At 59.2% G+C, this 69,879-nt stretch overlaps 1 protein-coding gene across 1 annotated transcript; it reads right to left on the bottom strand.

Moving 5' to 3' along the window:
• Positions 1-50,362: 50,362 nt before the first annotated feature.
• LBX2 (ladybird homeobox 2) lies at positions 50,363-54,072 on the bottom strand. Its single transcript, XM_054030591.1, has 2 exons — positions 53,669-54,072; positions 50,363-50,905 (listed from the first exon to the last, which is right to left on the bottom strand). Exons 1-2 carry the CDS (start codon positions 54,000-54,002, stop codon positions 50,541-50,543), a joined length of 699 nt encoding a protein of 232 aa, XP_053886566.1. The 5' UTR covers positions 54,003-54,072; the 3' UTR covers positions 50,363-50,540.
• Positions 54,073-69,879: the final 15,807 nt, after the last annotated feature.

The raw sequence follows: 69,879 nt of genomic DNA, 5'->3' as shown, positions 1-69,879 counted from the left end.
ACTAGGGGGGAAGCTGTTCTAGACTTGATTTTAGCAAATAGGGAGGAACTTGTTGAGAATGTGAAAGTAGAAGGCAGCCTGGGTGAAAGTGATCATGAAATCATAGAGTTTGCAATTCTAAGGAAGGGTAGAAGGGAGAAGAGCAAAATAGAGACAATGGATTTCAGGAAGGCAGATTTTGGGAAGCTCAGAGAGCTGATAGGTAAGGTCCCATGGGAATCAAGACTGAGGGGAAAAACAACTGAGGAGAGTTGGCAGTTTTTCAAAGGGACACTATTAAGGGCCCAAAAGCAAGCTATTCCGCTGGTTAGGAAAGATAGAAAATGTGGCAAAAGACCACCTTGGCTTAACCACGAGATCTTGCAAGATCTAAAAAATAAAAAGGAGTCATATAAAAAATGGAAACTAGGACAGATTACAAAGGATGAATATAGGCAAACAACACAGGAATGCAGGGGCAAGATTAGAAAGGCAAAGGCACAAAATGAGCTCAAACTAGCTACGGGAATAAAAGGAAACAAGAAGACTTTTTATCAATACATTAGAAGCAAGAGGAAGACCAAAGACAGGGTAGGCCCACTGCTTAGTGAAGAGGGAGAAACAGTAACAGGAAACTTGGAAATGGCAGAGATGCTTAATGACTTCTTTGTTTCGGTCTTCACCGAGAAGTCTGAAGGAATGCCTAACATAGTGAATGCTAATGGGAAGGGGGTAGGTTTAGCGGATAAAATAAAAAAAGAACAAGTTAAAAATCACTTAGAAAAGTTAGATGCCTGCAAGTCACCCGGGCCTGATGAAATGCATCCTAGAATACTCAAGGAGCTAATAGAGGAGGTATCTGAGCCTCTAGCTATTATCTTTGGAAAGTCATGGGAGACGGGAGAGATTCCAGAAGACTGGAAAAGGGCAAATATAGTGCCCATCTATAAAAAGGGAAATAAAAACAACCCAGGTAACTACAGACCAGTTAGTTTAACTTCTGTGCCAGGGAAGATAATGGAGCAAGTAATTAAGGAAATCATCTGCAAACACTTGGAAGGTGGTAAGGTGATAGGGAACAGCCAGCATGGATTTGTGAAGAACAAATCATGTCAAACCAATCTGATAGCTTTCTTTGATAGGATAACGAGCCTTGTGGATAAGGGTGAGGCTGTGGATGTGGTATACCTAGACTTTAGTAAGGCATTTGATACGGTCTCGCATGATATTCTTATCGATAAACTAGGCAAATACAAATTAGATGGGGCTACTATAAGGTGGGTGCATAACTGGCTGGATAACCGTACTCAGAGAGTTGTTATTAATGGTTCCCAATCCTGCTGGAAAGGCGTAACGAGTGGGGTTCCGCAGGGGTCTGTTTTGGGACCGGCTCTGTTCAATATCTTCATCAACGACTTAGATATTGGCATAGAAAGTACGCTTATTAAGTTTGCGGATGATACCAAACTGGGAGGGATTGCAACTACTTTGGAGGACAGGGTCATAATTCAAAATGATCTGGACAAATTGGAGAAATGGTCTGAGGTAAACAGGATGAAGTTTAACAAAGACAAATGCAAAGTGCTCCACTTAGGAAGGAAAAATCAATTTCACACATACAGAATGGGAAAAGACTGTCTAGGAAGGAGTACGGCAGAAAGGGATCTAGGGGTTATAGTGGACCACAAGCTAAATATGAGTCAACAGTGTGATGCTGTTGCAAAAAAAGCAAACATGATTCTGGGATGCATTAACAGGTGTGTTGTGAGCAAGACACGAGAAGTCATTCTTCCGCTCTACTCTGCTCTGGTTAGGCCTCAGCTGGAGTATTGTGTCCAGTTCTGGGTGCCGCATTTTAAAAAAGATGTGGAGAAATTGGAAAGGGTCCAAAGAAGAGCAACAAGAATGATTAAAGGTCTTGAGAACATGACCTATGAAGGAAGGCTGAAAGAACTGGGTTTGTTTAGTTTGGAAAAGAGAAGACTGAGAGGGGACATGATAGCAGTTTTCAGGTATCTAAAAGGGTGTCATAAGGAGGAGGGAGAGAACTTGTTCACCTTAGCCTCTAAGGATAGAACCAGAAACAATGGGTTTAAACTGCAGCAAGGGAGGTCTAGGTTGGACATTAGGAAAAAGTTCCTAACTGTCAGGGTGGTTAAACACTGGAACAAATTGCCTAGGGAGGTTGTGGAATCTCCGTCTCTGGAGATATTTAAGAGTAGGTTAGATAAATGTCTATCAGGGATGGTCTAGACAGTATTTGGTCCTGCCATGCGAGCAGGGGACTGGACTCGATGACCTCTCGAGGTCCCTTCCAGTCCTATAATCTATGAATCTATGAATCTATAAGGATAGGTTCCTGGGTTAATGTTTTTGTTGTATGGTGTGTGGTTGCTGGTGAGTATTTGCTTTAGGTTGGGGGGTTGTCTGTAAGCGAGGACAGGTCTGTCTCCCAAGATCTGTGAGAGTGAGGGATCATCTTTCAGGATAGGTTGTAGATCTCTGATGATGCGCTGGAGAGGTTTTAGTTGGGGGCTGAAGGTGACGGCTAGTGGTGTTCTGTTATTTTCTTGGTTGGGCCTGTCTTGTAGGAGGTGACTTCTGGGTACTCGTCTGGCTCTGTCAATCTGTTTTTTCACTTCAGCAGGTGGGTATTGTAGTTGTAAGAATGCTTGATAGAGATCTTGTAGGTGTTTGTCTCTGTCTGAGGGATTGGAGCAAATGTGGTTGTATCTTAGAGCTTGGCTATAGACAATGGATCGTGTGGTGTGTCCTGGATGGAAGCTGGAGGCATGTAGGTAAGTGTAGCGGTCAGTAGGTTTCCGGTATAGGGTGGTATTTATGTGACCATCGCTTATTAGCACAGTAGTGTTCAGGAAATGGACCGCTTGTGTGGATTGATCTAGGCTGAGGTTGATGGTGGGATGGAAATTATTGAAATCATGGTAGAATTCCTCAAGGGCTTCTTTTCCATGGGTCCAGATGATGAAGATGTCATCAATGTAGCACAAGTAGAGGAGGGGCACTAGGGGACGAGAGCTGAGGAAGCGTTGTTCTAAGTCAGCCATAAAAATGTTGGCATATTGTGGGGCTATGCGGGTACCCATAGCAGTGCCGCTGACTTGAAGGTATAAATTGTCCCCAAATGTGAAATAGTTGTGGGTGAGGACAAAGTCACAAAGCTCAGCCACCAGGTTTGGCATGTAACTAGTTCATAAAACTGGGGGGGGGGTTGGGAAAATTCAGGGGGGGTGTAGGGAAATCACTGATCCACCCGTCCCTCCATCCCGTACAGAGCGTCCACCTGTCCCTCCTCCCATACAGAGCATCCACCTGTCCCTCCATCCGCACAGAGCGTCCATCCTTCCATCCCGCACAGCGCGTCCACCCGTCTCTCCATCCTGCAGAGAGCGTCCACCCGTCCCTCCATCCTACACAGAGCGTCCACCCATCCCTCCATTCCACACAGAGCGTCCACCCGTCCCTCCATCCCATACAGAGCATCCACCTGGCCCTCCATCCTGCACAGAGCATCCACCCAGCTCTCCATCCCACAGAGAACGTCCATCCCTCCATCCTACACAGAGCGTCCACCCGGCCCTCCATCCCATACAGAGCGCGTCCACCCAGCCCTCCATCCCATACAGAGCATCCACCCGTCCCTCCATCCCGCACAGAGCATCCACCCAGCTCTCCATCCCACAGAGAACGTCCATCCCTCCATCCCACACAGAGCGTCCACCCGGCCCTCCATCCCATACAGAGCGTCCATCTGTCCACCCCAGAGCATCCATCCATTTGTCCATCCCACACAGTGCGTCTATCAATGCATCCCGCACAGTGCGTCCATTAATCCGTCCATCCCGCACAGTGCGTCCATCTGTCCATTCTGCACAGAGCATCCATCCATCCACCCATCCCACACAGAGCATCTGACTGTTCATCCCACCAAGCACACCCCTTCTCTCCTCCCTCCCTCCACTCCAGACAGCGCATCCTGCCCCAGCTCCCCCGCATTCCTGCCCCACCACTCAGTGGATGAGCCCCTCTCAAGCAGCTATTTCAACCACAACACTCCCCGCTCTCACCCCTGCAGGTGCCGGTGGGGGGGGGGGCGGGGATCTGGGGGGCAGTGTGTGTGGAGGGGTGGGGTGAGTGTGGGAGCCTGGGCCAGTGTGCAGAGGTGGCTGTGTGATGTTATTGACATAACCTGTGACCATATAGATTTTGAACCTGCAGTTTATTCCATCGCTGCTACAAGCCTGAAGCAAGAACCGTGCCATTCCTGTATGTCATTGATCCCATTTAACCGATTCTAGCTCTCCTCTCTACCTTTTTCCTTTTATGAATAAACCTTTAGATTTTAGATTCTGAAGGATTGGCAGCAGCGAGTGGCACTGGTGGCGATACTGGGAAACGGGCGTGTCTTGTGTGACTGTGGTTAGCCAGTGGGGTGAGACCCAAGTCCTCTGGCCGCCTGGTTTGGTGCCTGGGGGTGCAAAGGACCCCAGCCTGGGCCGGGCCGCAGCGCGGGAGAGCGACGGGCCGCGCACGCGGGGCTTGGCCCAGGGGCTGGGGCGCTGCCACGTGCAGCCCCCGTGACACGTGTCTGTCCCGCGCGCCCCGCCCCGCCACGTGACGTCAGCGCGCCTGGGCCGAGCCTCCCGCCTATCCGCAGCGTGCCGGCCTCGCCGGCCGGACTACAACTCCCGGCATGCAATGCAATCCACCCGCGCCTCCCGCTGGAGCAGAGCATGCCGGGAGCTGTAGTCTCCGCAGCTCTCTGAACGAGCAGGGGCTGCCCGAGTGACGGGCTCCCGGGATTAGTGCCTGGGCTGGGCTCTGCCCTCCCTGGGTCCGCCCGGCACAGGGGCACCGCCCACTGCCCCGCCCCCCCCGGCACAGGGGCACCGCCCACTGCCCCGCCCCCCCGGCACAGGGGCACCGCCCACTGCCCCGCCCCTCCGGCACAGGGGCACCGCCCACTGCCCCGCCCCCCCCGGCACAGGGGCACCGCCCACTGCCCCGCCCCCCCCGGCACAGGGGCACCGCCCATTGCCCCGCCCCCCGCCCGACACAGGGGCACCGCCCACTGCCCCGCCCCCCGGCACTGGGGCACCGCCCACTGCCCCGCCCCCCGCCCGGCACAGGGGCACCGCCCACTGCCCCGCCCCCCGGCACTGGGGCACCGCCCACTGCCCCGCCCCCCGCCCGACACAGGGGCACCGCCCACTGCCCCGCCCCCCGGCACTGGGGCACCGCCCATTGCCCCGCCCCCCGCCCGGCACAGGGGCACCGCCCACTGCCCCGCCCCCCGGCACTGGGGCACCGCCCACTGCCCCGCCCCCCGCCCGGCACAGGGGCACCGCCCATTGCCCCGCCCCCCCGGCACTGGGGCACCGCCCACTGCCCCGCCCCCCGGCACTGGGGCACCGCCCACTGCCCCGCCCCCCGGCACTGGGGCACCGCCCACTGCCCCGCCCCCCCCGGCACAGGGGCACCGCCCACTGCCCCGCCCCCCGCCCGGCACAGGGGCACCGCCCACTGCCCCGCCCCCCGGCACTGGGGCACCGCCCACTGCCCCGCCCCCCGCCCGGCACAGGGGCACCGCCCACTGCCCCGCCCCCCGGCACTGGGGCACCGCCCACTGCCCCGCCCCCCGCCCGGCACAGGGGCACCGCCCATTGCCCCGCCCCCCCGGCACTGGGGCACCGCCCACTGCCCCGCCCCCCCGGCACTGGGGCACCGCCCACTGCCCCGCCCCGCCCGACACAGGGGCACCGCCCACTGCCCCGCCCCCCGGCACTGGGGCACCGCCCATTGCCCCGCCCCCCGCCCGGCACTGGGGCACCGCCCACTGCCCCGCCCCGCCCGACACAGGGGCACCGCCCATTGCCCCGCCCCCCCCGGCACTGGGGCACCGCCCATTGCCCCGCCCCCCCCGGCACTGGGGCACCGCCCATTGCCCCGCCCCCCGCCCGACACAGGGGCACCGCCCACTGCCCCGCCCCCCGGCACTGGGGCACCGCCCATTGCCCCGCCCCCCGCCCGACACAGGGGCACCGCCCACTGCCCCGCCCCCCGGCACTGGGGCACCGCCCACTGCCCCGCCCCGCCCGACACAGGGGCACCGCCCACTGCCCCGCCCCCCGGCACTGGGGCACCGCCCACTGCCCCGCCCCGCCCGACACAGGGGCACCGCCCACTGCCCCGCCCCCCGGCACTGGGGCACCGCCCACTGCCCCGCCCCCCGCCCGGCACTGGGGCACCGCCCACTGCCCCGCCCCCCGGCACTGGGGCACCGCCCACTGCCCCGCCCCCCGCCCGGCACTGGGGCACCGCCCACTGCCCCGCCCCGCCCGACACAGGGGCACCGCCCATTGCCCCGCCCCCCCGGCACTGGGGCACCGCCCATTGCCCCGCCCCCCCGGCACTGGGGCACCGCCCATTGCCCCGCCCCCCCGGCACTGGGGCACCGCCCATTGCCCCGCCCCCCGCCCGTCACTGGGGCACCGCCCATTGCCCCGCCCCCCCGGCACTGGGGCACCGCCCATTGCCCCGCCGCCCCCCCATGGTGGAGCATCGGCAGGGCTGTCTGAGGGCCAGGGGAAAGGGGCACCGACTGCGGGGAAACCCAGGCTCCGTTCCCATCCCATCCCCGCCAGGGACTCCTGACTGGCCCGGGCTAGGTTACTGCCCCTCTGTGCCTCAGTTTCCCCTCTGTCCCTAGGGATCAGGCTCCTTGTGGAGGGAGCGGGCTCCGGATGGCTTAACTTGCTTTCCGGGCCCGGCGGCTCCCAAACGGCAGCTGCCTGGCCCTTCCCAGGCTGCATTAGGTGTGTGTGTGTGTGTGCGCGTGCGGGGGTGCGTGTGTGTGCGCGTGCGGGGGGTGCATGTGTGTGCGCGTGCGGGGGTGCGTGTGTGTGTGTGTGCGCGTGCGGGGGTGCGTGTGTGTGCGCGTGCGGGGGGTGCATGTGTGTGCGCGTGCGGGGGTGCGTGAGTGTGTGTGCGCGCGTGCGGGGGTGCGTGTGTGTGTGTGTGCGCGTGCGGGGGTGCGTGTGTGTGCGCGTGCGGGGGGTGCATGTGTGTGCGCGTGCGGGGGTGCGTGTGTGTGTGTGTGCGCGTGCGGGGGTGCATGTGTGTGCGCGTGCGGGGGTGCGTGTGTGTGCGCGTGCGGGGGGTGCATGTGTGTGCGCGTGCGGGGGTGCGTGTGTGTGCGCGCGCGCGTGCGGGGGTGCGTGTGTGTGTGGGGGGGGGTGCATGTGCGTGCGCGTGCGGGGGTGTGTGTGCGCGCGCGTGCGGGGGGTGCGTGTGCTCGCCGAGCCCCTGCTGTTTGCCAAGCGAAGTGTCATTTGCAAGTGATGCGAGTCGCCCCCAGCCCATGTCTGTAAGATAGTCAGGCCATCAAGTGGAATTTGATGAATATGCAAATGGGCGAGGGGAGAGGGAGGCTGGGAGTAATTAATCACCAGTTAAAAGAAATTAATACCAACAGCGGAGGTTGTCAGGAAACAGCAGCAGAGTTAATCAGCCAGAAAATTGGAGGAGGAAAGAGATGAGCGAGTGAAGGGAGGGGACAGGCTGGGGATGAGGCTGTCAGATCCCTCCGGGCTGATCAGATACCCCGGGGATGGGCACGGCGCAGCCACCTGACGACAGGAGACAAAAGGCTATGAACCGAGATCAGGTAGCTAGATGGAGGGGGTGGGGGGGGATAGACAGGTAGATGGGTGTATGGGGTGCATGCAGATAGATAGAAGGGTGTGTGGGGATATATGGGTGTATGGGGGGTGTAGGGATAGGTGGGTGTATGAGGGGTTTGTGGAGACAGAGGGGTGTATGTGAGGGTGTAGGGATAAAGGGGTGTATTAGGGATGTGTAGGGATAGAGGGGTGTGTGGGGACAGAGGAGTGTATGAGGGGGGTGTGGGGACAGAGGGGTGTATGAGGGGTGTGTGGGGATAGAGGGGTGTGGGGACAGAGGGGTGTATGAGGGGTGTGTGGGGATAGAGGGGTGTGGGGACAGAGGGGTGTATGAGGGATGTATGAGGGGGGTGTGGGGACAGAGGGGTGTATGAGGGATGTATGAGGGGGGTGTGGGGACGGAGGGGTGTATGAGGAAGGGGCGCAGGGGTAGCCCAGGCAGGGCAATGGCAGAAGGACAGCCAAGGAAAGGGCAGAGAGGAAACACTGGCCTGGGGCGTTTCTCACCCATTCCGACCCTGAAGAGGCCTCAGCCGATCCAGCCAGGCTCTCCAGCCCCCAATCTGTGTGGGTTGGTTCGGGCCTCCAGGCAAGGGGATCCTAGCTCAGCCCCTCAGCCTCTGTCCTCCAGGGGCGCTGGTCAGGCTAGAGGGGATCTGGCACTTTATGGGGTCTGGGAGTCCTCTGTGGACTTCTCCTCGCTGTGATTCCTTGGGGGTGCTAAGGAGGGTCCAGCCCCACCCACCCCACCATTCAGAAGGGCGGGTTGATGTTCTCAAATGCAGCGAAGGGAGGGGTTTGGAGGCAAAGTACTCACTGCATAGAGCAGCTTGAGGGGTATGTGGTGGTGGATGGTTAGTTCTGGGGTGGGGGGTCAGGTTGGTTGGTCGGCTGTGGATGGATGGTTGGTGTGACGCTGCAGGCCAGTTGCCAGTTCATGCCAAGGTCCCCATGTCTCAGCTGAGCAGTGACCGATACCGGGCTGGCTGGCTACCCTGTGTAGTGTTACAATGGGTGGGAGGGTTCCACTTTACTGAATGCTGGTGAGCTGCTGCTGGTATTAATCTCACTTGTAACGTCTGTCTCTCGCACTGTTCTGGAGCTGTGTAACTTACCAGGCAGGAGAGAGACGGTAACTAGTGGGGAGAACTGCTCTCCAGCAGAAGCTGTTACGTGCTGCCCAACAGGGAAGGCCCAGCGACACCACATGGACCGTTGTGGGAGTTGTGTGACCGCAACTAGAGAACAAAATACTTTCGTTGTCCTGCTGTCCTCCCCTGCAAGTGGACTGCTGCTGTCAGTTGAGTTTGCAGCTCTGAGCATGTGGTCGGAGGGGGTTAATCGAAGCATCTCTGTGCTGTGTGGACTCTGGGGACAAGGTTTTCTAGGCATAAGCAAGGGATCCCTGTGACACTACACGCCATATTCATCATAGTAATATTATTATGATATGATTATGGCATAATTATGATGCATTTTTTACAAAGTGGGTCATGTCAGGTCCTTGGAAAAGTTATGATTTGCTGAATATGATTATCTTATTTGTGTGCACGTATCATTTTTGCATCTCAAGTTATAGATATTGACTATGTATCTGTATTTCAAATGTAGTTACACCTGGGTAACACCCACTAGGGAAAATGCTTCCAGTCTAGACAGCTGGTTGGGAAGAGCCTGTTCAGGGGAATGAGCCCTCAGAGAAAACAAAGCTTGTCCCCTCCCGGTGAACCTTCCTGAGAACGCTCCAGCCAGCCGGTAAGGAATGGCTGCTCTGACTTTGCAAGGGCAGGTGACCAGGCCACATGACACTGGACTCCATGTTGGGTCCCTGTATTTTCCCACAAGATGGGCTGGGAGCTGGTTTTGGAACAAACGGTCCTGCCCCCGCCCTATGCTAAAACTGTGTACGGCTAGGAGTGACGTCATCAGTTGTTCTTCAGTCCCCACAACTGAACACCTGAGAGAAGCTCCAGAAGAAAAGGACTTGGAACGGGGGTGGGGAGCCCAAGCGGCAAAGCCGGTGCAGCTTGTGTTGTGCTTTGAGACTCTGCAGCCTGCGTGTCTCCTCAGCCAGGGCGAGAGATTGTCACTTCACCACCGAACTTAGTGTGCTAAGCTTAGTTTGCCTTTTTGCTGGTAATCTGCCTTGATCTGTTTGCTTTCCCTTGTCATCATCTAAAACCTGTCTTCTGTAGTTAATAAACTTCTGATTTAGTTGGGATTGGTCCTGCTTTGAGCAGGGGGTTGGACTAGATACCTCCTGAGGTCCCTTCCAACCCTGAGATTCTCTGATGCTTGTTTTGCTTTATCTAGAACCAGTGAGCTTTGGACTGGAGAAAATCTCAGCTTGGTTTAACACGCGGATTGTGCACATTGAGGGGAGGGGGAACGTCATGAGCTTACATTGTACAGATCTCTGTGCAGGGCAAGACGCTACAATTTGGGGTTTATACTCCGGGGGGGAGGGGGTGCAGGGAGTCTGGGGAGCTGGGAAATTGGCTGGTGTCTGCTGGTTGCATTCAGGTAGCCCAGTTTGGGTGAGTGGCGCCACCTGCTGTCGTTTTGGGTAATAACAGGGCCTGGGTGAGGCTGGCTGTGGCCCCAACCCAGTTGTGTGTCTTGGAGGGGCACAGCGGTTTCTCATGGCTCCAGGCTGCACCCAGGGGTGACAACCCGTCACAATCCCCAGTGCTCAGCAGGGCTAGCCCTAAAGCACACAAACAGGTTGCTGATTACGGACACTTCTGTTATCCTTTGAAAAATTGTAACCCATTTGTGTTTTGATGTTCACCTGCTTTAACCTTGTCAATAACTCTCCAGTTTCCTCTTCCTAGTAATAAACTGTATCTAGTTTATTATGGGCCTGGCTACGGGCCTTGTCTCTGGTGTGAGATCTGAGGTGCAATCGACCTGGGGAAAGTGACTGGTCATTTGGGACGGGTTGTCATCTGAATGTTGCTGTGAGTCTTGGTGCAAGGGACCAGCTATCACACAGGCAGGCTCAGCTGGGCAGCCAGACAGACCAGAGCGCCCAAGGGGACTGTCTGCGACTCCATGTTCAGGCTGTTATGGTGCCTGAGGAGTTTACACTTGATAATTGGTTGGTGAAATCTGAGCACAGAACTCACAGCCAATGTGGAGTTTGTGCCCTGGTTCCCAACAGCCTGTCCTGAGGTTGGTTCTCACATCTTGAGTCACTGCAAGTCTGCTGTGTGGGAGAGTCCATGGGTGTGGATGTAGTGGTGTGTGGATGTGGGGTTGGGTGGGTGTGGTTCTGGGTTGGTTGTGGGATGTAGTTCTGGAACATTGGATGTATGTGGTTGTGGGGATGTGATTGGTTGGGGATATGGTGATGTGATTGGTTGGGTTGGTTCTAGGTGTGGTTGGTTGGATGTGCTGGTGGGTGTGGTTGGTGGTTGGTGGGTGCGGTTGCGGGGTCAGGGTTGGTTGTAGGTGTGGTTGGTGGGTGTGGTTGCGGGGCCTGGGTTGGTTCTAGGTGTGGTTGGTGGGTGTGGTTGCGGGGTCTGGGTTGGTTCTAGGTGTGGTTGGTTGGATGTGCTGGTGGCTGTGGTTGGTTGTTGGTGGGTGTCGTTGCGGGGTCAGGGTTGGTTGTAGGTGTGGTTGGTTGGATATGCTGGTGACTGTGGCTGGTTGTTGGTGGGTGTGGTTGTGGGGTCTGGGTTGGTTCTAGGTGTGGTTGATTGGATATGCTGGTGACTATGGTTGGTGGGTGTGGTTGCTGGGTCTGAGTTGGTTGTGGTGTGGTTGGTGGGTGTGGTTGCGGGGTCTGGGTTGGCTGTAGGTGTGGTTGGTTAGATGTGCTGGTGGGTGTGGTTGGTGGGGGTGGTTGTGGGGTCTGGGCTGGTTCTAGGTGTGGTTGATTGGATATGCTGGTGACTGTGGTTGGTTGTTGGTGGGTGTGGTTGTGGGGTCTGGGTTGGTTGTAGGTGTGGTTGGTGGGTGTGGTTGCAGGGTCTGGGTTGGTTGTAGGTGTGGTTGGTTGGATGTACTGGTAGGTGTGGTTGGTGGGTGTGGTTGCGGGGTCTGGGTTGGTTGTAGGTGTGGTTGGTGGGTGTGGTTGCGGGGTCTGGGTTGGCTGTAGGTGTGGTTGGTTAGATGTGCTGGTGGGTGCGGTTGGTGGGGGTGGTTGTGGGGTCTGGGCTGGTTCTAGGTGTGGTTGATTGGATATGCTGGTGACTGTGGTTGGTTGTTGGTGGGTGTGGTTGAGGGGTCTGGGTTGGTTGTAGGTGTGGTTGGTGGGTGTAGTTGCAGGGTCTGGGTTGGTTGTAGGTGTGGTTGGTTGGATGTACTGGTAGGTGTGGTTGGTGGGTGTGGTTGCGGGGTCTGGGTTGGTTGTAGGTATGGTTGGCTGGATGTGTTGGTGACTGTGGTTGGTTGTTGGTGGGTGTGGTTGCGGGGTCTGGGTTGGTTGTAGGTGTGGTTGGTTGGATGTGCTGGTGGGTGTGGTTGGTTTTTGGTGGGTGTGGTTGCGGGGTCTGGGTTGGTTGTAGGTATGGTTGTTGAGTGTGGTTGCCGTGTCTGGGTTGGTTGTAGGTGTGGTTGGTTGGATGTGCTGGTGGGTGTGGTTGGTTTTTGGTGGGTGTGGTTGCGGGGTCTGGGTTGGTTGTAGGTGTGGTTGGTTGGATGTACTGGTAGGTGTGGTTGGTGGGTGTGGTTGCGGGGTCTGGGTTGGTTGTAGGTATGGTTGGCTGGATGTGTTGGTGACTGTGGTTGGTTGTTGGTGGGTGTGGTTGCGGGGTCTGGGTTGGTTCTAGGTGTGGTTGGATATGCTGGTGCTGTGGTTGGTGGGTGTGGTTGCAGGGTCTGGGTTGGTTGTAGGTGTGGTTGGTTGGATGTGCTGGTGGCTGTGGTTGGTTGTTGGTGGGTGTGGTTGCGGGGTCTGGGTTGGTTGTAGGTGTGGTTGGTTGGATGTGCTGGTGGGTGTGGTTGGTTTTTGGTGGGTGTGGTTGTGGGGTCTGGGTTGGTTGTAGGTATGGTTGGTGGGTGTGGTTGCCGTGTCTGGGTTGGTTGTAGGTGTGGTTGGTTTGATGTGCTGGTGGGTGTGGTTGGTTTTTGGTGGGTGTGGTTGCGGGGTCTGGGTTGGTTGTAGTGTGGTTGGTTGTTGGTGGATGTGGTTGCGGGGTCTGGGTTGGTTGTAGGTGTGGTTGATTGGATATGCTGGTGCTGTGATTGGTTGGTGTGGTTGCAGGGTCTGGGTTGGTTGTAGGTGTGGTTGGTGGGTGTGGTTGCGGGGTCTGTGTTGGTTGTAGGTGTGGTTGGTGGGTGTGGTTGCGGGGTCAGGGTTGGTTGTAGGTATGGTTGGTGGGTGTGGTTGTGGGGTCTGGGTTGGTTGTAGGTGTGGTTGGTTGGATGTGCTGGTGGGTGTGGTTGGTGGGTGTGGTTGCGGGGTCTGGGTTGGCTGTAGGTATGGTTGGTGGGTGTGGTTGCGGGGTCTGGGTTGGTTGTTGGTGAATGTGGTTGGTGGGTGTGGTTGCGGGGTCTGGGTTGGTTGTAGGTGTGGTTGGTGGGTGTGGTTGCGGGGTCTGGGTTGGCTGTAGGTGTGGTTGGTTAGATGTGCTGGTGGGTGCGGTTGGTGGGGGTGGTTGTGGGGTCTGGGCTGGTTCTAGGTGTGGTTGATTGGATATGCTGGTGACTGTGGTTGGTTGTTGGTGGGTGTGGTTGAGGGGTCTGGGTTGGTTGTAGGTGTGGTTGGTGGGTGTAGTTGCAGGGTCTGGGTTGGTTGTAGGTGTGGTTGGTTGGATGTACTGGTAGGTGTGGTTGGTGGGTGTGGTTGCGGGGTCTGGGTTGGTTCTAGGTGTGGTTGGATATGCTGGTGCTGTGGTTGGTGGGTGTGGTTGCAGGGTCTGGGTTGGTTGTAGGTGTGGTTGGTTGGATGTGCCGGTGGCTGTGGTTGGTTGTTGGTGGGTGTGGTTGCGGGGTCTGGGTTGGTTGTAGGTGTGGTTGGTTGGATGTGCTGGTGGGTGTGGTTGGTTTTTGGTGGGTGTGGTTGCGGGGTCTGGGTTGGTTGTAGGTATGGTTGTTGAGTGTGGTTGCCGTGTCTGGGTTGGTTGTAGGTGTGGTTGGTTGGATGTGCTGGTGGGTGTGGTTGGTTTTTGGTGGGTGTGGTTGCGGGGTCTGGGTTGGTTGTAGGTGTGGTTGGTTTTTGGTAGGTGTGGTTCCGGGGTCTGGGTTGGTTGTAGGTGTGGTTGATTGGATATGCTGGTGCTGTGATTGGTTGGTGTGGTTGCAGGGTCTGGGTTGGTTGTAGGTGTGGTTGGTGGGTGTGGTTGCGGGGTCTGGGTTGGTTGTAGGTGTGACAGTGGTTGGATGTGCTGGTGGGTGTGGTTGGTGGGTGTGGTTGCGGGGTCAGGGTTGGTTGTAGGTATGGTTGGTGGGTGTGGTTGTGGGGTCTGGGTTGGTTGTAGGTGTGGTTGGTTGGATGTGCTGGTGGGTGTGGTTGGTGGTTGGTGGGTGTGGTTGCGGGGTCTGGGTTGGCTGTAGGTATGGTTGGTGGGTGTGGTTGCGGGGTCTGGGTTGGTTGTAGGTGTGGTTGGTGGGTGTGGTTGCGGGGTCTGGGTTGGTTGTAGGTGTGGTTGGAGGGTGTGGTGGCGGGGTCTGGGTTGGTTGTAGGTGTGGTTGGTGGGTGTGGTGGCGGGGTCTGGGTTGGTTGTAGGTGTGGTTGGTGGGTGTGGTTGCGGGGTCTGGGTTGGCTGTAGGTATGGTTGGTGGGTGTGGTTGCGGGGTAAGGGTTGGTTGTAGGTATGGTTGGTGGGTGTGGTTGCGGGGTCAGGGTTGGTTGTATGTATGGTTGGTGGGTGTGGTTGCGGGGTCTGGGTTGGCTGTAGGTATGGTTGGTGGGTGTGGTTGCGGGGTCTGGGTTGGTTGTAGGTATGGTTGGTGGGTGTGGTTGCGGGGTCTGGGTTGGCTGTAGGTATGGTTGGTGGGTGTGGTTGCGGGGTCAGGGTTGGTTGTAGGTATGGTTGGTGGGTGTGGTTGCGGGGTCAGGGTTGGTTGTAGGTATGGTTGGTGGGTGTGGTTGCGGGGTCAGGGTTGGTTGTAGGTATGGTTGGTGGGTGTGGTTGCGGGGTCTGGGTTGGTTGTAGGTATGGTTGGTGGGTGTGGTAGCGGGGTCTGGGTTGGCTGTAGGTATGGTTGGTGGGTGTGGTTGCGGGGTTAGGGTTGGTTGTAGGTATGGTTGGTGGGTGTGGTTGCGGGGTCTGGGTTGGCTGTAGGTATGGTTGGTGGGTGTGGTTGCGGGGTCTGGGTTGGTTGTAGGTGTGGTTGGTGGGTGTGGTTGCGGGGTCTGGGTTGGTTGTAGGTATGGTTGGTGGGTGTGGTAGCGGGGTCTGGGTTGGTTGTAGGTGTGACCCTGGTTGGATGTGCTGGTGGGTGTGGTTGGCGGTTGGTGGGTATGGTTGCGGGGTCAGGGTTGGTTGTAGGTGTTGTTGGTGGGTGTGGTTGCGGGGTCTGGGTTGGTTGTAGGTGTGGTTGGTGGGTGTGGTTGCGGGGTCTGGGTTGGTTGTAGGTGTGGTTGGTGGGTGTGGTTGCGGGGTCTGGGTTGGTTGTAGGTGTGACCGTGGTTGGATGTGCTGGTGGGTGTGGTTGGTGGGTGTGGTTGCGGGGTCAGGGTTGGTTGTAGGTATGGTTGGTGGGTGTGGTTGCAGGGTCTGGGTTGGTTGTAGGTGTGGTTGGTTGGATGTGCTGGTGGGTGTGGTTGGTGGTTGGTGGGTGTGGTTGCGGGGTCAGGGTTGGTTGTAGGTATGGTTGGTGGGTGTGGTTGCAGGGTCTGGGTTGGTTGTAGGTATGGTTGGTGGGTGTGGTTGCGGGGTCTGGGTTGGTTGTAGGTGTGGTTGATTGGATATGCTGGTGCTGTGATTGGTTGGTGTGGTTGCAGGGTCTGGGTTGGTTGTAGGTGTGGTTGGTGGGTGTGGTTGCGGGGTCTGGGTTGGTTGTAGGTGTGGTTGATTGGATATGCTGGTGCTGTGATTGGTTGGTGTGGTTGCAGGGTCTGGGTTGGTTGTAGGTGTGGTTGGTGGGTGTGGTTGCGGGGTCTGTGTTGGTTGTAGGTGTGGTTGGTGGGTGTGGTTGCGGGGTCTGGGTTGGTTGTAGGTGTGACCGTGGTTGGATGTGCTGGTGGGTGTGGTTGGTGGGTGTGGTTGCGGGGTCAGGGTTGGTTGTAGGTATGGTTGGTGGGTGTGGTTGTGGGGTCTGGGTTGGTTGTAGGTGTGGTTGGTTGGATGTGCTGGTGGGTGTGGTTGGTGGGTGTGGTTGCGGGGTCTGGGTTGGCTGTAGGTATGGTTGGTGGGTGTGGTTGCGGGGTCTGGGTTGGTTGTTGGTGAATGTGGTTGGTGGGTGTGGCTGCGGGGTCTGGGTTGGTTGTAGGTGTGGTTGGTGGGTGTGGTTGCGGGGTCTGGGTTGGCTGTAGGTGTGGTTGGTTAGATGTGCTGGTGGGTGCGGTTGGTGGGGGTGGTTGTGGGGTCTGGGCTGGTTCTAGGTGTGGTTGATTGGATATGCTGGTGACTGTGGTTGGTTGTTGGTGGGTGTGGTTGAGGGGTCTGGGTTGGTTGTAGGTGTGGTTGGTGGGTGTAGTTGCAGGGTCTGGGTTGGTTGTAGGTGTGGTTGGTTGGATGTACTGGTAGGTGTGGTTGGTGGGTGTGGTTGCGGGGTCTGGGTTGGTTGTAGGTATGGTTGGCTGGATGTGTTGGTGACTGTGGTTGGTTGTTGGTGGGTGTGGTTGCGGGGTCTGGGTTGGTTCTAGGTGTGGTTGGATATGCTGGTGCTGTGGTTGGTGGGTGTGGTTGCAGGGTCTGGGTTGGTTGTAGGTGTGGTTGGTTGGATGTGCTGGTGGCTGTGGTTGGTTGTTGGTGGGTGTGGTTGCGGGGTCTGGGTTGGTTGTAGGTGTGGTTGGTTGGATGTGCTGGTGGGTGTGGTTGGTTTTTGGTGGGTGTGGTTGCGGGGTCTGGGTTGGTTGTAGGTATGGTTGTTGAGTGTGGTTGCCGTGTCTGGGTTGGTTGTAGGTGTGGTTGGTTGGATGTGCTGGTGGGTGTGGTTGGTTTTTGGTGGGTGTGGTTGCGGGGTCTGGGTTGGTTGTAGGTGTGGTTGGTTTTTGGTAGGTGTGGTTCCGGGGTCTGGGTTGGTTGTAGGTGTGGTTGATTGGATATGCTGGTGCTGTGATTGGTTGGTGTGGTTGCAGGGTCTGGGTTGGTTGTAGGTGTGGTTGGTGGGTGTGGTTGCGGGGTCTGGGTTGGTTGTAGGTGTGACAGTGGTTGGATGTGCTGGTGGGTGTGGTTGGTGGGTGTGGTTGCGGGGTCAGGGTTGGTTGTAGGTATGGTTGGTGGGTGTGGTTGTGGGGTCTGGGTTGGTTGTAGGTGTGGTTGGTTGGATGTGCTGGTGGGTGTGGTTGGTGGTTGGTGGGTGTGGTTGCGGGGTCTGGGTTGGCTGTAGGTATGGTTGGTGGGTGTGGTTGCGGGGTCTGGGTTGGTTGTAGGTGTGGTTGGTGGGTGTGGTTGCGGGGTCTGGGTTGGTTGTAGGTGTGGTTGGAGGGTGTGGTTGCGGGGTCTGGGTTGGTTGTAGGTGTGGTTGGTGGGTGTGGTGGCGGGGTCTGGGTTGGTTGTAGGTGTGGTTGGTTGGATGTGCTGGTGGGTGTGGTTGGTGGTTGGTGGGTGTGGTTGCGGGGTCAGGGTTGGTTGTAGGTTTGGTTGGTGGGTGTGGTTGCGGGGTCTGGGTTGGCTGTAGGTATGGTTGGTGGGTGTGGTTGCGGGGTAAGGGTTGGTTGTAGGTATGGTTGGTGGGTGTGGTTGCGGGGTCTGTGTTGGCTGTAGGTATGGTTGGTGGGTGTGGTTGCGGGGTCAGGGTTGGTTGTAGGTATGGTTGGTGGGTGTGGTTGCGGGGTCTGGGTTGGCTGTAGGTATGGTTGGTGGGTGTGGTTGCGGGGTTAGGGTTGGTTGTAGATATGGTTGGTGGGTGTGGTTGCGGGGTCTGGGTTGGCTGTAGGTATGGTTGGTGGGTGTGGTTGCGGGGTCAGGGTTGGTTGTAGGTATGGTTGGTGGGTGTGGTTGCGGGGTCAGGGTTGGTTGTAGGTTTGGTTGGTGGGTGTGGTTGCGGGGTCTGGGTTGGCTGTAGGTATGGTTGGTGGGTGTGGTTGCGGGGTAAGGGTTGGTTGTAGGTATGGTTGGTGGGTGTGGTTGCGGGGTCTGGGTTGGCTGTAGGTATGGTTGGTGGGTGTGGTTGCGGGGTCAGGGTTGGTTGTAGGTATGGTTGGTGGGTGTGGTTGCGGGGTCTGGGTTGGCTGTAGGTATGGTTGGTGGGTGTGGTTGCGGGGTCTGGGTTGGCTGTAGGTATGGTTGGTGGGTGTGGTTGCGGGGTCAGGGTTGGTTGTAGGTATGGTTGGTGGGTGTGGTTGCGGGGTCAGGGTTGGTTGTAGGTATGGTTGGTGGGTGTGGTTGCGGGGTCAGGGTTGGTTGTAGGTATGGTTGGTGGGTGTGGTTGCGGGGTCTGGGTTGGTTGTAGGTGTGGTTGGTTGGATGTGCTGGTGGGTGTGGTTGGTGGTTGGTGGGTGTGGTTGCGGGGTCAGGGTTGGTTGTAGGTATGGTTGGTGGGTGTGGTTGCGGGGTCTGGGTTGGCTGTAGGTATGGTTGGTGGGTGTGGTTGCGGGGTTAGGGTTGGTTGTAGGTATGGTTGGTGGGTGTGGTTGCGGGGTCTGGGTTGGCTGTAGGTATGGTTGGTGGGTGTGGTTGCGGGGTCTGGGTTGGTTGTAGGTGTGGTTGGTGGGTGTGGTTGCGGGGTCTGGGTTGGTTGTAGGTATGGTTGGTGGGTGTGGTAGCGGGGTCTGGGTTGGTTGTAGGTGTGACCCTGGTTGGATGTGCTGGTGGGTGTGGTTGGCGGTTGGTGGGTATGGTTGCGGGGTCAGGGTTGGTTGTAGGTGTTGTTGGTGGGTGTGGTTGCGGGGTCTGGGTTGGTTGTAGGTGTGGTTGGTGGGTGTGGTTGCGGGGTCTGGGTTGGTTGTAGGTGTGGTTGGTGGGTGTGGTTGCGGGGTCTGGGTTGGTTGTAGGTGTGACCGTGGTTGGATGTGCTGGTGGGTGTGGTTGGTGGGTGTGGTTGCGGGGTCAGGGTTGGTTGTAGGTATGGTTGGTGGGTGTGGTTGCAGGGTCTGGGTTGGTTGTAGGTGTGGTTGGTTGGATGTGCTGGTGGGTGTGGTTGGTGGTTGGTGGGTGTGGTTGCGGGGTCAGGGTTGGTTGTAGGTATGGTTGGTGGGTGTGGTTGCAGGGTCTGGGTTGGTTGTAGGTATGGTTGGTGGGTGTGGTTGCGGGGTCTGGGTTGGTTGTAGGTGTGGTTGATTGGATATGCTGGTGCTGTGATTGGTTGGTGTGGTTGCAGGGTCTGGGTTGGTTGTAGGTGTGGTTGGTGGGTGTGGTTGCGGGGTCTGTGTTGGTTGTAGGTGTGGTTGGTGGGTGTGGTTGCGGGGTCTGGGTTGGTTGTAGGTGTGACCGTGGTTGGATGTGCTGGTGGGTGTGGTTGGTGGGTGTGGTTGCGGGGTCAGGGTTGGTTGTAGGTATGGTTGGTGGGTGTGGTTGTGGGGTCTGGGTTGGTTGTAGGTGTGGTTGGTTGGATGTGCTGGTGGGGGTGGTTGGTGGGTGTGGTTGCGGGGTCTGGGTTGGCTGTAGGTATGGTTGGTGGGTGTGGTTGCGGGGTCTGGGTTGGTTGTTGGTGAATGTGGTTGGTGGGTGTGGTTGCGGGGTCTGGGTTGGTTGTAGGTGTGGTTGGTGGGTGTGGTTGCGGGGTCTGGGTTGGCTGTAGGTGTGGTTGGTTAGATGTGCTGGTGGGTGCGGTTGGTGGGGGTGGTTGTGGGGTCTGGGCTGGTTCTAGGTGTGGTTGATTGGATATGCTGGTGACTGTGGTTGGTTGTTGGTGGGTGTGGTTGAGGGGTCTGGGTTGGTTGTAGGTGTGGTTGGTGGGTGTAGTTGCAGGGTCTGGGTTGGTTGTAGGTGTGGTTGGTTGGATGTACTGGTAGGTGTGGTTGGTGGGTGTGGTTGCGGGGTCTGGGTTGGTTGTAGGTATGGTTGGCTGGATGTGTTGGTGACTGTGGTTGGTTGTTGGTGGGTGTGGTTGCGGGGTCTGGGTTGGTTCTAGGTGTGGTTGGATATGCTGGTGCTGTGGTTGGTGGGTGTGGTTGCAGGGTCTGGGTTGGTTGTAGGTGTGGTTGGTTGGATGTGCTGGTGGCTGTGGTTGGTTGTTGGTGGGTGTGGTTGCGGGGTCTGGGTTGGTTGTAGGTGTGGTTGGTTGGATGTGCTGGTGGGTGTGGTTGGTTTTTGGTGGGTGTGGTTGCGGGGTCTGGGTTGGTTGTAGGTATGGTTGTTGAGTGTGGTTGCCGTGTCTGGGTTGGTTGTAGGTGTGGTTGGTTGGATGTGCTGGTGGGTGTGGTTGGTTTTTGGTGGGTGTGGTTGCGGGGGTCTGGGTTGGTTGTAGGTGTGGTTGGTTTTTGGTAGGTGTGGTTCCGGGGTCTGGGTTGGTTGTAGGTGTGGTTGATTGGATATGCTGGTGCTGTGATTGGTTGGTGTGGTTGCAGGGTCTGGGTTGGTTGTAGGTGTGGTTGGTGGGTGTGGTTGCGGGGTCTGGGTTGGTTGTAGGTGTGACAGTGGTTGGATGTGCTGGTGGGTGTGGTTGGTGGGTGTGGTTGCGGGGTCAGGGTTGGTTGTAGGTATGGTTGGTGGGTGTGGTTGTGGGGTCTGGGTTGGTTGTAGGTGTGGTTGGTTGGATGTGCTGGTGGGTGTGGTTGGTGGTTGGTGGGTGTGGTTGCGGGGTCTGGGTTGGCTGTAGGTATGGTTGGTGGGTGTGGTTGCAGGGTCTGGGTTGGTTGTAGGTGTGGTTGGTGGGTGTGGTGGCGGGGTCTGGGTTGGTTGTAGGTGTGGTTGGTTGGATGTGCTGGTGGGTGTGGTTGGTGGTTGGTGGGTGTGGTTGCGGGGTCAGGGTTGGTTGTAGGTTTGGTTGGTGGGTGTGGTTGCGGGGTCTGGGTTGGCTGTAGGTATGGTTGGTGGGTGTGGTTGCGGGGTAAGGGTTGGTTGTAGGTATGGTTGGTGGGTGTGGTTGCGGGGTCTGGGTTGGCTGTAGGTATGGTTGGTGGGTGTGGTTGCGGGGTCAGGGTTGGTTGTAGGTATGGTTGGTGGGTGTGGTTGCGGGGTCTGGGTTGGCTGTAGGTATGGTTGGTGGGTGTGGTTGCGGGGTTAGGGTTGGTTGTAGGTATGGTTGGTGGGTGTGGTTGCGGGGTCTGGGTTGGCTGTAGGTATGGTTGGTGGGTGTGGTTGCGGGGTCAGGGTTGGTTGTAGGTATGGTTGGTGGGTGTGGTTGCGGGGTCAGGGTTGGTTGTAGGTATGGTTGGTGGGTGTGGTTGCGGGGTCAGGGTTGGTTGTAGGTATGGTTGGTGGGTGTGGTTGCGGGGTCTGGGTTGGTTGTAGGTATGGTTGGTGGGTGTGGTTGCGGGGTTAGGGTTGGTTGTAGGTATGGTTGGTGGGTGTGGTTGCGGGGTCTGGGTTGGCTGTAGGTATGGTTGGTGGGTGTGGTTGCGGGGTCTGGGTTGGTTGTAGGTGTGGTTGGTGGGTGTGGTTGCGGGGTCTGGGTTGGTTGTAGGTATGGTTGGTGGGTGTGGTTGCGGGGTCTGGGTTGGTTGTAGGTGTGACCCTGGTTGGATGTGCTGGTGGGTGTGGTTGGCGGTTGGTGGGTATGGTTGCGGGGTCAGGGTTGGTTGTAGGTGTTGTTGGTGGGTGTGGTTGCGGGGTCTGGGTTGGTTGTAGGTGTGGTTGGTGGGTGTGGTTGCGGGGTCTGGGTTGGTTGTAGGTGTGGTTGGTGGGTGTGGTTGCGGGTCTGGGTTGGTTGTAGGTGTGACCGTGGTTGGATGTGCTGGTGGGTGTGGTTGGTGGGTGTGGTTGCGGGGTCAGGGTTGGTTGTAGGTATGGTTGGTGGGTGTGGTTGCAGGGTCTGGGTTGGTTGTAGGTTTGGTTGGTTGGATGTGCTGGTGGGTGTGGTTGGTGGTTGGTGGGTGTGGTTGCGGGGTCAGGGTTGGTTGTAGGTATGGTTGGTGGGTGTGGTTGCAGGGTCTGGGTTGGTTGTAGGTATGGTTGGTGGGTGTGGTTGCGGGGTCTGGGTTGGTTGTAGGTGTGACAATGCGGTTCTGGCGGAACCCAACTGAGAGTGCCAACTCAGGACAAATTGCTAAAACAGGGCAGTTACAGCCCAAGGCCGGGGTTTTTCCACCTCTAAGGCAAACCAAACCAGCCAGACTAAGACTTCGGTCTCACCCCACTGGCTAACCGCAAGTCTCACAAGCAATCTCCTTAGACGCTCCAGTTTCCCAGTATTACCACCAGTGCCACACGTTATGGGGACAAATGGTTATAAAAACCAATACCCCAGTAAAAGAAAAAGGTTCTCCTGATCCCAAAGGACCAAGCCCCAGACCCAGGTCAATATACAAGTCAGACCTTACCCACAAATCACGCTACTGCCAATCCTTTAGAATCTAAAATCTAAAGGTTTATTCATAAAAGGGAAAAGATAGAGATGAGAATTAGAATTGGTTAAATGGAATCAATTACATACAGTAATGGCACAGTTCTTGGTTCAGGCTTGCAGCAGCGATGGAATAAACTGCAGGTTCAAATCAAGTCTCTGGAATACATCCCCAGCTGGGATGGGTCCTCAGTCCTTTGTTCAGAGCTTCAGTTTGTAGCAAAGTTCCTCCAGAGGTAAGAAGCAGGATTGAAGACCAGATGGAGATGAGGCATCAGCCTTATATAGTCTTTTCCAGGTGTAAGAACACCTCTTTGTTCTTACTGTCGAAAATTACAGCAACATGGAGTCTGGAGTCACATGGGCCAGTCCCTGCATACTTTGCTGAGTTACAAGGCGTATCTGCCTTCTCTCAATGGGTCCATTGTATAGCTGATGGTCCTTAATGGGCCATCAAGCAGGCTAGGCAGAGCTAATCTCAGCTTGTCTGGGATGTCACCCAGAAGCATAGCATAAGTTTGCCATACAGACAGTATAGAGCCAATATTCATAACTTCAACTACAAAACTGATACATACATATAGACAGCACAATCATAACCAGTAAACCATAACCTTGTCCTAGACACCCCATTTGACCCCCTTTATACAAGATTTGGGTGCCACTACCGGACCTTGGTTGCAACGATGATCTATATGGTCCCAGTTTATGTCAATAACGTCACACCCCCAACGCAAAATTGATGCAGGAAGGGATGACACGAACATCACTGACTGCATCCCAAGAGCTCCCCATCCTGGGTTCTGTCTCACTACAGCTAGTATTGGGTTAGAAGCCGTACCAGTGTATAACAGAAACGGTTTATCAAAATCATGTTCAACCACATGATTGAACCTCTTTATAAACTCAAGGTAACACTTAGTTAGAACAATAGTGGATTGGATCTGCTCTGGCAGCATGGTTCCTGTATGTGCCATGTGATCTTGCCAAGAGCTAAAGAAAACTGCTACTTTATCCATACCAGCTCGGGCAAACGTTTGGAACCCAATTAACATCGAATACATGCAAATATTGATGTTCTTCATAGTCCAGGAATCTTGGCATTTAGCCATGAAAGCAATATGGTAGTGTGCCTCAGTCTTCCTTTTCATACAGCACATTAGATCTGGAATGTCTTTTCCCCTGTGAAAAGTTCCCATAATGTTCATAGGCATTACCTGTGAAACCCCAGTGTAACAAGGCCTTTTAACATAACGTGTGTTCTCATGTATTCCTTTTAACATGTTCAAGGGATTCTCCAAAAGATTAGGCACATTGTTAATTACAAAATTTAGCAATAACAACAAGTTCATTGCAAGTGTCCATCTACAGTCATGTTTGTCATGCCACACCTTTGGCTCAATACCATTGGAGTTTGGGCATTTTAGGGTTAACCTGTGGCTTCCCTTTGCAAAATTCAGTGTTCTCTTTCCTCCTTGTCCTGCAGGATCAAACCCTGATTTCTCTTGCTTAACAGAATTCACTGGCTGATGGGGTGGGCCCTCTGTGCTAACAGCTATTAGCAAGTCCTTCCTTTCCCAGCCAGGCAAGTAATTTGCACTACCCCAGACCAGAGCCAGTCCACCAGTTTTCATATTCGTAACTGCTATCATCTCCAAGGCTGGACTCTGTCTTAAAGAGATACCACACCAATCCAAAGAGTCTGCGGGTGAGAGTTTGCTTGCTCTCCCCCGCATCCTCAAGCATTTAGCCATAAAACTGCTCTGCTCTGACACATCAGTAACCAAATCTGTCCTCAAACCCTGAAGCACAAACTGCTCATTTAAAGAATCAGAAAGGAGACATTCCTGTTCCAACACCATTGTCTCCCCAACAAGTTGGCCCCACACAGCCACTTGGTTATAGGGCTGCCTCAATTCCTTAACAACTTTTACTTCCTCTGAAACCTTCTCAAAGCTACCCACACTGGATCTTTTAAAAGGAAAGTCAGAGGATCCATTCACAACAGACAATTTTTGGCTGCTAGGAACTGAAACTTCCTTGATTAAATCACTCTCACACCCTTCAGTTGCAGGGAACTGCTTGCACCGAGTACCATGAGGATTCCTTTCTCCAGGAGCTTTTCTAAGCAGCAATTCACCCCTCACAGAAATTCTGCCCTTACCCTCTTCACCTAGGGCTTGCTCTAAAGGCACACTTTCCTGAGCAACAACAGACTCTGTCTGGGACTTACTTACATTCAGGATCACCTCTGGCCCATCAGGCAGATCTCTACACAATCCCCTTTCAGGCGAACCCATAGACTTCCTAGATAAAAGGTTAGAAATATTTCCCTTCTCTTTGCTACACACCAGCTTAGAAATTTTTTCCTTTTTGCTACAAGTTGTTAAACTGTCCGTAGGTAACACAACCAAATTACCTTTCTGCTCTTCTTGTGCCCTGGCTAGGGTATCACCCTGATCAGACAGAGTTGTTACACCCTTCTCCAACCACACATGAGCAACAGGCCCAATACAAGCATCAGAATTGTCTGGTCTCTGGGATTTTGCTAAGACACTAACTGGATGCAACCTAGTTACGGTGCCATTCTCCCCAGCAGATGCAAACTTAGGACCATTCCCTTCCTGGGCTTTAGTTGAATCCAGAACCAACTCTGAGACAGCTAAATTACTCTCAACCATCACAGGCCGAAAGGCACCTTCTGTCTGCTCCACAGACAAAGAAGAGTTGGAGACACATTTTCCTTTACCCGACACACAGTTTGGGATTTCATTTCCCTTGTCCCAGCACCCCGGGCTGTTCACAGACAACTGCTTGGAGACTGGGGTAGCTTCCTCCATAGGCAAGTCAATACCCCTGACAGACACAGGCACATTTCCTTCACTATCACTATTCTTCGCACAGGAAACAGATAAGGTATAGGGACACTCATCTTCCACTCTCCTTGCCTTCCCAAACTGCTGACTAGATGAAGCCATCAGCTCACATGACTGCCTAGGCTCATCCAAAATCTCCTTGTCCTCCTCTCCCTTCGCTTGATCTAATTCCAGATTTACTTCTGAGACATTAGATAGACATTCAGAAACTTCATTCACAGCCAAACCGCTACTTTCCAAAGACAAACCTTTGGAGAAACCCTCCATAGGCACAACCTTAGGATCAATCCTCTCTTGTGCCTGGTTTGTATTAACTTGACTGACCATAGCTTTAATATCATTTCCAATCATAATATCCTTAGGGATTATGTCTTTTACTCCCACAACCATAGTGCCCTCCAATCCCTTCCATTTCAGGTGGATCTTAGCCAAAGGCACCCTGACAAAATACTTAGATAAGGCTACAACAGTTATATCTTCACCTGGCAAATAATCTTCCTTCCTGACAAGACTTGCTTTAACCAGAGTAATATCTGCTGCGGTGTCCCTCCATGCCATACACCGGACTCCATTAACTTCTGCACTGCTAATAAACTCTGCATTATTTCCCCCATATTTAGCTCTAATGTGAGTTTTAAGGTCAAATTCTTCAGAGACCACAGAAACAGCATTTGCACACAGGGCACCAATGCTGGGCTCTGTGTGGCTTGCCTGTGAGTTTACAACAACAGGGTTAGCATTTGCCGTGGCATTTGGGGCTGCTGGTTTTGGGCTGCCCTTCAGTGTCGGGCAGTCTGGTCTCATGTGACCCAGCATACCACAGTGATAACATGTAACCTGTTCCGTCCTGGGATGTGAGTTCCTACCCTCCGGGCCCCCTTGAACTCCTTTAGAAGAGTCAGGTTTACTTTTAAATCCTTCCCTCCTCTTGAACTGGGGAGAATGGTGATCAGTTTTCCCCGGGGTTTTACACCCTTCTCGAGCCCTGTTTTGGGTATGGGCATCCGCAATCTCTGCTGCCCGTAGGACTGACTCAGGGTCCCTGTCACACACAGCTGCTCTCACATTGTCCGGCACAATGTTTAAGAACTGTTCCAAAGTTATTAAATCCAGCAGTTTTTCAAAACTCCCATGAACCTTGGCTCCCATAACCCACTTTTTAACAAAACCCATCAGCTTATGAGCACATTCTACAAAAGTACAATCCTTAGACATTTTAAACTCTCTAAACTTAACTCTGTAAGATTCAGGAGTAACCTTGAACCGCCTTAACACAGAATCCTTAAACCGCTCATAATTTAAGGCTTCTTGTTCCCCCAAGTCATTAAACACCTCCCTGACTTTTCCAGTCAGTCTGGTCAGCAGGACAGGCATTCGCTGACCCTCAGGGATCTGGTACAGATTGCAGAGGCGTTCAAAGGTAGACAAAAACTCCTCTATATCCTCAGTATCATTGTAAATGGGACACATCCTTTCCCAGTTTTTCTCATGGTGGGGGGGAAGTGGAGTACCAGGTGGGGATGACTTTCTCCGCTCTTCCATTACTTGGAGCTGAAGTCTGGCCGTCTCCTGTTCAGCAGCGAGCAGTTCTAGACGTCCCTTACGAGCTCTCTCTTCTCTCTCAGCAGCCTCTTTCTCTCTCTCAGCAGCCTCTTTCTCTCTCTCAGCCGCCTCTTTCTCTCTCTCAGCAGCCTCTTTCTCTCTCTCTCTTTCTAACTCTGCTATTTTTTGCCTCTCCAGCAATCGAAGATCTGCTAGCTTCTGTTCATGCTCAAATTGCAGTTGACTTGTCACCCTTTGCATCCTAATCTTTTCTGCATCTTCTGCAGCCTCAGGTAAGGGCTGTGCTCTTGCCCCCTGATCACTGGCTATTAACAGATTTCTCAGTTCTTCCTTTGTAGCTTTCTTTCTAAAGCTTATCCTCTTTTCTGAACACAAATTTTCCAGGGCTTTTTTGCCAAGTCCCTCATATGCTCTTTGCTCAGCCATTGCAGCAGCTCTTTAACCAACAAAACTCTCAATCCCAAAATTCAAATTTGGATAGCGTGGGGTTCTGACCCAAAGCTTAATTGACCTGGTTCTGTGGATCCAAGCACGACTACGCCACTGTGACAATGCGGTTCTGGCGGAACCCAACTGAGAGTGCCAACTCAGGACAAATTGCTAAAACAGGGCAGTTACAGCCCAAGGCCGGGGTTTTTCCACCTCTAAGGCAAACCAAACCAGCCAGACTAAGACTTCGGTCTCACCCCACTGGCTAACCGCAAGTCTCACAAGCAATCTCCTTAGACGCTCCAGTTTCCCAGTATTACCACCAGTGCCACACGTTATGGGGACAAATGGTTATAAAAACCAATACCCCAGTAAAAGAAAAAGGTTCTCCTGATCCCAAAGGACCAAGCCCCAGACCCAGGTCAATATACAAATCAGACCTTACCCACAAATCACGCTACTGCCAATCCTTTAGAATCTAAAATGTAAAGGTTTATTCATAAAAGGGAAAAGATAGAGATGAGAATTAGAATTGGTTAAATGGAATCAATTACATACAGTAATGGCAAAGTTCTTGGTTCAGGCTTGCAGCAGCGATGGAATAAACTGCAGGTTCAAATCAAGTCTCTGGAATACATCCCCAGCTGGGATGGGTCATTCAGTCCTTTGTTCAAAGCTTCAGTTTGTAGCAAAGTTCCTCCAGAGGTATGAAGCAGGATTGAAGACCAGATGGAGATGAGGCATCAGCCTTATATAGTCTTTTCCAGGTGTAAGAACACCTCTTTGTTCTTACTGTCGAAAATTACAGCAAAATGGAGTCTGGAGTCACATGGGCCAGTCCCTGCATACTTTGCTGAGGTACAAGGCGTATCTGCCTTCTCTCAATGGGTCCATTGTATAGCTGATGGTCCTTAATGGGCCATCAAGCAGGCTAGGCAGAGCTAATCTCAGCTTGTCTGGGATGTCACCCAGAAGCATAGCATAAGTTTGCCATACAGACAGTATAGAGCCAATATTCATAACTTCAACTACAAAACTGATACATACATATAGACAGCATAATCATAACCAGTAAACCATAACCTTGTCCTAGACACCCCATTTGACCCCCTTTATACAAGATCTGGGTGCCACTACAGGACCTTGGTTGCAACAATGATCTATATGGTCCCAGTTTATGTCAATAACGTCACAGTAGGTATGGTTGGTGGGTGTGGTTGCGGGGTCAGGGTTGGTTGTAGGTATGGTTGGTGGGTGTGGTTGCGGGGTCTGGGTTGGTTGTAGGTGTGGTTGGTTGGATGTGCTGGTGGGTGTGGTTGGTGGTTGGTGGGTGTGGTTGCGGGGTCAGGGTTGGTTGTAGGTATGGTTGGTGGGTGTGGTTGCGGGGTCTGGGTTGGCTGTAGGTGTGGTTGGTGGGTGTGGTTGCGGGGTCAGGGTTGGTTGTAGGTGTGGTTGGTGGGTGTGGTTGCGGGGTCTGGGTTGGTTGTAGGTGTGGTTGGTGGGTGTGGTTGCGGGGTCTGGGTTGGTTGTAGGTGTGACCGTGGTTGGATGTGCTGGTGGGTGTGGTTGGTGGGTATGGTTGCGGGGTCAGGGTTGGTTGTTGGTATGGTTGGTGGGTGTGGTTGCGGGGTCAGGGTTGGTTGTAGGTATGGTTGGTGGGTGTGGTTGCGGGGTCAGGGTTGGTTGTAGGTCTGACCGTGGTTGTGGGCTCTCTGTCCCGCTCTGGATCTCTCACCTTGGCCCTGCAATGCGCACTGCCGGCCATGGATGTCAGGCTTTGTTTGCCGACTGGACCCTTCCTGGCTGGGCCCAGGCTACACGGGCCCCACTGCGGTGGCATTTCCTACCTGTGGAGGGGTTGAGTTTGCCCCACCTCTCCCCAAGGTGGCTCTGTCCCCCCCATCGGGGCGGAGAGGGGCCTGTGCTCTGCCTAGACAGATGGGGCCAGATCCTGCCTTCACACCTGGTGCCACCCCTGTGCTTCACTGCATGCTGTGGGGCCGTTTAGCCCCCAGCACCAGAGCCCCATCCTGCCACCTCCCTGCAGGACAGAGGAAGCTGTCCTGGCTGTGTGCCAGGCAAAGCTGTTCCCGTTGGGGGGGAGGGGAGGGGCGGCGCACAGAGAGCTGGGTGCCAGGGATCAGTGTTTCCCTCCCAGTGCCAAATAAAACCAACACAGCAGCACCCGGTGACGCCGCGCTCCATATGACGGTATGAAAATATGCTAATGAGTGTGAATCTGATGTGACTGGAATATGCTTCATGCAAAAGGTCTCTTGTAAAGTATCATTACAAAGCTTAGAATCTATTGAGTGTGATCATCCTATTTGTGTAAATGTACCACTCTTGTATCTGAAACTAGGAATATGAAATATAACTCTGAGGGCCTATTGTAATTATGCAAAGTGTGGGCCGTTAATGGTGGTTTGGAAGCTTGATGGCTCCCATCAACCAGGACAATTGACTGTAAATGGCTCTGTTTACTTGCAGGCCTTCCTGTGAGTCAGGGTGAGAAGAATCGAGGCTTGGGGTCTCACAGGACATGTGACCATGTCACCTGGTACTGGAATCCATCTTAAACCTGGGGCTTTTCCATTTAGAAGGAGGGGTGGGGATCCAGAGAGACAAAAAATTCCCGCCTTGTGCCAAAGCCATATAAGGGGGCGGAACAGAACAAAGGGGGCTGCAGTCATGAAAAATCCCCTAGCTATCACCTGAGCTGGAACAAGGACTGTACCAGGGGAAAGTCAGCCTCACCTCAGTCCCTGGAAAAATTATGGAGCAGGTCCTCAAGGAATCAATTATGAAACATTTAGAGGAAAGGAAAGTGATCAGGAACAGTCAGCATGGATTCACGAAGGGGAAGTCGTGCCTGACTAACCTAATTGCCTTCTATGATGAGATAACTGGCTCTGTGGATGAGGGGAAAGCAGTGGATGTGTTATTTCTTGACTTTAGCAAAGCTTTTGATACTGTCTCCCACAGTATTCTTGCCACCAAGTTAAAGAAGTATGGGCTGGATGAATGGACTGTAAGGTGGATAGAAAGCTGGCTAGATCGTCGGGCTCAACGGGTAGTGATCAATGGCTCCATGTCTAGTTGGCAGCCGGTTTCAAGTGGAGTGCCCCAAGGGTCGGTCCTGGGGCCGGTTTTGTTTAATATCTTTATTAATGATCTGGAGGATGGTGTGGACTGCACTCTCAGCAAGTTTGCAGATGACACTAAACTAGGAGGCGTGGTAGATACACTAGAGGGTAGGGATCGGATACAGAGGGACCTAGACAAATTAGAGGATTGGGCAGAAAAAAACCTGATGAGGTTCAACAAGGACAAGTGCAGAGTCCTGCACTTAGGACGGAAGAATCCCATGCACTGCTACAGACTAGGGACCGAATGGCTAGGTAGCAGTTCTGCTGAAAAGGACCTAGGGGTCACAGTGGACGAGAAGCTGGATATGAGTCAACAGTGTGCTCTTGTTGCCAAGAAGGCTAACGGCATTTTGGGCTATATAAGTAGGGGCATTGCCAGCAGATCGAGGAACGTGATCGTTCCCCTTTATTCGACATTGGTGAGGCCTCATCTGGAATACTGTGTCCAGTTTTGGGCCCCACACTACAAGAAGGATGTGGAAAAATTGGAAAGAGTCCAGCGGAGGGCAACAAAAATGATTAGGGGTCTGGAGCACATGACTTATGAGGAGAGGCTGAGAGAACTGGGATTGTTTAGTCTCCAGAAGAGAAGAATGAGGGGGGATTTGATAGCAGCCTTCAACTACCTGAAGGGGAGTTCCAAAGAGGATGGAGCTCGGCTGTTCTCAGTGGTGGTAGATGACAGAACAAGGAGCAATGGTCTCAAGTTGCGGTGGGGGAGGTCCAGGTTGGATATCAGGAAAAACTATTTCACTAGGAGGGTGGTGAAACACTGGAATGCGTTACCTAGGGAGGTGGTGGAGTCTCCTTCCTTGGAGGTTTTTAAGGCCCGGCTTGACAAAGCCCTGGCTGGGATGATTTAGCTGGGAATTGGTCCTGCTTTGAGCAGGGGGTTGGACTAGATGACCTCTTGAGGTCCCTTCTGTTGCGGATTGTGGGGGAGTTAGGGCCCTGCACCCCTCTTCCCGAGATTTACTGCGACTCTCAGCCAGCCAGTAAAGCAGAAGGTTTATTTAAGGACAGGAACACAGTCTCAAGCAGAGCGTGTAGGTACGACCAGACCCCCTCAATTAGGTCCCTCTGGGAGGTTCAGGGAGCTTAGACCCCAGCTTGGGGTTCCCTGCGTTGCACCACCCAGCCCCAACTGAAAACTAAACTCCAAGCCCCTCCCGCTGCTCCTCTCCTTTGTTCAGTCTCCCGGGCAGAAGGTGTTAATTTTCCCCACCCCCATTCCTGGCTCAGGTTACAGCTCAGGTAGCTTCCTTCAAGGGAAGTCCCACATCCCCACTGCAACCCCCCTGCAACATTTCCAGGTCAAATCTGCCCTGCTCCCTGCTCCGTCACATCTCTCCCCCCTTCGAGACTGAACTGAGCGGGGTCACTCTGACCAGTGACCTGGGGAAGTTCAGGGCTCCCTCTCCGGGACAACGCGTTCGCTATTAGGTTGTTACGTCCCTTTACATGGACCACGTCCATGTCATAATCCTGCAGGAGCAGGCTCCATTTTAGGAGCTTGGCGTTGGCTCCTTTTATCTGGTGCAGCCAGGTTAGGGGAGAGTGGTCGGTGTGCACGGTGAAGTGACGCCCAAAGAGATATGGCTTTAGTTTCTTGAGGGCCCACACCATGGCCAGGCATTCCTTCTTGATGGCCGCGTAGTTCTGCTCCCGGGGTAGCAACTTTTTGCTCAGGTACACGATGGGGTGTCTTTCCCCCTTTTTATCCTCCTGCATTAACACCGCCCCCAGTCCTGTGTCTGAGGCGTCGGTGAACACCATAAAGGGCTTGTCAAAGTCTGGGTTTGCCAGAACTGGGCCACTGACCAGAGCCTCCTTCAGCGCCCGGAGAGCCTCCTGGCACTCCTCGGTCCAGACCACTTTGTCTGGCTTCCCCTTCTTGCACAGCTCAGTGATGGGGGCGGCTATGGCGCTAAAGTGGGGCACGAACCTCCGATAGTATCCTGCCATTCCAATAAAGGCTTGGACCTGCTTTTTGATTTGAGGAGCGGGCCAGTCTCTGATCACCTCCACTTTGGCTGGTTCCGGCTTTAGGCAGCCGCTTCCCACCCGGTGGCCTAGGTAGGATACCTCAGCCATTCCCACCTTGCACTTCTCCGGTTTTACGGTCAGCCCAGCCTTCTGGAGTCGGTCCAGCACTTGTCTAACCTGGGATATGTGGTTCTCCCAGGTCTGGCTAAAGACACAGATGTCATCGATATACGCCACGGCAAAACTCTTCATCCCCCTCAGTAGCTGATCCACCAGGCGCTGGAAGGTGGCCGGCGCTCCCTTGAGGCCGAAGGGCAGGGTCAGGAACTCATAGAGCCCCAGAGGGGTGACAAAGGCCGATTTCAGCCTGGCATCTGCATCCAGCGGCACTTGCCAATAGCCCTTTGTAAGATTCATGGTGGTAAGGTACCGAGCACCTCCCAGCTTGTCTAGGAGCTCGTCCGGCCTGGGCATGGGGTAGGCATCGGCCACAGTGATGGCATTGAGCTTTCGATAGTCCACACAGAACCGGATCGACCCGTTTTTTTTGGGGACCAGCACCACCGGCGAGGCCCAAGGGCTGGAAGACGGCTGGATCACCCCCAAAGCCAGCATGTCATTGACCTTTCTTTCCAGGTCCTGAGCAGTTTTCCCTGTGGCTCGGAAGGGGGAGCATTTTATAGGCGGGTGCGATCCTGTCTGCACCCGGTGGACAGTTAGATTAGTGCGTCCAGGCTGGTTGGAAAACAGCTGCTGGTACAGATGCAGCACCCCTCCGATCTCAGCTTGCTGGGCAGGGGTTAGCCGATCAGAGAGGGGAATTGCTTCCAGGGGGAAGCCAACTCTTGTCCCAGGGAATAGATTTACTAAAGGGTTATTTCCCTGCCCCTCCCACTGTCCACACACGGCCAACACCATATTCCCCCTGTCATAATATGGCTTCATTATATTCATATGGTACACCCGGTGGTGGTGTGCCCGGTTCGACAGCTTCACCACATAGTTTACCTTGTTTAGTTGCTTGACAACCTTGAAGGGCCCTTCCCAGGCGGCCTGGAGTTTGTTTTTCCTCACGGGGATGAGGACCATCACCTGATTCCCAGTGGCGAAGGCGCGGGCCCGTGCTGTGCGGTCATACCAGACCTTCTGCTTCCTCTGGGCCCTGGCCAGATTTTTTCTGGCCAGGCCCATGAGCTTGGCAAGTTGTTCCCGGAAGGTCAGGACATACTCCACCACCGACTCTCCGTCAGGAGTGGCCTTCCCCTCCCATTCGTCTTTCATCAGGTCCAGGGGCCCCCTTACCCGCCTTCCATATAGCAGTTTGAAAGGCGAAAACCCGGTAGACTCCTGGGGTATCTCCCTGTACGCAAACAGCAGGTGAGGTAAGTACTTGTCCCAGTCCTGCGGGTGCTGATTTATAAATGTTTTCAGCATTATTTTTAGCGTCCCATTGAACCTTTTCACCAGCCCGTTGGATTGGGGGTGATATGCTGAGGCCCAGTTGTGCCGAACCCCACATTTTTCCCACAAGCACCGGAGTAGGGCCGACATGAAGTTGGACCCTTGGTCCGTCAAGACTTTCTTGGGGAACCCCACTCGGCTGAAAATGGTTAGCAGCGCATTCGCCACAGTGTTTGCTTCAATGGATGATAAGGGCACTGCCTCGGGGTAGCGGGTGGCGAAATTTACCACCACCAGGATGTATTTCTTCCCAGACCGGGTTGTCTTGCTGAGAGGTCCCACTATGTCCATGGCCACCTTCTGGAAAGGCTTCTCTATGATGGGCAAAGGTTTTAATGCTGCTTTCCCCTTGTTCCGGGCCTTCCCCACCCTCTGGCAGAGGTCACAGGATCGGCAGTACTGCCGGACGTTGGTGAAGACCCCGGGCCAGTAAAAGTTCTGTAGCAGCCGCTGCCTGGTGCGCCGGATCCCCTGGTGCCCTGCAAGAGGGATGTTATGGGCCAGGTACAGTAGCTTGTGGCGAAACTTCTGGGGAACCACCAGCTGCCTCCTGATCCCCCACGACTCCACTTCCCCCGGGGGAGCCCACTCTCGGTACAGGAACCCCTTCTCCCACAGGAACCTCTCCTTGCATTTTCTCCTCATGGTCTGTACCACACTGAGGTCAGCCAGGCCCCTTAGCTTCCGCAGGGAGGGGTCCTTCTGCAACTCGGCCTGGAACTCGGCGGCTGGGGAAGGGATGGGGACCTGCTTCCTCTTGTCGGCTGGGTCGGAAGCCCCAGCCACCCCGCGGCCTGTCCTTGGGTGTTCCCTCCCCACCCGGGAAGGGTTCGGTGCCTCCGGTGGGACATCCTTCCCAGGGTCCGGGCGTAGTGCCCCTCGCCGGCTCTGGCTACGGGTCACGACTAAGGCGGTCTGGGGGCTGCTTGGCCAGTCCTCTAGGTCCCCCCCCATCAACACCTCAGTGGGCAAATGGTGGTGCACTCCCACGTCCTTGGGGCCCTTCTTGGCCCCCCATTTCAGGTGTACCCTCGCTACGGGAACCTTGAATGGGGTCCCGCCCACCCCGGTCAGGGTCAGGAAGGTGTTGGGCACCACCCGATCTGGGGCCACCACCTTGGGCCGGGCCAGTGTCACCTCTGCGCCCGTGTCCCAGTATCCATAAACTTTTTTCCCATTCACCTCCAGGGGAACAAGGCACTCGCTCCGCAGGGACAGCCCCGCGCCAACCCTGTAAACGGAGAACTTTGAATCCGGAGCATCTGGCCCCCCAGAGAAGCTGGCCGGGGGCCCTTCTCTCTCTTGAGCAGTTGATAAGCTGCCAGCCCCTCTTGCGTGGGAAGCCTGCCCCTCGTTCGTCTGGGCCTCTACCAAGTTAACCCGGTGCGGGTTCGGTCTGCTCAGTCTGTCCTTGAGCTTGGGGCACTGGGCCCGAACGTGGCCTCTTCGGCCGCAGTAATAGCAGCTCAGGTCCCGTGGGTCCCCTCGAGCCGGTCGGTTGTCCCTGATGCTGGGCCTTCCCCGTGGGAGGGGATTCCCCATATTCCCCCTTTGGGAGGTCCCAGGGTGACTCTCTCTCTGCATCGCGGCGGGCCTGTTCCTTTGGGGCTCCTCCCTGCCACCCCCTGACCGGCTCTTTACAAACTCATCAGCCAGCTGCCCGGCGTGTCGCGGGTTTTCTGGCTTTCTGTCCACCAACCACAGCCTCAGGTCGGATGGGCACCGCTCATACAGTTGCTTCAGTACCAGCAGTTTAATCAGGTCCTCCTTCGTCTGGGCCCCACCAGCCCACTTGCTGGCGTATTTTTCCATGCGGACGGCTAGTTGCAGATATGAGATCTCAGGGGTTTTATCTTGACTCCGGAACCTTTCCCGGTACATCTCAGGAGTCAGCCCAAACTCTCGTAGCAGGGCCCTTTTGAATAGTTTGTAGTCCCCTTTCTCTGCCTCTCCCAGTTGGCGGTACAATGCCACGGATTTGGGGTCCAGTAAGGGGGTAAGGACCCGGAGTCTGTCCGCGGGGTCCACACGGTGCAGCTCGCAGGCCGTCTCAAAGGCCTCCAGGAAGTCATCCATGTCCTCCCCCTCCTTGTATGGGGCCATGATGCACTTATCAAAGCTCCGTGCAGTCCTGGGTCCCCCCTTACTCACCGCAGCCGGGGGTTCGCTGCCCCTCAGTCTCGCCAGTTCCAGGTCATGCTGACGCTGTCTCTCATTCTCCTGTCTCTGTCTCTCTTCATGCTGACGCTGTCTCTCATTCTCCTCCCGTTCATGCTGACGCTGTCTCTCTTCACGCTGATGCTGTCTCTCTTTCTCCTCCCGTTCACGCTGATGCTGTCTCTCTTTCTCCTCCTGTTCATGCTGACGCTGTCTCTCTTCATGCTGTCTCTGTTGTTCACGATCCTCCAGCTCTCTCAGTTTTAGCTCTTTCTCCCATTCCAGCCAATTCCGCTCCCCGGATGCCGAACGTCGCCGGGAGGATCCTCTGCTGGCCGGTGGGCTTCGCCGGGGGGACCCCCTGCTGGCCGGGGGGTTCACGGCGCCTTCGGTATTTGCTGGGCTCCTCCCCACCCTTCCCCTAGGCATAGGAAGGAGGGGTCTCGGGAAGCCCTCAGCAGCCGGCTGACCACTCCCAGCTGGGACAGACACTGGTGCCTGCGCTGCATTTGCCAGGCTGCTTCCCTGAGACACAGGGATCGGTTCATTCGCGCGATCTTTCGCCTCCAGCTGGGCAATGAGCTGTTCTTTGGTGAGCCTCCCAATGCGCAGCCGCCTCTGCTTGCACAGCTCCACCAGGTCGCTCTTAAGCCGCTTGGCATACATCTTCCTGCTGGCCACTCACCGGCCTGTGTGCTCACAGCTCCCCACAGTTCCCAGGGGGCCCCCTAGTGTGCCAGCCCTTCTCGAGGTCACCACCTCTCTGCCAGGGTCGAGCTGCAGACTCCTCCGCCCCTGGGACCACTCGCTGCGATCCCCCCGGGGGACCCTGTTACTGCAAAAGTCCTTCTCGCTGGTCACACACTCCCAGGGGTAATAACCGTCTCTCTCTTACTCTTTAGCACTGGTTCCCGTCAATCCCCCTTCGTTTTACTGCTCCCCAGTCACTTACTGCAGGAAGCGCCGTTCACGGGGTGCAGTAGATCCCACCGCTGCCACCAGTTGTTGCGGATTGTGGGGGAGTTAGGGCCCTGCACCCCTCTTCCCGAGATTTACTGCGACTCTCAGCCAGCCAGTAAAGCAGAAGGTTTATTTAAGGACAGGAACACAGTCTCAAGCAGAGCGTGTAGGTACGACCAGACCCCCTCAATTAGGTCCCTCTGGGAGGTTCAGGGAGCTTAGACCCCAGCTTGGGGTTCCCTGCGTTGCACCACCCAGCCCCAACTGAAAACTAAACTCCAAGCCCCTCCCGCTGCTCCTCTCCTTTGTTCAGTCTCCCGGGCAGAAGGTGTTAATTTTCCCCACCCCCGTTCCTGGCTCAGGTTACAGCTCAGGTAGCTTCCTTCAAGGGAAGTCCCACATCCCCACTGCAACCCCCCTGCAACATTTCCAGGTCAAATCTGCCCTGCTCCCTGCTCCGTCACACCTTCCAACTCTGATATTCTATGATTCTATGATTCTATGAAAGGATTGGGCCCAGACTAGGAAGGAGTCTGGTCTGTGGTAGAAGCTTATTGAAACATCTCTGAGGGTGAGATTTCATCTGTAATCAGTTTCTTAATGTATTAGGCTTAGACTTGCATGTTTTTGTTTTATTTTGCTTGGTAATTTACTTTGTTCTGTCTGTTATTTCTTGGAACCACTTAAATCCTACTTGTTATACTTAATAAAATCACTTTTGTTTATTAATTAACCCAGAGTAAGTAATTAATACCTGGGGGAGCAAACAGCTGTGCATATCTCTCTATCGGTGTTATAGAGGACGGACAACTTATGGGTTTACCCTGTGTAAGCTTTATACAGGGTGAAATAGATTTATTTGGGGTTTGGACCCCATTGGGACCTGGGTATCTGGGTGTTGGAGACAGGAGCACTTCTTAAGCTGTTTTCAGTGAAGTCTGCAGCTTTGGGGGCGTGGACCAGACCTGGGTCTGTGTTGCAGCAGGCTGGCGTGTCTGGCTCAACAAGGCAGGGTTCTGGAGTCCCAAGCTGGCAGGGAAAACAGGCTCAGAGGTAGTCTCAGCACCATCGGGTGACAGTCCAAGGGGGTCTCTGTGACCAAACCCGTCACAACCCCCACACCCCGCCCCAGTCATCCACGATCTGCTGCTTCCCGGCTCCCAAACCAGTTACACCAGAGCCCCAGCCCTCCACCAGTTATGCATGGGAACACACATTTCCCCCCCACTGATGTGCACACTCATGGTGCACACGCACTCACGGCATGCGCACACATGGTGCACACGCACTCGGCTTGCACACCTACTCACGCAGGGCCGTCCCTAGCTATTCTGGGGTTCTACGCAGCCCCCCTGTGGGGGGGGGGGGAGTGTGGGGCCCAGGCCTCTGCAGGAGGGGAGCAGGGGGGCTGTCCCCAGGCGTCCGTGGGGGGGGCTGGCTTGGAGGGCAGGGGGGGACCAGCACTCACTGGCGGCGCAGCTGGGGCCAGGTTGCTGCACTTCCTGCCCCCGGTGAGTGCAGGCCCGGCCCTGCTGCAGAGCTCAGGGGAGTGGGGGCGGGGGCCCTTGGGGAAGAGGCGGGGCAGGGGCTGGAGCAGCAGCGCGCAGCTGTGCAGGGCACCAGGAAATGTGGTGCCCCAAGTTTCCTACGCAGCTGCGTACTTTGTGTAGGGGTAAGAACGGCCCTGTACTCACGGCACACGCACTCACAGCCTGCACACACTCATGGTGCACGCACACACACACTCTCTCTCTCGCACACACTACTGCACGCTTGCCCAGTCTTTGCTGGGTCCATCGGCAGCACTTGGCCTGGGACTGGCCAGCTTGCGAGGCGCCCGCGAGGGCTTGTTTCCATCATGCTAATAGAAGCGAGCAGCTGGAGGAGTTACCCTTCCTCTGCGGTGCCTGGGGGTGTCTTGGTGCCTCCGCCAGGCTGGTGCTGCCCCCTCCTTCTCTTGCTAGTTCTTAGTGCTGGACGGCCCCCATCCGCCCACCCAGCAAGACCCTCCCATCTGTTTCCCACGGGGTCCCACCCTAAGCCCCAGGGGACAATTCCCTGTGTCCTTGCCAGGGGTCACCCCACCCCTCCTTGGAGCTCATGCCAGCAGCCGGGTAGCTGAGCTGGGCAGGGAGAGGCAGCGTGGGGCAGTGGTTAGCGCAGTGGTGCAGGCTGGCTCCAGGCCTGGCGCTGAGGACAAGGTGCCACGTGGCCGCAGGGACGTCTTTGCTCCCTCTGCAGCTCTGCACCCACCTGTGAATGCCGCACGCCTGCACTCAGAGGCAGTGCTCTGCGGGGCTGCCAGAGGAGGCAGCGTGGTCCAGGGCCTGGGACTCCTGCGTTTTATTCCCAGCTCTGCCACTGTCACTGGGTGACCTTGGGCAGGTCATCATCCCACCAGGTGCCTCAGTTTCCCCCTCCCCCAGTGAAGTGGGGAGAATACTCCCGCATGCAGGCTCGGGATTCCCTGGCTGGAAAGCTCCCGGTTGCTTAGTGCTGGATGGATTGTGGGGTTGTGTCTGTATAGCTCCTGGCTTCCTCTCCTGGAGCCTGGCCCTCTGCTCTCCAGAGCCCCCCCTTCCTTCTGCTGTCACCATCTCCCCCCACCACCCCCGCAATGCCAGCCCCTTCCTGTGCGCAGAGCTGGAGCCGTGGGGAGGAAGCGGCTGCAGGGCTGGGCAGTGTCTCCTGGCTAGCGTGGGCCTGGAGTCAGAGCCCCGAGGCCCAGATGTTATTTCACTGATAGATGGTCCAGGCACTGGGAAAACTGCCAGCAACAACGCTCCCCTGTGCCAGTTCCCACATCCAGCAGCACGGGCCACACAGCCAGCAGGCCCCTGGGAAAGAGCTCCCCGCCTCCTCCCGGCGGTCCCAGTGCCCAGAGCCGCACCTCCACACACACACACAGCTACACACAGCCACAACTACAAACCCAAATGATAAACACACACGTGTAGACAGTCACAGCCACATGCGCACACACGTATAAATACAAGTCACAAAGTTACACCCACACACAACCACTTACTAAAGCCACAACCACAAATGCACAGCCCAAACCTAACACAACACTTTATAGACACAAATACAAACAGCAGCTAAAATACAGCCACGCACAGCTATCCCACGCTTAGTCTGGTCTGAACACACACCATCTGGCTGCAGACTTGGGATTCCAGCACCTGTCTTGCCAGAGGGGATATTTCCCTGGATGCCCCAGCTCCTGGAGTCCCATGATTAGGGCTTAGCTCTTACTTAGAATCATAGACTATCAGGGTTGGACAGAACCTCAGGAGGTCATCTAGTCCAACCCCCTGCTCAAAGCAGGACCAATCCCCAGACAGATTTTTGCCCCAGATCCCTAAATGGCCCCCTCAAGGATTGAACTCACAACCCCTGGGTTTAGTAGGCCAATGCTCAAACCACTGAGCTATCCCTTCACCGGCACAGCCAGCCTCTCACTCGCCCGGCTGGGGAGGGAAGCTGGGAATGTGAACCCATCTGGCTTGGGCGCTAAGAGGCAAAGAGCCCCAATGTGGGGAGGAGCTTTGGCTATGGGACGAAAAACACACCCACAACCAACCTCGAACCCCATAACCACACCCACAGCCAGTCACACTCACAACCAACCCCACACCCCATAACCACACCCACAGCCAGTCACACTCACAACCAACCCCGCACCCCATAACCACACCCACAGCCAATCACACTCACAACCAACCCCGCACCCCATAACCACACCCACAGCCAATCACACTCACAACCAACCCCACACCCCATAACCACACCCACAGCCAGCCCCGCACCCCATAACCAACCCTGCACCCCATAACCACACTCACAGCCAACCCCACACTCCATAACCACACCCACAACCAACCCCGCACCCCATAACCATCCCCACAGCCAGTCACACCCACAGCCAACCCTGCACCCCATAACCACACCCACAGCCAGTCACACTCACAACCAACCCCACATCCCATAACCACACCCACAGCCAGTCACAACCACAACCAACCCCGCACCCCATAATCACACCCACAGCCAGTCACACCCACAATCAACCCCGCACCCCATAACCACAGCCAATCACACTCACAACCAACCCCACACCCCATAACCACATCCACAACCAACCCCGCACCCCATAACCACACCCACAGCCAGTCACACCCACAACCAACCCCGCACCCCATAACCACACCCACAGCCAGCCCCGCACCCCATAACCAACCCTGCACCCCATAACCACACTCACAGCCAACCCCATACTCCATAACCACACCCACAACCAACCCCACACCCCATAACCACACCCACAGCCAATCACACTCACAACCAACCCCACACCCCATAACCACACCCACAACCAACCCCGCACCCCATAACCACACCCACAGCCAATCACACTCACAACCAACCCCACACCCCATAACCACACCCACAGCCAGCCCCGCACCCCATAACCAACCCTGCACCCCATAACCACACTCACAGCCAACCCCACACTCCATAACCACACCCACAACCAACCCCGCACCCCATAACCATCCCCACAGCCAGTCACACCCACAGCCAACCCCGCACCCCATAACCACACCCACAGCCAGTCACACCCACAACCAACCCCGCACCCCATAATCGCACCCACAGCCAGCCCCACACCCCATAACCACACCACAGCCAACCCCACATCCCATAACCACACCCACAGCCAGTCACACCCACAACCAACCCCGCACCCAATAACTACACCCACAGCCAACCCCGCACCCCATAACCAAGACTGCACCTCATAACCACACCCACAGCCAACCCCACACCCCAAAACCACACCCACAGCCAGTCACACCCACAACCAATCCCGCACCTCATAACCACCCCCACAGCCAGCCCCTTGCGACCAACCAACCCCTTCACAACCAATCACACCCATAACCAACCTCCACACACCCCACAACCAACCACACATTCCACAACCCCCACCCCTCTCAACCAACCAACCAAACACCCCCGACAAACACACCAACAACCACCTCCCCCCACCTCACAACTACCCATGCTGCTCTGCAGAGGAGACAAGCAGCCCTGGATACTGCCAGGGGGCATAGGCTGGCCCACGGGTTCCCTGCAATCCTTGGGTGGGAGCAGATCCAGCCACTTGGCATCGGGGTGGGAAGTGGACGGTGGGCGAGCGTGTCTAGGTGTTCGCGGGAACCAGCCGATCACCCCCTTGGGAGGCAGCGGGGGGCTCCCAGGCCAGCCCCAATGTTCAGCTCCTGTTTGCTAAGCGGGTTGTTTTGGCCACGGTGTCGCTCTGGGGCTCGGGCGGTGGGCAGGGGCTGGCTGGGCAGGACAGGTTTGCAATGCTGCCCAGCGAATCGGAGTCTGCCCCTGCCCCAGAGCTCTTGCGTGACGTCACCCAGGCACCAGCCCAGACACTGGCCAGGTGGGTGCTACCGGGGCGCTCCTTGTTTCCTGGGCGCCTGGTATGGGATCCGGGGCGGATCTGCAGCCGTGTGCTGAACAGACGAAGGGCTAGGTACTGCCAAGTCCTCGGGAAGGCCGGCTCGGAGGTGGGCACCCCAACGTGCTGGCGACTTTTGACCTTAATCTCTCTGTACCTCAGTGCCCAGCTGCGAAGGGGGTAACAGCCTGGCCTGACCCCAGCCATGCTGGGAAGATACAGCCAGGAAAGCCCAGGAGGGACTCAGTAACTCGGCCTTCAGAGTGGGGCTGGGGCACTCACTGAGCAGCAAGGAGATCACAGACTAGTGAGCGTGGCCCCCCGCGTGGGCTGAATGCGGCTGAGCAGATCCCACGTGGGCACAAGGGGCTGACTCAAGGGCGCCCAGACACCCCGAATGCTGCGGTTTCCTGACTTGGAGGCTGAGCGTTGCCGCCTGAGCACTGGGCTGTGGCTGTAGTTTGTGGCTGTAACAAGCTCACTAGGCTGGATTCGGCCCGGGGGGTTTATCCCCCCGGCCCCCATTGCCGCGGCCCTGGGCACCGCCCCGTCCTGCAGCAGTGACGCGACTCACACCTGCCCTGCGTGGACCGGGTCACAGGCCAGGGAGAGGCCCTGACTGGGCAGGCATGGCCTGGCTGGGCCTGACTAGGGGCGGGGGTAACACCTGGGGTCCGGAGCGGGGAGAGGGACACCCAGCGCAGTGTGCTGCACACGGGGGAGGGAGCCGGGGAGGCTGTGGTACTGTCAGTGAGCCCAGGGCGGGGGGAGCCCAGGAGCCCTCCTGGCTGCAGGGCGTGTGAGATGAGGAACAGCCTGGGGGCCCTGCGGACAGGGGAGCCTGAAACCCCCAACCTTGGGGTGTCCGTGTGGGGGGCTCTGAGATGGCCCCCCGTGCCTGGAGGGGGGGCTGTGACATGGCCCCCTGTGCCCAGAGGGGAGCTCTGAGATGGCTCCCCTGCTCTGGGCTGGCCCCTAGTTCCGCAGCCTGGCCCCGGCCCCCGACACACCTCTGGTGCCAGCACACACGGCTTTACCCTGGTGGTCGAGCAATCCGGAGCACAGGACGGGAGCTGCTGCCCACGGCCTTGCCCTCGTGCGTTCGTCTCTTCTTAGCTACGCTGGGCTCAGGCTCCTCAGGGACACGGAGAGGCTGGAGCCGGTGCTGGTTCCCAGAGCTGGCTGCCTCTGCCGGGGGGTGGAGGAAGGGCTTGCCCTACGGGGGTCCCAGCCCCATAGCCCCCTGCCACAACCCCCCGCCAGCATAGCCACTTCACAGTCACAGCCGTCTGGCCTGCAGAGGGCAGCACTGTGTGGGACTCACCCGGTGGGTCTGACCCGGCCTGGCCTGCCCGGTGCACAAGGGCTGAGAAATCCCCGTGCAGAGGCCGAGCAGGGATCCCGGGGGGGATCTCAGCTGGTGAGCCAGGCTGGGCTGGGGCCAGAGAGCTCTGGGGGGGTCAGTCACACCTGCAGCCCCCAGCCCAGCCCACCACCATGGCTAAGGCTTGGCCAGAGACAGGCCAGGGCAGGGTACGGCTGACAACACAGAGGCGCCGTGGCCCTGAGCCCATGGGGCCAGCAGTGCACACGCCAGCCCTGATGCCAAGCCCTGCTCCAGCCGGCCGCGCTGGGGCTGGAGGGAGGGTGGGGGCGGAGTGAGCTCGGTGTCACCGTGGGGCTGAAGGGGGCCTAGAGCAGCCTGGGGCTGGGGGAGATTTTGCCCTCAGGGGAGGCAGGACGGCCAGGCCTGGGGCGGGTTCCTGCCCAGAGGGGGAGGCTGGGAGTCCAGCCGTGCGCTCGGTCCCCAGAGCAGCTGCCCTCCAGCACGGGGGGCAGCCGCTGACGTGTCTCCTGGGGACACGCGCGGGTAATTCTGGAGCCACTGCGGCTAAATCCTCACCTTGAGGTCAGGAGTGAAGTGAGGGCGGCGTTCACATTCAAGGGCCTATTGGCCGTTTGCCCATGTTACAAACCACAGGCCGGGCTGGAGACTGGTGCACTGGAGCAGCCGGGGGCTGTGGGTCAGGATTGAGGGGCACCACTACAGCTGGGGGTGGGGCAGCCCAGGGAGCAGTGCCGGGTGTAAGGACAGAACACCCTGGGGGCACTATGAAGATTTGAAGCAAGACATCCAGGTCCATCAGCGTAGCTTTCCAACCTCCCAGTCCTGGGAGCTGCTGGGGACTCAGCCGGCCCTTGGAGGAAGTTAGAGCAGCGTCAGGGCTTCTCCAGCTGGTGCCTGAAGCCAAAGCCCACAGTGTTGTGCCCCCCAGACCGGCTGGGTGGGGGTGGGTGCATGCAGGGCCAGCCCTTACCCACTCACCAGTCCCCCAGTGCTCCGGTGCTCTGTGAAGGAGTGGGACTTAGTCATAATATGTTGAATGAATAGTGTGTGTGCCTCGGTTTCCCCTAGTGCTGCATGGTTACTAGAGGTGGCAGGGAAGGTTGTTTACTCTGTGCAGAGATCCAGGTGTGACTGCACCTGGCTGGGCCCCAGGCCCACGGACAGTCCCAGAAGACAAGGGCCACTCCAATTGCCCGGACATTTGGCACCTGGCAACTAATAACCCTGGATGACCCCCCCCCCCGGCCCCTCCCTAGGAGGCTGGCCAGGTGTGAGCAGTGGGAGGACAAAGGCCGTAGATGGGGCCAGGTGGGGTGGTTCTGCAGGGGCGGCTGGAGGCAGGGGAGATGCTCCTAGACTGGGATTGGTTGAGGGGGTCTCAGGGGTGGCCTCCGAGCTGCGTACGACAATAGTTCAGGATCAGGGCGCCTGCTGGGTCTTGGGGCTTCTGCCCGGCTCCTGCTGAAGCCCCAGGACCCCCCCCCATTGGGCAGAAGCCAGAGGTATCACATGGGGAGGCATGTGGGGGTCACGTGCCCTCCCTCCCCCTATTTTTGCCAGGGTTTGCTGACCCCACTCGGTCACATGGTGCTGCCGGGCCCCTCCCTGTGGGGAGGGGGCTGATGAGGGTAAGGGGGGGGGTGCCTGGGGGGCTGTGCCTCAAGCTGTTGCGGCGGGGGTGAACCTTTAAATAGTGCCCCCGCACACTCAGCAGGCCCTAGTCGTCTCCGGCAGAAGCCCCTAGACCCACCACAATGGTGCAGGGCAGAAGCCCTGAGCTCCCCCCCCCCCCCCCCGTCTGGTAGATGGGACCTTGGGGGGAAGAGACCAAGCGGGGGTGGGGCCATGGTCCAGGCACTGGGGCTCACAAAATATTAATCCGGCCCTGGGTTTGGCCATCCCTAGCCCCGGCTGTAGCTTTCTGCTCTCTGGTAACCAAGGATTGGCTATGCCGGTCCAGCCACCTGCTAACCCTCCCTCCCCCCGCTGTCACCCGCCGGCTGAGAGTCCTGGCCGATCGGGGGGGGGGGTGCAGTGCTCCCTTTGGGGTACACGTCTCCCCCAGGGGTCCCGCTCAGGTGGCCTCACTGCAGAGAGCTCACGAAGTGACGCCGGGGGGCTGAAGGCTCTGAGAGTCAGTCCCAGGAGCAGGGGAAACCAAGGGCCCCCCGCAGAGAGAGAGTGACTCTGAGGCAGGGGCAATGGATTCTTCCTAAAAGTGGGGGGGCATGAGCCCCACCCCTTCCTTCCAGGCCCCGCCCCCTGGCCAGGCCAGGGAGCCTGGGCCCCTCCACCTGCCTGGGGTGGTGTGGGCCGAGAGCAGCCCCCAAACCATGTCCCCGTGCCCTGGACCCTCCACCCAGAGCTGGGGGAGGGTCTGCAGCTCCCCACAGCTCTTACCCCTGGGGGCAGGGCAAAAGAGTCGCAATGGGCCATGGTAAAGTCTGCGGCTCTCAGGGCCGGCTGCAGGCAGCAGCGGAGGAAGCCCATGCCTGGGGTGGCACATGCGAAGGGGCGGCGTTCCGGCCAGTCTTGGGGTGGCACCGTCCGGGCGGCTGCTTCTTCTTCTTCTTTTTGCTTCGGCAGTTCGGGCAGCCCTGGCTGCTCTTACTTGGGCCGGGATCCAGCGTCCCACCTGGCCGGGGGCAGGGGCCCCAGGTGGACGAGAAGGGGCGGGGGCAGGGGCCTCAGGTGGCCGAGAAGGGGCGGGGGCCGGGGCCGCGTTGAAAAGTGGACGGGGCAGGCCTGGCCCTGGCCCTTGGCCCCCCTGCCGAGGGGGCAGGCACAGTGAAGGGGTCCTCCCAGGGACTGGTCCAGAGCCGTTCGAGAGCAGCACCAGGCCTGTGGATCCACCCCACCCCCGAGGGGCCCGTTACGTGCCATTCGGCTCGGAAAAGTGACTGTGTGACTGGCCCCCGGCCTGTACCAGTCTAGCTCCTGCGTCATCAGCAGAACTGGTAGCTAGGCTCTGCCAGGCAGGACACCTGTGCCAGCCGCGCTGCCTCCCGGCTCTGCCCTCCGGGACACTGGTGCAGCCCCGCTGAGGCCTGGCCCGGGGCCTACGGTCGGGGTGAATTTACCCCGTGCCTGCGGCTAACCCGGTTCCCAGGCAGGCTTGTGAGCAGCGCCAGGCACGTGCATGGTGCCTGGCTCTCGCAGGCCTCACAACTGTCACATTAAAAGCGACTCCCCGCAGCAGCTGGTCAAAGGCACTTTCAGAGCGAAATCCCATTGCTCAGCCCCCAGCTGTTCCCGCGGCAGGGCTCGCGCGGAGCGGGGGCAGAGGCTTGGCTCACGCCTGGGACATTGAGCAAGGGGCAGCGCTAGTCCCCAGCCTGGGCAGGGACACGGTCCGAAGGGTCACTTCTGCCAAGCGCCGTGGCCCTGAGCAGCCCGGGCGTCCCTCGTGGGTCACTGGCCTCTCCCGTAGCCAGTCTGCTTGGGGGAGGGGGCACGTGGGGTGTGACGTCACTGCCAGCCCGCTGGGCGGGTGCCCCAGGCCTCTGCCAGTGCAGCAGCTGCGGGCGGGGGGGGCACCCAGTGGCTGCAGTGCGTGGGCAGGGCCTGCTGGAGCGCACATGTGTATCGCGTAAGGGCTCCGTGGTCCCAATTCAATTGAAATCACTTTTTTGGCACGACAAGATAGAAACGGTGCCAGACGTAATCCATCACCGCAGGGCTGGAACGTGGCCCTCCGCCCCCCATGCTGCAGTACTGCGGTTATCCGAACGCATCCCCGGGAAACCTGCGCGCTGCCCCTGTCCTCCAGCCCACTGCAGGCCCAGAGCCACAGACGTGTCTGCTGCAAATCCAGGGACAGCCACACACACGCAGACACACACTCACTGACACACACACATGCACATAATGACACAGACACTGACACACAGATGCACACAGACACACATTGACACAGATACAGACACACTGACACACACATGCACTGACACCCCCCCACTGACACCCTCCCAGACACGCACTCTGACACACACACACACACACACAGACGCATGCACTGACACAGACACTGATGCACACACATGCACACAATGACACACCCACTGACACAGACACTGATGCACACACATGCACACAATGACAGACACTGATACACGGACGCACACATAGACACACACACACACAGACACACATTGACACAGATACAGACACACTGACACACACATGCACTGACACCCCCCCAGACAAGCACTCTCACACACACACACACACACACACATGCACAGACACGCAGACACATTGACACACATGCACTCTGACACACTCAGACTCACACACTGACACACACAAGCCCTAGTATGTTGGGAACAGCTGCACCTCCGGGGAAGGGAAGATGCCTCCCTGCCTGGAGACGCCCCCAGAAGGGGGAGGGGAACAGAGCAGGAAGGGGGCTGGAGACCCCCGGGCACAGGTCCTCGCTGGGCCTTGCTCCGCCGGCGGGACCAGCCCGGCCACTGCCCTGTCCTTGCGCCTGTCCCCAGCTGAGTTCCCTCAGCAGCCGCCTGGTTCCCCGGGCTGAGTGTCCACTTCGCCTCCCCGCCGAGCCGGGGCTGCCTGGGGCCGGCGGGTTCTGGCTCCCGGCGCTCCGTGAGGGGCCCAGACCCCACCCAGGGCCCTGCCCCCAAACGGCTGGGGAGGGGGGTCTCCTGGCCAAGGGGAGCCGAGAACGAGCTCGCGTCCGCTGGACCCGGCAGCGAAGCCAGAGAGAGAACAAAAGGGCTGGAGCCAGGACAGAGCCAGAAAGAGAAACAATAGGAAAGGGACGGTCACGTCGGGGGAGGGGGGGGAGGGCGGAGCAGCAGGAATGGGAGGGGGAGGGGGATTCTTCCCTCCTAGGCAGGGGCCCACGGTCAAGTGACGGGGGGGGGGGCTAAGCGCTCTGATCTCCTGGCCTGGGGGGCTCTGAGCTCCGGGGGGGGGGGCGCCCCAGGGCTCTGATCTCCGGGGGGGCGCCCCGGGCTCTGATCTTCGGGGGGGTCTCTGATCTCCGGGGGGGGGGCGCCCCAGGGCTCTGATCTCCGGGGGGGCGCCCCGGGCTCTGATCTTCGGGGGGGGGCTCTGATCTCCGGGGGGGCGCCCCGGGCTCTGATCTCCGGGGGGGGTCTCTGATCTCCGGGGGGGGGGGGTCGCCCCAGGGTTCTGATCCCCTGGGGGGGGGGGGCGCGAAGCTTGGCCGAGGCCCGCCGCTCCCCCTGCCGGCCACGCGGGGGCGAACAAAGGGCCTTGACTGCCCCATTGGCTGCCCCCCCCCCCGACCCCCCAGTATAAACAGCCGGCAGTTGATCTGCGCAGTGCTACCAATGGGCCGCGGGGGAGCCCGTGGTGGGTCACGCAGGACCCCGCTAATCCGTGGCTCCCCCCCCGCGGCCGGCCGCAGATGCGGGGGGGGGGGGGTGTGCGGCTGCCCCCCGATCAATCACCCGCCTGCCGGGGCTGCAGCGACTCGCAAACCATATGGAGCCCGGCCCGCTCTTAATTGAATCGCAAACGGAGCCGACACGGCCTGGAGAGGAGGCCGCGGGCTGAGGCCGCGGGGGAAGGGTCCGATCCCGGTCCTGGGGGGATGGGGGCGCCCCCGTTCCAGTCACCCCGGCCCTGGGGGAGCCGCCCCCGCTCCGCTCGGTCTCCTCTGCCCCTACCTGCAGCAAGAAGGCCCGCACCCAGCTGTTAATAAGGTGTCTCCTTTTATTCAAACTATATACACACAAATGAGGGGGGGCGGGCCCAGGCCCACTCACCCTCCCCCCGGGGAGAGCCAGGAGCAGGGCCCCCACAAATGAGGGGGTCCGGGCGCGCCCCCTTGTTCCTTTCACCGACTCCCGGAGCCCCCCGTTCTCGCTGAGCGACTCCCCCCAGGCCAGAGCTCCCCCCCCCGCCCGCGGCAGGGAGCAGCCGAGGGACACGGACACAACCGACGGGACCAGACGACGCTAGAACATAAAATAAAATAAAATAAAATAAAATGAAATTGCACCAATTCCCCTCAGAGAGCGACGGGAGCGGGCGTGACGGGGGGCAGGGCAGGGCAGGGCTGGGGAGGTGGGTACCCCGCGCCCGGGGAGGAGGAGGAGGGAGGTGGGGGGTGTACCTGCGGCGGGGGTGGGTAGGTGGGACAGGCGGGGTAGTATGGATGGGGTCGGGAAAGGGTACAAGGCGACTGGGGGGGAAGGGGGTAGGCGGGGGAAGGGTACCCGCTCCGGCGGGGGAGGGGAAAGCAAGGTGGGGGTGGGGTGGGCAGGTTGAGGTGGGCCGGGTCGGGGAAGGGTATCCCGCGTCCGGACGGGGGAGGAGGGGGTGAAGGGGGAGTAGGCAGGTAAGGAGGGGGTAGGTGGGGGTGGGGGAAGGGTATCCCGCCCGGAGGGGGAAAGGGAAGGTGGGGGAAGGGTACCCCGGGCCCGGAGGGGGGAGGAGGAAGCGTACCCGCGCCCGGAGCGGAGGGGGTGAGGAGAGAGGAAGGGGCAGTAGGAGGGGGTAGGAGGAGGAAGGCGGGGGGAGGCAGGGGGAAGGGTACCCCGGGCCCGGAGTGGGGAGGAGGAGGCTGGGGGAAGGGTACCCCGGGCCCGGAGGGGGGAGGAGGAGGAGGAAGAGGAAGGGGGGGAGGCTGGGGGAAGGGTACCCCGGGCCCGGAGGGGGGAGGAGGAGGAGGAGGAGGAAGGGGGGGAGGCTGGGGGAAGGGTACCCCGGGCCCGGAGGGGGGAGGAGGAGGAAGGGGGGGAGGCTGGGGGAAGGGTACCCCGGGCCCGGAGGGGGGAGGAGGAGGAAGAGGAAGGGGGGAGGCTGGGGGAAGGGTACCCGCGCCTGAGGGTGGGCAGGGGGGGGTTCCCCCCTCAGTGAGGTGTATTTGGTAAGTCCCAGGCTCTCAGTTCAGAGGGGCGCAGACGGGGGCCGGCTGCCTGGGGGGTCTCGGCCGCCGGCCCCGGGCGCTGGCCCCTGCCCCTAGTCGTCCACCTCGATCTCCTCCTCGGAGCAGGGCTCGGGGCCCGGGGGCTCGCCGAGCTCGGCCATGCCCGCCAGGCTCTCCAGGGCGGCCGGCGGCAGCTTCTTGAGCGACTCCACGTCGGCCTTCATCTCCTCCAGGTCGCGCTTGAGCTTGGCGCGGCGGTTCTGGAACCAGGTGATGACCTGCGCGTTGCTCAGGCCCAGCTGCTGCGCCAGGTGGTCGCGGTCGGCCGGCGCCAGGTACTTCTGGTAGAGGAAGCGCTTCTCCAGCTCGTAGAGCTGGTGGTTGGTGAAGGCCGTGCGCGACTTCCGCCGCTTCTTGGAGGCCGGCCGCGGCCCGAAGGCGCCCAGCGGGTCGCGACCTGCGGGGAGAGGGAGAGGCGGTCAGGGCGGCTGCTGGCCGGGGGCACCGTCCCTGCGCCGCCCCCGGCCGGGGCCTTTTCCTCGGCACCCCCCGGCCATGGGTCCGGCTCCCTGTGGCGCGGCCTGCGAGCCCCCCGCACGCTGCCCGGGGCCCCTCGGCCCGAGATAAGGCCCCTCACAGCCCGGGCTCATTTCGGCTGGGGGGTGGGGGAGGAAATCCCCCCCCAGGTCTGTGGGGGAACAAAGAAATCAGCCGGGGCAGGACCCCGCTGGCGCTGGGGGCTCGCACCCCCGGCCTCCCTCTGCCCGTCTGCGGGGGACGCAGCGCTTCGGCCCTTCTCCCCTGCAGCCCCGAGGCCTGTCCCGGGGAGCGGCTCCGTTCTCCTGCCCGGGGCAGAACCCGCTGCGGTGACTTGTCCCGGCTCCCGGGACTTCCCTGGGTCTGGGGCAGCTCGCAGCGGCGGCGGATCGGGCCCTGCAGACAGCCCGCGGCTTGTCCTTCGGGCTGAGGCCGGGCCGGCGGCGAGGGGCCGCGGACAACTGGAGACAAACTAGGCGAAGACACTGGAGTGACCCGAAATCTCCCGGCCCGGCCCAGTCTGACACGGACCCGGCCGGGCGGGCAGCTTCCCCGCTGTGAAATTCTCTCCTCCGCCCGGGTTCGTTTCCCCGCCCGCCAACCCGTAACCCGGCCGCAGCCAGGGCGAGGGAGCCAGGCACGGCCCAGGGGCCGGCGGCGACGCTCGAGTTGTGCGTTGACACACAGCGATGGCCGCGTTTGTTACACGCCGTGGGTGCAGTCACCGACCCCGAACGGACAATCTCCCGCATTACAGACCCAGCCCGGGTTAAAACAGACCGCACACGGCAGCGTCTTTCTTCCGTTTTAGAAACGATTGTGCGTTTCCTTAGGGGCTAAGAGCTCCCCGACGAGGCCGCTGCGGCGGCTCCATGCTTGAGAGTCCCCGAGCCCAGGACCTGACAGCGCGGCGCACGTCGGCCCCTGGCCCCGCTAACGAGTTTAGACGCGTGGGTGCAGAATAGCGAATATCTTTTCTCTCTGTCCCGATGCTGTGCCGGGGCTTGGCCGACACAGACACACTGGGACGTACGAACGGAGCCCGACGTGCGGGGCCGGAGTGTCTGCAAAGGTCGGGCTCCTTCCAGTCTAGTTTTGAACTTTCGGAGAGGCGCGCAGGGACATTTATCGCCCGAAACGTGAGCGCTCCGAGACAGTCAATACAGCCCTGCGCCTGTACATCCCCAAACGGTAAAACGCACCAGAACTCAGCGCGTTCGTACGAGCGTAAGGTGTCGGGCGGGAGAAACGATTTTAGACACCCGGCGGCCGGTGTCTGCCCGTGGATCGCGTGGTTTGAGTTCACTCCGCGAGTTGTGTCGAATCACACATTTCCCGGGACTCGCGTGAACTGGGTGTGCCCGGGAGAAAGTCCGAAATAAACTCGATTTCACGCGCCCGCGGGCTATTTGCTACGGCTCCCGGGCGGCGCATCTCCGGCTGTTCGTACCCGCCAAATACGCCGGTCTCTGTTCGGAATATACCCGGCGTGTCGGGAGAATTGTGCGTGTGTCTCAGAAAAACGAAAATCGCCTGTAATGCGCGGGGCTCTGGCCGCAAATTCAGAGCCCGCATTTCGCGCCGCGCCGGCCGGAGAGTGGATTCCAACGCGCCGTAGGGTCAATTTCTGCGTTCTCCCGCGGGCTGCGGAACAAAACTTTGCCCCGGCGACACGCGGAGTATTTATTTAACCGCCCCAATAATTGTAACAATGTCTGTGTCAAGCGAAACGGGAACCGGCCGCTTGTTCCTTCGCGGTGGGAGGCTACAGCCCCGCGGAGAAGCGCTCGGCAGCTGCACAGACATCGCTGGGCTCCGTGTGTCTGGGTCGGTCTGGCTAGTTAGCCGGGTGTCTGTCTGTCTGTCTGTCTAGGAAATGGGGAATGAGTCTTCCACGCATACAAGCCCCGGCACAAGATAAGGCAGCGGCTCGCAACCTCTCCCGGCCGGGGTCTGATTGGTCTGGGGCGCCCCGAATTCCAAATCCAGACACAACGGCCCAGGAGTGTCCGGCGCCCCGGTCCCGCACAATGGCCGCCCGCCCCATTGTTACCACAAACGGGATCCGTTCCACTCTACATAGGGCGCTCGCATGTCGGGGTAAACAAGCTCGTGTCTCTAGGAAATGTCAGTTTGTTCTGACTTCGCTGGTGCTTTTCTTGTAAACTAGGCCAAGCTCTGGGGAGCTGCTGTCCCCTGGCAGATCCCTGGGTATCGCGGGGTAACGAACCCCGGTCCCCGGAGGAGCGGAGACCCACCGCGCTAAGGAACTTGAAAACTCAGCCCCGTCCCTCTCGCTTCCCTGCTCGCAGCGCGTAGGCCCCGGGACTTTCCACGGCGCGGGGGTCTCTTGCCCCGGGCTCCATTTCGTTCCCCGGTCGCTCTGGCTGCAGCCCCAGCCCGGCCCGGCTTCACCCTCACCGGCTGCTGCGGGGACTCCCCTGCCGCGGGCGCTTTCGCTTTCTCTGGGACCGGGCAGGGGAAGCCGCAGGGCCGTCAGGGTCCCGGAAAGAGCCCGGCGCAGTTCGGGGCCGCCTCCCCTTCCCATCTCCCAGAGGCCGGCCGGGTCACCGCGGTGCTCCCCGCCGGGCAGCCAGGGTCGCCAAGGCCCGGAGCCCCGGGGGAGGCTACCCTGTCCCTGCTTTGCCCGGGCCATCGTCCCGCCCCGGCCGCGCCCCGGTACCTTCCGCAGCCTGCAGCACGTTCACCTCCAGCCCCTGGAAAGTTTTGCTGGCCAGCTCCTCCAGGGCGCAGAGCGGGGAGGACGGGGCGGGCACGCCGTTCCGGGGCGCTCCGGAGCCGGCCGCTCTGTCCAGCAGCCGGGGCGAGGGGGCGCAGGGCCCGGTGGCCGCTTTCCGCACCGACGGCTTGCTCAGGATGTCCTCGATGCTGAACGGGGTCAGCGGCTTGTTGGAGTTGGCTGGGGGCGGCAGCTGGTCCAGCGGGCTCCTCCGCCTCTCCTGGCCGGCGGGGCACAAGAGGGGGCCCGCCGCCTTCCCTTCCTTGGCGGAGGTCATGGCCCCAAAAGAGGGGTGCCCCCGCCCGCCCCCGGGCTCCTGGCTCCGCGTCCTTCGCCGGGCAGGGGCTCAGCAGCCCCCCCGAGCCATGGGGCCGGGTCCCCCCTAGGAGACTGCGCTCCCGGGCTCCCAGCCTCCGCCCCCGCGCCTGCTGCTGTCAACACTCACACCTCCCCGAGTGCCCCCGGCGGGGGCCTTGGAGCGAAGCAGCGCGGGGCCCGGCGCGCCCGGCTCCCAGCTCCGGGGCTCCCCCGGCTCCCCGCTAACTCGGAGAGTTCAGTTCTAGCCAAAGCTTCCCCCTCGCTGGCCCGGCGCTGGAGCCTTAAAGGGACAGGGCCAGAGTCACTAATTGGGCACCGGGGTAGGAGGAGCTTCAGCTGGAGTATTCGCGAAGTTTGGGAGCTGGCTGGAGTGGGAGGGGGACCCCCCTTCCAAGGGCCCGCTGCGGGGGGCGGGTGTCCCGAGGCGCAGGCCCCGCGCCGGGGGGGTTCCCCGAGGACCAGGCCCCCTAGAAGCGCGGAGACACACTCCAAAGACAGCCCTTGGCAGACACACGCGGCCCAGCTGGTCAGGAGCCCGAACCCGCGGCCTGTTGGCCTGGGCTCCCCGCAGAGCCCACGGCGACCCCGCCCCGCCTCCAGCGGCAGTCCCGCCGGCCCGAGCTCACGGCGCGGCTGGGGTTCGTGAGCTGCAAAGCGGCCTGGCCCAGGCCCTGCCCGGGCCGGGCGCTCGGGTCTGGGGCCTGCGGGCGGCCTCGCTTTCCGGGCCCCGGGGACCCGCTGCCCCGGGCCGGGCGCTGCACAGGCGCAGCGCCTTAGCGCTCCCGGGCCGGGCTCCGGCGGCGGCGGGATGGGAGCTGAGCTCGGGCCCCCGGAGCTCTGCGGGCAGCGGGGTCACAGGCGGCTCGTGCGGGGGGGACCGTCCCTGTCTTGGCCCGGGCCGACGCTGGCTGGTGGCCGCTGCTGCTCTCGGGCTGTTACCTACAAACCTGCGCCCGGAGCCGGGCCCCAGGGGCGGGCTCGGAGCCGTCTGGGCTCGGGCGCTCGCCCCTGAGCCTCCTGGCAGCCGCGGATCGCCTCGCTCCGGCGGGGCCCTGGCTCGGGGTTAGCTGGACGCGGGGTCACAGCTGTTGGCTGCTCAGGGCCGGGGCTCCGGGTCCTTGTCAGGCTCCCCGGGGGCGGCCCGGCCCGGCCTCTGCCCGCGGGACGGTGGCTGTAGCTGCCCCGCGGCTGCCGCGAGTGGGACTTGGGTAGCGTGGCCCCCACGAGCGACAGAGCCGGCCCTGCTCGCCGCCTGCCTCTTCCAGCCGTCGGGTGGGAGCCGCGGCCCGGGCCCAGCCTCCGCCGGCGCCCCGGCCTCTCCAGCCGGCTCGCTAATGCAAGGCAGACCCGGCCCCAGCCATATAAAAGACGAGCGATAAAAGGCTTTTCCTGGACTATCGTAAAGAGCTTTTCAAAGTTCCGGCGGGCCCGGGCCATGTGCGGCGCGTCTGGGCCGCGTCTCCCCTCCCCACTGCAGCCGGGTGCGCGGCTCCCTCCTGCGGCCCTTCACCCCGGCTTCCCCGGCCCCCCTGCGGGGCTTCTGCCGTCCCAGAAATTTATTAGCTCCCTTGCTCTAAATGCCCCATAAAAGCGCAGGGGCCGCCGCGTCTGGCAGTGATTAGGGCTCCGGGCCCGGGGCTCTGCGCTGGTTTTGGGTTTCACAGCGCGGCCCGGCTATAAACCCTCTTACAAATAGCTTTATGATCCCGCGCACTTGTAAACCCCCCTGCGCTGCGCCAGCTGGGCCGGCAGCCGGGGACCCGCGGCCAGGCTGTCTGGGGCCGGGACACACACACAGCGCGCCCGGGACAGGTGAGCGCCCTTCCCGGGCCCCGGGGGCGGACATGGAGAGTGCTCCGCGCCCCGGCCGGCCCGGCCCAGCTGCGATCCTGGGTTCAGAGCGGCCCTGGGAGACAGCCCCCTCCCCCATGCGTGTCCCTGTCTCTCCACGGGGCTGGAGCAAACCCTCTGCACACAGCGACCCAGGGAAACCTGGCTGGGGTGTGTCCGCCATCGACCCCGACCGCTTCTCAGTGCACTGACCCACAGCTAGACACCCCCCCACACACACACACACAAACACACACTGCTACAGTCAGACACACAGATCACCGCTATTCCCGAGACGGGTTGTGTGTGCTACGCACTCGTGTGTCTGCCCAGCGCGCACAGACACAGATCCAGCCACACACACAGAGTCACACAGACACACACACACACACAGATCACTGCTATTCCGTACACGCACAGAAGCACAGATAAATGTTAATATCTCTACCACTCCGATACAAATCGATCCATCCCCATAGATACCCGTCCTTGTCACCTCTCTGTCATTTCCCGTACACATCTCCTAGCGATCCATCTATCCCCATCCACTCCATCTATCCCCATCCACCCCATCTATCTATCTATCCCCAGCCACCCCCTGTCTCTCTCCCTATCCCCATCCACCCCCTCTATCAATCTATTTATCTATCCCCATACACCCCATCTATCTATCTATCTATCTCTCTATCTCGTTCCCTTTCTCCGTTCCGGGCTAGACTCGGCTCCCTTCTTTGGCGAGCCAGGGTTTTTCAGGCCAGGCCCGGCCGGCGGGATGAAGGCGAAGCCGCAGCCGGGAGCTCCCGGGTTTTCTCTCCGGTGTCTCCAGTAGGGCAGGGTGCTGGGCACCCCCCGGCTGCGGGTTCCGCTCCCACGGGCTCTGGGGTCCGGGAGGCAGGCCCCGGGCGGTGTCCAGAGCGCCGGCGAAGCGCCCTCCCGCTGAGGCGAGCCGAGGCCAGCGGGACCCGGTGCCCAGTCCGGGTCCCGGCGCTAGCGCTCGTGGGCCCAGGTAGGGGCCCAGGGGTGCCAGCGCGGGAGCGGCTGTCGGACCGGTGCCCGCAGCTCTGATTGTCCGGCGGAGCTGGCCCTGGAGCCCGGGCCCCGCTCCAGGTCGGCGCCGGCTGTTATAGCCAGGCAGACTCGGACACTGGGCCGTGCCCGGCCTCCGCGGAGCGGGACCGTCCCCCAAGGACTCGTGGCCGGGCTGGGGGCTGCGGGCCGAGAGCACAGGTCACCCCCAGTGCCTGGCAGGGCCCGGGAAGCCCCCAGCCCGGCGAGGGAAGAGCGGAGGGACAGAGACACCCGGAGAAACGTGCCCACGCCCCGCAGACCCGCTCTGAGATGGCTGCACCCGGGACACCCCCCGCGCCGTCCCGCCACAGCCCCCGGGGCGCACGCCCACGCGTGGGAGCGCTAGTCGCTCGGCACTACAGGGGCAGCTGGTGACGTTTGAGCTTGAACACCGGCGGGGGGGGGCCGCGTGGCAGCCCCCGCCGGGCCTGGCTTGGGAGGCCGGGACCCCACCCGGGACAGTGCGGGCCGGAGAACTGCCGCCGCGGACGCCAGGGCAAAGCCGCCGGCCCGATCGGCGCCCCCCATCAGCGGGGAGAGGGGTAGCGGCACCGCCCCCCCCCCCCCAGGCTCGCTGCGCCCCGCGCTCTGGCGGTGAAGGGGTTAAAAGCTGCTGTCACTCAGCCAGGCCGCGGCCCCGCTCCCCCGCCCCCAATCGCGGTGATAAACCGGCCGTTTACACGAGCCATTAAAGCGGCTGGAATCGGATCCTTCCGCAGCGCGCAGGGGGAGTCGCGCCATATGGTGACAGCGGTGCGGGGACAAACCCGGGCGGCGGCTCAGCTGCGGCCCCGCCGGGGAGCGGGACAGACAGGAGCAGCCGGGGAGGGTGTGTGTGTGTAACTACACACACAGACACAGATACACACACACACACAGATACACACACACACACAGCTCAGGAGAGTACACACACACACACACACACACACACACACACACTCAGAGATACACACACACCGCCCAGGAGAGTACACACACACACACACTCAGAGATACACACACACACACAGCTCAGGAGAGTACACACACACACACACACACACACTCAGAGATACACACACACACACCGCCCAGGAGAGTACACACACACACACAGATACACACACACACACACACAGCCCAGGAGAGTACACACACACACACACACACACACAGACACCGCCCAGGAGAGTACACACACACACACACACAGATACACACACAGCCCAGGAGAGTACACACACACATACAGAGATACACACACACACACACAGAGCCCAGGAAAGTACACACACACACACACAGCCAGGAGAGTATATATACACACACACACACAGATACACACACACACACACACAGCCCAGGAGAGTACACACACACAGACACAGACACAGACACACACACAGCCCAGGAGAGTACACACACAGACACACAGACACACACAGACACAGACACACACTGCCCAGGAGTGTATACACACAGACACACACACACACACAGACACCCCCCCCACCCACATACCCACCCACACAGATACACACCCACACACACAGCCCATAAGTGTACACAGACACACACACACACACACACATAGGCACACACACAGCCCAGGAGTGGACCCACACAGACACACAGCCCAGAAGTGAACACACACAGACACAGCCCAGGAGTGTACACACACACACAGACACACACACCGCCCAGGAGTTTACACATACACAAACACACACACACACAGAGGCACACACAGACACCCACCCACCCAGCCCAGGAGTGTACACACATACACACACACATACACACAGAGCCCAGGAGTGTACACACCCCCACACCCCACACACACACAGACACACACACACACACAGGCACACACACAGCCCAGGAGTGTACATACACACACAGAGCCCAGGAGTGTACACATACACACACACACACACATACCAGGAGTGTACACACACAGACGCACAGCCCAGGAGTGTACACATAGACACACACAGACACAGACACAGCCCAGGAGTGTACACACACATGCACACACACACACACACACACACAGCCCAGGAGTGTACACACACACATACACAGACAGCCTGGGGAGTTACACACAGGGCCCGGGGGTGGACGCACACACACACACCACAGAGCCTGGGGGGGTACACCCACATACAGAGCCTGGATGGGTTATACACACACACACACACAGCTTGGGGGGGTGGTACACACGCACACACACACACACTGGTGGGAGTTGTATATACACACAGAGCCTGGGGTTGCACATGCACACACAGAAACAGCCCGGTGGGTTGTACACACACACACAGGGCCGGAAGTGGGTGGGTTGTACAGACAAACACACACACAAATAGCCTGGGGGGAGTTGTATGCACACACACACACACACACACACACACACACACACACACACACACACTCTCTCCCGATGGGATACGCTGGAAGCCAAGCCCAGAGGGGTTCATTGTCCTTTCGGAAGGAGCCACCATCTCGGATAAATCAGAGGGAGCTGCTGGTGCTCCTGGTACTGCGGCTTCTCCAGGCGCACAGGTCCGAGTCGCTGGAGCTCAGCCCCATTGCCAGACTCTCTGGGGTGCTGAGCCCCACGGGAGGAAGGATCCCCACCATGTGCGGCTGCATTTCCAGACCTCCCTGGGGGGAGCTGGACGCAGGCAGCGGGGCAGTGTCTCTTGCAGGGCCAAGGCTCACATGAAGAGTGGTGGGGGTGTTAATAGCTGCCCCACCGCAGCCTCGTGTCGTTCAGAGGCTTGGGAACCAGGCTCAGGGGAGCTGGGTTCGAATCCGGGCCCTGCCAGGGCTTGGTGGGTGAGCTGGGGCAAGTCACGCTGCCGTCTGGGTCTCTCCCTGCGGTGCTCCCTGGGAGGCCTTTGGGGTCGGGCCGTCTGTGGGTTGGCGCGTTGCAGCAAGGGGCCGGGAGCACCGACCCAGGTGGACACGGCCACTGGTTCACTCCGGCAACATGCCCTGGCTCTGGTGACAAGCGCTGCCCCGGCGAGCAGGAGACGGAGCCCTCAGGCCCACAGCTGGGGCTGCGCAAGGATCAAAGGGGGTCGTGAGCCCAGGGAAACTCCCCTGCAAAGACCAGGCATTGTGGTTTGAACCTGTTGGCAGGTGGAGGCAAACCCAGCCCCCCCCCGCACACAGCCTATTCCCCACCCCCTCAGCCAAAGCAGGCCCACAGCCCGAGAGCGGAGCTGCCCTGAGACCTGCACCAGGAAATGGCCGTTCCTGGCACTGCTCAGGGCTTGCCCGGCCCCGGGCAATGCCAGCTGGTCTGGTGGCCGGGAACAGAGCCTGGGAAGAAAGGGAACTGGCCCAGAGAGCGTCCCTGCATAAGGCAGGCCAGAGGCTCCCATCTAGGCCTGTGGCGGGGGCCAATGGGGGTCAGGGATTGTGGAGACAGGAATGGAAACGCAGCGAATACAAAGGGGATGGGAGGAAGGGGAATGCGACCGAGGGGGAGAGGCAGGTGCCAGGTGGGAGCTGGCTGCAGAGAGGGTCTGGCATGGCCCTTAGAGCTCTCCTGGCCCTGCCTGCAGTCCCCTCCCCGACACGGGCAGCCCTGCTGCCCTCTCCACTGGGGAAGGAAGATGCTCCCATGGCAAAGGGGCTGCAGCTGGGGCTGGCAGTGCAGCAGCCAACCGACCTGGGGTGCATGGAGACAGCTCCCCCCTGCGGCAGTGCCCAGGCCTTGCCCAGCTGCGTCTCTGTGCCCAGGGCTGTGGCCCCATGGAGCACATCTGGGGAGCGGGGCGGGAGAGGCTGTGGCCCCATGGAGCACATCTGGGGAGCGGGGCGGGAGGGGCTGTGGCCCCATGGAGCAAGTTGGGGGGATTGTGGCCCCTTGAGCAGGGCAGGGGACTGGAGGTGGTAGCTCCCATCTGTCCCCTCCTCCCCCGCCCCACTGCACCATGGTGCTGGCCTGGTGACTGACAGCACAGCTGTTTGCTTCCCTTTGGAATCCAGCTGGCTGGAGCCGGCTGTACCGAGCGTCCCGCCCCTGCCACCAGCAGGAGTCATGGCCAGGGCCAGGCAGCAGCCCGAGGCCCCTCTCATCCTCCCCTCCCTCAGTGCAGGCCGAGCTGCTCCCGGACGTCCTGCCCGCCTGGGCACCTGTGTCCCCCCTGCGTCCCCGCGCACTCCGGGGAGCGTGAGCGCTGGGCACAGCATCAGGGTCGTGCCAGCTCCCACATCTGCCCCTGGCCATGGGCTGCTGACACACCCAGGGCTGGGCAAGGGGTGCTGGTGAAACACCGACAGACCCTGGTCGTGGGCAGGTGGGATCGAACCTGGGGCCTCTGGGGCTTAGTGCATGAGCCTCGACTGCATGAGCTAAAAGCCATGTGCCTATTGGCCAAGGATGTAGAGCAGAGTCATTCATTTCTTTCTACGTGGTCTCGGTGCCACTCAGTGGGACAGACACCACCCCCAGGAGGTGTGTGGGATACACGGACACCCCAGGGAAGGGCAGGGGGTGATCCTGCCCCACCGCCAGGGCCCACGCCCCTCAGGCAGGAGCGGTGCCAGGGTTTTTGCCGCCCTAGGCGGGGGGTCCTTCCGTGCTCCGGGTCTTCGGCGGCAATTCTGCGGCGGGGGGGTCCTTCCTCACTCCGGGACCCACCGCAGAATTGCCGCCGAAGACCCGGAGCATGGAAGGACCCCCCCGCCGCAGTATTGCCGCCGAAGACCCGGAGCACGGAAGGACCCCCCGCCGCAGTATTGCCCCCGAAGACCCAGAGCACGGAAGGACCCCCCCGCCGCAGTATTGCCCCCGAAGACCCGGAGCACGGAAGGACCCCCCCGCCGCAGTATTGCCGCCGAAGACCCAGAGCACGGAAGGACCCCCCGCCGCAGTATTGCCCCCGAAGACCCGGAGCACGGAAGGACCCCCCGCCGCAGTATTGCTGCCGAAGACCCAGAGCACGGAAGGACCCCCCGCCGCAGAATTGCCGCCGAAGACCCGGAGCACGGAAGGACCCCCCCGCCGCAGTATTGCTGCCGAAGACCCGGAGCACGGAAGGACCCCCCGCCGCAGTATTGCCCCCGAAGACCCGGAGCCCGGAAGGACCCCCCGCCGCAGTATTGCCCCCGAAGACCCGGAGCACGGAAGGACCCCCCGCCGCAGAATTGCCGCCGAAGACCCGGAGCACGGAAGGACCCCCCCGCCACAGTATTGCTGCCGAAGACCCGGAGCACGGAAGGACCCCCCGCCGCAGTATTGCTGCCAGGAGCGGCAAAACGCCGCCCCCCAAATCCTGGTGCCCTAGACAACCGCCTAGGTCGCTAAATGGAAGCGCCGGCCCTGCCCTCAGGGAAGGTCGGCATGAAGCTCAGAGTGCGGTGGGGGATGGAGTGTATGTATGTGTGAACGGAGCCCTGGGGCAGGGACAGACATGGGGTTCACCCCCCACCCGTCACATGTGCCCCACCTGGGGGGAGGGCGAACCTGCCCTGAGGGAGCCTGGGGAGGGGGCTGGCTCCCTATTACCATCAGGTAGCTCAGGCATCACATGCCAGGCCAGGGAAGCCTCAGTGACTGAACTGAGTGGGAGTGGCTGAGCGTGAGGAGGGGTGTGAGGGGCAGTGGATGGGTGGGGGACAGTGGCCCATCTTGCTGGGGCTCCATGGCCAGGCCCTTCCCAAAGGGAACCCCAAACTGACATTGATCACATACCTTTGGGAGTCGTTTCCTGTGTGGAGAGATAACCTGGCCAACGCCAAGCCCCCTGTGGGGCTCCCTGCAGCAGTGCTGTTCAGCGCAGACCCACTGGGGCCATCTGGGATTTCCCCAGAACTGTGTGAATTTGAAAGATTCATTGGTGTCTAGCTACATGACAACTGGGAGCTCTCAGATAATGGCAGGGTACATACAGGCCTGTGCCTGAATCCTCAACCCATTCCTGTCCCTATAGTAATTGTAGAAAATTGATAAGGGAAGCCAAGGGACACAAGGAGACCTCTATGGCCAGCAGAATTAAATACAATAAGAAGGCATTCTTTAAAATGTAAGGAACAAAAATAATCTTAACAATGGTATTGGTCCATGACTAGATGGAAATGGTTGAAGTATCAATAATAATGCAGAAAAGGCAGAAGTCTTCAATAAATATTTCTGTTCTGTATTTGTGGGAAAAGAGACAATGTAGTCATTTCATATGATAATCTTTCAGTTCCACTAGTATCTCTGGAGGATGCTAAACAGCAGCTACTGAAGTTAAGAGATTTTTGAATCAGCAGGTCCAGTTAACTTGCACCCAAGAGTTTTAAAGAAGCTGGCTGAGGAGCTCCCTGGACCATTCATGTTGATTTCAATAAGTCCTGAAGCACTGGAGAAGTTCCAGAGGACTGGAAGAAAGGGAATGTTATGCCAACATTTAAAACGAGTAAAGGGGATGATCCGGGTAATAATAGGCCTGTCAATCTGACACCGATTCTGGGTGAGATAATGAGTGGCTGATATGGGACTCGATTAATAAAGAACTCAAGGCGGGTGATGTAATTAATGCGGGTTTATGGAAGATAGATCCTGAATAACTTGCTATCTTGTTCTGATGAGATTACAGGTTTGGCTGATAAAGGTACCAGCTTTGATGTAATGTACTTAGACGTCTGTACGGCGTTCGACTTGGTGCTCGATAACATTTTGATTAAAACACTAGAATGATATAAAATTAACATGGCCCACATGAAATGGATTAAAAACTAGCTAACTGATCATGTCTCAAAATGTGATTGTAAACAGGGACTGAACATTGAGCGGGTCTATTTCTAGTGGGGTCCACAGGGATTGGTTCTTGGCCCTGTGCTATTGAACATTTTTATCAATGACTTGGAAGAAAACATAAACTAAAGTTTGCAGATGACACAAAGACAGTGTGTGTGTGTGTGTGTGTGTGTGTGTGTGTGTGTGTACACCCCCAGGCTGTGTGTGTGCATGCATGTGTGTACACCCCCGGGCTGTGTGTGTGTGTACACCCCCGGGCTGTATGTGTGTGAGTGTGTAATAATGAAGGGGCAGGTCACTGATGCAGAGCGATCTGGATCGCTTGGTAAGGTGGGTGAAAACATCCAATATGTGTTTCAATACAGCTAGATGTAAACATGTACCCCTAGGAGCAGAGACCACAGGCCGTACATAGAGGCTAGGGCTCTATCCTGGGAAGCAGCAACTCTGAAAGAGATTTGGTGAATAATCAGTTGAACATGAGCTCCCAATATGATGCAGGGGCCAAAGAGCGAATGTGCGCCTGGCCTGCATGAACAGGGGAATCTCGGGGAGCAGCAGGGAGGTGATTTTCCCTCTGGATCCAGCACTGGGGTGGCCGCTGCTGGGATCCGGTGCCCAGGTCTGGGGCCTGAAATTCAAGAAGGATGGTGATAAATTGGGGAGGGGTCAGAGAAGAGGCACGAGAATGATGAAAGGGTTAGAAACCTGCTTTGTAGTGAGAGACTCACAGACTCGATCTGTTTAGCTGAACAAAGAGCAGGTTAAGGGGTGACTTGATCCCAGTCTACAGATACCTACATAATAAGGGGCTCGGCTCTTCCGTCCAGCCGAGAAAGGTCGAACCGGATCCAAGGGCTGGCAGTTGAAGTTAGAGAAATTCAGCCTGGCAATAAGGGGAGTCAAGCCGGGACATTTTGCGCCAAGCTCTGCTCTTGGAATCACTGTGGGGCTGGTTTCTGGCCTGTGCTGGATCAGACTAGATGACCACCATGGCTCCTGCTGGCCTGGGGATCTCTGAATCCCATGTCCTGTGCCCTCTGCCTGTAACCCCAGCCTGTGCTTGTCCCCAGAGCTGGTGCCCTCATCCCGGCCCACACCCAGCGTTGAGCAGGCAGGGAGCAGGGATCCAGGCCAGAAGGGTTTGGCTCAGGCCCGTCTCAGCTGCTTGGCTGGGGAAGCCCCCGTGCGAGGTGAGCTCGCTCTGCAGTGCCTCCCCTGTGACGCTGTAAAGCGATTAGCGGGGTGAGAAGAAGCAGCTAAGCGCTTTAATGTGCTTATGCCAATGTGTCGCTTTCTGCCCCTTATATATTATTTAGCGAATCCATCTCAATAACGCCGGCGCTGCGCAGATCTGCCTGGCAGTAATTGAATTAGGGGCGCTCCCAGCCCCACACAGGGCTCAGAAATGCAGAGCAGTTTGCACATGGAAATTGCTTGCAAATGAATTTTCCTTTAATAAGGGGAACAGCTCAGCGCAAAATTAAACTGTCAATGGAAGGGAAAAGTGGGGCACTCACCAAGGAGCAACTGGGAGCGGCTGCATCTGCACAAGCAGGGCCCATCTCCGCCAGACCTGGCACAGCCCTTGGGCCAGGGGGGATACAGGGGAACCCAGCGTGTAACGCAATTACCCATCCCCTCCTGGCTGCGCAGGGCCCTGGGGAGGGGGGTCTGGCCAGCCGGCAGTCCCAGGCAGAGGTGTTACTGGCAAATGATCTATTCATTAACACAGCGCTGCCCTCGCTGGCGTGCACAAGTGCCGGGGTGACCCCCTGCTTAATTAAGCGGAGAGGAGGAGGATTATTATCTTGTTATTTTCAGCTGCTCCGGCCCCCCCGGCCCGCCGGGGCTGGTGCAGCAGAGGCTGGGCCGGGGGGCTGCAGGGCTGGGAGCTAATTGCTCAGAAGAGTCCCCAGAGGAAGAAGAAATTAACAACTGCACTTGTTTCCTGTGGTTATTTCAGCTCAGCCCCCGCGGGGGCAGGGGGTTCAGCAAACAGCCCATCCCCAGAGGGGCCTGGGGCCAGGGCCTCCGGCAGCACAGGGCCTATGGCACACAGACAAGCACGGCTGAGCCAGCAGGGGGCACCCTCTGGTCTGTGCCCCAGGGGAGAGCTGGCAGAGCCCAGGGCAGGCTGAAGCCGGGGAAGATGTTGCTGGAGACTGGGGGGATCCGGCTGGGAAGGGCTGGGGGTCCCAGCTCCAGTGACTGCGGAGAGCCCAGGGGACAGGCTGAGGGGCAACAGAGAGCAGGAATCCAGCCGGGTTTCCCACAGAAAAAGGGCTCCCCCCTCCCTCCCCCAGCACAGCCTCCAAATGGGCCGGGGTCAAACTCCCAGCCAAATGGGGTGGTGGGATTTGCATTTCAAAGGCGCTGGCTGTGAGCAAACAGGGCAGCTCCCCTCCCCCCACCTCCCGCCAAGGGGGAGGGACCATTGACCTTGGCATGGGAGATACAGGGCCAGAGTGTAAGTGTGTGGGGGGGTCCCTCTGCCCTGCCCTGGCCCCACGGTGCCTGCCCACTACCAGCCATGCACCCCAGGGATGCAGCCCCCTCTGGGCTGGAGGGTAGCAGCCAGGGGGCACCAGGGCAAACCCTGACCCCACTGCACGGTACCCATGGGGCAACCAAGAGCTCAGCCCCCCCAGAGCCCCCGCTCGCCTGCTGCAGCTCCAGAGCGGGAGGAATTGGAGTCCTGAGCGACCCCCCAGCCTTGCTTAGTCTTCGTCTGCACCATGGGGTGCCCCAGATCAAGGTCTCTGGGTGGGGCTGAGGGTCTGTCCACTCCCCCGATAGTGGGTGGCAGGGGGACGTCTCCCCCCAGCTGGGTGACTCAGGCTCCCTCATGTCCCCCGGCATCCCCTCCCCCGCAAACACTCGGGCGACCTCCACTGACCGGCTTAGCCAGAGAAAAGCTCTCCCCATAGCCCCCCACCCCATAGCACCACATATCCCCCATAGCACCCCCCATACCCATACCACTCCGTATCCCCCTGCTCCCCTATCCCCCATATCTCCCCATATCGCCCATATCTCCCCCATCCCCCTGCACTCCATACCCCCGTATCCCCATACCCCCTTAGCACCACATATCCCCCTGCATCCCCCATCTCCCCCTACTCCCTTAGCACCACATATCCCCCTGCATCCCCTATCCCCATAGCCCCCAACCCCATAGCACGCCCAACCCCCTTAGTACCCCTATCCCCACAGCATACCTGGCATCCCAAGGCAACGATCTCAAATCCCCGTGCTGGGGGGAAGGGCACGCCACCCCTTTGTACAGAGGGGAAATGGAAACACAGGGGGAGGCGACAGGCCGAAGGGAGGGGAGGCAGAGACGTGTGGGGCAGGGACCCTAGTGGCAATGCGGAGAGCTGGGGCTGCAGTGCCCTGGTGGGGAGATGCACAGGGTCGGGGGGCACCAGGCTCTCTAGGGGCTGGGGAACTGGGGTTGGTAGCAGTGTTTCCCTGGTGCCTTGCAGTGCGGTTCTCTGACCCTGGGGCCCTGCAGAGCTGATCACAAACTCACCAAGCCAAAGTCCCTCGGCATGGCCAGGGCACCAGGGTCTCGGGGACCTGAGCGGGGAGGGATGCTGGCTCTAGTGTAGGGCAAACCCCCCACCAGCCCCTCCATCCTGTGCACGGAGTTAAGTCATCCTGCACTAGCCCAGACTGCGAGTGGGGCTAGGCCCAAGTGGGGCCAGGGGCAGCCCAAGAGGGAGCTATTAAAGGACGTTCAGGGCAGCTGAGGAGAGTGAGTGGAGCCAAGCCTGAGCAGAGCGATCACTGCTTCTCAGCCACCCCTGCACAACACAAATAAACCACCTGGGGGCAGCCAGCAGCAGGAGGTGCCAGTGTTAAGGCTGCCCAGAGAACCTTAACTCTGCCCCTTGGGTCTGAGCACCATTCGGTTACAGTCTTTAGTGCCAGAATCCTACGATGTGGGTGGCACTGTGCCCAGCCTCGGTCACTGCACATGCAGTCAGCCCAAAGCGGAGATGAGAGGGCTCCTAGTTCACTGCCAGCCTGTAGCAGAGTCTCACACTGGGGACCCAGCAGCCATCAGGGCCCCGTGTGTAGAACCACAGGGCTGAAGGAATTCCCCACACTCTGGGTAAGTGGCTAATCCCCTGCCCTGGTTAAAATGTGCCCCATATTTCCAGGTGGAATCTGGCCAGTTTCGGCTTTCAGCCGTCGGCCCTTTGTGTGCCAGATGAAAGCGCCCTCTGCTGTTGGCAGCCTCCTCCCCGAGCGGCTTCAGGCTGGAGCCGGTGTGTCTCTTCCTGAGCCCGTCATCCTTCGATAGCTTCCTTCTAGAGCGCGGCCCCCAGGGCTAGCCAGGGCTGGGCTCCCCGAGGAGCGCGGCCCCCAGTGTGAGACGCTCCCTGCCCCGCTGAGCCAACGCGCTCCAGGGACGAAGGGAGGCCTGGCCCCATTGCAAGGTGCAGGGAAGCCCAGCCTGTGGGGCTGTCCCAGCACAGACAAGGCCAGTGTCACAGACCGCGTTCTCCCGAGGCCGTCTGGCGCTGCCCCCCCTGCACTGGCAGGGCCTGAGTCCGGGCAGTCCCTCTCGGAGCGGGCGTGGTGAGTGCGTCTGAGCCACTTCCCCCAACGTCCCCCGGGGGCACTCCTCCAGCCATTCCCAGCCAGCGGGCGTGGGAACCCCCTGCCCACGAACACCTCAGCCCAGGGCAGGGCCCCATTGTTGTGGGCCCTGAGACCGGGGTCTCCGGAGGAGCTGTGCCGTAGTCAGGGCTGGGCTAGTTCTAAAGGGGGCGTCAGGAAACAGGGCAGGCAGGACGGTCTCACCACGGCCGCTTCCTTCCCTGTCTGCAAATAGCCGGCAGTGCGGCCAGCGGAGCCCCCGGGGACGGGACGGGCTCCTCTGCTCGGCTGCAGGCTGGCGAAGGGGGGCAGCTAGTACGCCACTGCCTCCCCGGCCTGCTGTGCCCCCAGCTCCGCTCTCAGCGGCGCCAGGCGGCAGGAGAGTCACATCAGAGCTGGCAGGGCCAGACGGGACCTCGAGAGCCTCGCCCCGCTCAGGGCCTGCAATGCTGGCTAGACGGGCTCCATACCCTCCGGAGCAGCAGGCGTGAGGTCGCGGCCACCTCGGCCCGTAGCTGGCCCCGCAGTGCCGGAGGGCAGACGCTTCCCACTGCAAGGGAAGGGGGTTTCCGTGGCGGCAGGGGCTCCGTGTACCACGCTGGTGGCTGGGGCAAAGGACTCGTTTGCCCACGGGCCTGGCAGCATATCAACGCCGGGGGTCAGGCTGGGGTAGCCCCGGTGCTCTGGGGTTCCTTCCCTCACAGGCCTGAGTGCTGCAGCTGCATCACCTCATGTGGCTGAGCCCACAGGCCTGGACATGGCGCTAGGCAGCTGTGGGGGGCAGGTACCAGTGCCAGGGGGGCAGGTGCCGCGGGCTGGGGGGCAAGTACCAGTGCTGGGGGACAGGTACCAGTGCCGGGGGGCAGGTACCAGTGCCGGGGGGGCAGGTGCCGCGGGCTATGGGGCAGGTTCTGTGGGCTGAGGGAGGCAGGTATCACGTGCCGAGGGGCAGGTACCATGTGCCGGGGAGCAGGTGCCACACATGAGGATTGATACCAGGGCCATTCTGCCCAAGCCGGGGGCCAAGCCATTGCTGGGAGTGGGGGGCTCTGGACTCAGGGTGGGGAATGGAGCAGTCCTGGCCCCCAGGGGTGGCACTTGAGGGCATCTACCCCTCTGGAAAGGGCCCCGGCAGGTGGTGCCTGGGCCTCGCGCTGGCCGCTGCCCAGGGATTGCCCCTCCATGTGCAGAGGTGCCTCTCCCAGCAGGGGGTGCTGTGGGGGCCGGGCAGGAGCTGTCTCCTTTCATTTCCAAGGGCCCCACCACCTCTCCCAGGCTGCCCCCTCTGGGGTGGGGCCCGCTGGCAGCTTAGCACTGCAGGGAGCAGAGGAAAATCAGCCATCCCTCCCTGGGTCGCAGGGTATCCAGCCTGCTCCTCGTTGGCCCTGCTGGGGGTGCTGGGATAATTGTGAATAACTGCCAGGGACCCGGGGCAGGAGCAAGAAGCCAGGTGTGGGTGGTGAGCGGAGCTCAGAGTGACAGGGGCAGGACCCAGGGTCTAGGGGTTAGAGCCGAGGGGCTCAGAGTCTCTTGAGAGGGGAGTGGGGTCTAGTGGTTAGAGCAGCGTGCATAGGGGACGGGTCTG

Source organism: Malaclemys terrapin, chromosome 5, assembly GCF_027887155.1.
Source record: "Malaclemys terrapin pileata isolate rMalTer1 chromosome 5, rMalTer1.hap1, whole genome shotgun sequence".
In the NCBI taxonomy this organism is placed as follows: domain Eukaryota; kingdom Metazoa; phylum Chordata; order Testudines; family Emydidae; genus Malaclemys; species Malaclemys terrapin.
Note: the sequence above shows the minus strand (reverse complement) of the source record. Positions and strands in the feature narration are given on the sequence as shown.

Excerpts from the sequence above, each read along its gene's own strand:
- LBX2 (XM_054030591.1), bottom strand. The coding sequence starts at position 54,002 with ATGACCTCCGCCAAGGAAGGGAAGGCGGCGGGCCCCCTCTTGTGCCCC. Across the intron at positions 50,906-53,668 it reads CGTGCTGCAGGCTGCGGAAG|GTCGCGACCCGCTGGGCGCC; the intron begins GTACCGGGGCGC and ends CTCTCCCCGCAG.